General features: G+C 42.0%; 2 protein-coding genes and 1 pseudogene across 5 annotated transcripts; 2 read left to right on the top strand and 1 right to left on the bottom strand.

The window, feature by feature from the left end:
- Nucleotides 1-18484: 18484 nt before the first annotated feature.
- LOC311127351 (programmed cell death 1 ligand 2-like) lies at nt 18485-28866 on the bottom strand (annotated as a pseudogene). The gene is made up of 6 exons: nt 28496-28866; nt 22006-22065; nt 21529-21879; nt 21036-21314; nt 20159-20278; nt 18485-19276 (listed from the first exon to the last, which is right to left on the bottom strand). The product of its transcript is annotated as a programmed cell death 1 ligand 2-like (transcript).
- A 183-nt stretch (nt 28867-29049) lies between these two features.
- On the top strand, nt 29050-61309 carry LOC311127353 (plasminogen receptor (KT)-like). Of its 3 annotated transcripts, none has more exons than XM_084159189.1 (5): nt 29050-29177; nt 29621-29705; nt 47336-47466; nt 59639-59748; nt 60539-61309. In XM_084159189.1, exons 2-5 carry the CDS (start codon nt 29625-29627, stop codon nt 60664-60666), a joined length of 450 nt encoding a protein of 149 aa, XP_084015315.1. In that variant the 5' UTR covers nt 29050-29177; nt 29621-29624; the 3' UTR covers nt 60667-61309. The 3 variants fall into 3 exon arrangements, with proteins under 3 accessions (XP_084015315.1, XP_084015317.1, XP_084015316.1); XM_084159191.1 differs by having other exon boundaries at nt 29065-29177; nt 47295-47466; XM_084159190.1 differs by having other exon boundaries at nt 29066-29177; nt 29598-29705.
- Nucleotides 61310-62245: 936 nt separating this feature from the next.
- On the top strand, nt 62246-67635 carry LOC311127088 (relaxin-3-like; the record flags this gene model as incomplete). Its single annotated transcript, XM_084158854.1, has 2 exons — nt 62246-62423; nt 67253-67635. 2 exons carry the CDS (start codon nt 62246-62248, stop codon nt 67633-67635), a joined length of 561 nt encoding a protein of 186 aa, XP_084014980.1.
- Nucleotides 67636-72089: the final 4454 nt, after the last annotated feature.

The following is a 72089-nucleotide window of genomic DNA, read 5'->3' as shown; positions in this document are numbered from 1 at the left end:
AGTTGCCATACCAGGCGGTGATGCAACCAGTCAGGATGCTCTCGATGGTGCAGCTGTAGAACCTTTTGAGGATCTGAGGACCAATGCCAAATATGTTCAGTCTCCTGAGGGGGAATAGGCTTTGTCGTGCCCTCTTCACGACTGTCTTGGTGTGTTTTGACCATGATAGTTTGTTGGTGATGTGGACACCAAGGAACTTGAAGCTCTCAACCTGTTCCACTACAGCCCCGTCGATGAGAATGGGGGCGTGCTCAGTCCTCTTTTTTTTCCTGTAGTCCACAATCATCTCCTTTGTCTTGATCACCTCCTCCCTATAGGCTGTATCATCGTTGTCTGTGATCAGGCCTACCACTGTTGTGTCGTCTGCAAACTTAATGATGGTGTTGGAGTCATGCCTGGCCATGCAGTCATGGGTGAACAGGGAGTACGGGAGGGGACTGAGCACGCACCCCTGAGGGGCCCCCGTGTTGAGGATCAGCGTGGCAGATGTGTTGTTACCTACCCTTACCACCTGGGGGCGGCCCGTCAGGAAGGAAGTCCAGAATCCAGTTGCAGAGGGAGGTGTTTAGTCCCAGGGTCCTTAGCTTAGTGATGAGCTTTGAGGGCACTATGGTGTTGAACGCTGAGCTGTAGTCAATGAATAGCATTCTCACGTAGGTGTTCCTCTTGTCCAGGTGGGAAAGGGCAGTGTGGAGTAGAGATTGCATCATCTGTGGACCTGTTGGGGCGGTATGCAAATTGGAGTGGGTATAGGGTTTCTGTAATAATGGTGTTGATGTGAGCCATGACCAGCCTTTCAAAGCACTTCATGGCTACAGACGTGAGTGCTACGGGTCGGTAGTCATTTAGGCAGGTTATCACAGGGACTATGGTGGTCTGCTTGAAACATGTTGGTATTACAGACTCAGTCAGGGACATTGCCAGTTGGTCAGCGCATGCTCGGAGTGCACGTCCTGGTAATCTGTCTGGCCCTGCGGCCTTGTGAATGTTGACCTGCTTAAACGTCTTACTCACATCGGCTATGGAGAGCGTGATCACATAGTCATCTGGAACAGCTGATGCTCTCATGCATGCTTCAGTGTTGCTTGCCTCGAAGTGAGCATAGAAGTGATTTAGCTCATCTGGTAGGCTTGTGTCACTGGGAAGCTCGCGGCTGTGCTTCCCTTTGTAGTCTGTAATAGTTTTCAAGCCCTGCCACATCCGACGAGTGTCAGAGCCGGTGTAGTACGATTCAGTCTTAGTCCTGTATTGACTCTTTGCCTGTTTGATGGTTCGTCAGAGGGCATAGCGGGCTTTCTCATAAGTGTCCGGGTTAGAGTCCCGCTCCTTGAAAGCGGCAGCTCTACCCTTTAGCTCAGTGCTGATGTTGCCTGTAATCCATGGCTTCTGGTTGGGGTATGTACGTACGGTCACTGTGGGGACGACGTCATCGATGCACTTATTAATGCTATCGGAAGAATCCCAGAACATATTCCAGTCTGTGCTAGCAAAATAGTCCTGTAGCTTAGCATCTGCATCATCTGACCACTTTTTTATTAACCGAATCACTGGTGCTTCCTGCTTTAGTTTTTGCTTATAAGCAGGAATCAGGAGGATAGAGGTATGGTCAGATTTGCCAAATGGAGGGTGAGGGAGAGCTTTGTACGTGTCTCTGTGTGTGGAGTAAAGGTGGTCTAGAGTTTTTTTTCCTCTGGTTGCACATTTAACATGCTGGTAGAAATTAGGTAGAATGGATTTAAGTTTCCCTGCATTAAAGTCCCCGGCCACTAGGAGCGCTGCCTCTGGATGAGCGTTTTCCTGTTTACTTATGGCCTTATACAGCTCATTGAGTGCAATCTTATCTTAGTGCCAGCATCGGTTTGTGGCGGTAAATAGACAGCTATGAAAAATGTAGATGAAAACTCTCTTGGTAAATAGTGTGGTCTACAGCTTATCATGAGATACTCTACCTCTGGTGAGCAAAACCAGGAGACTTCCTTAGTATTCGATTTTATGCACCAGCTGTTGTTTACAAATATACACAGACCGCCATCCCTTGTCTTATCGGAGTCAGCCATTCTATCCTGCCGATGTAGCATATATCCCGCCAGCTATATGTTATCCATGTCGTCGTTCAGCCACGACTCTGTGAGACATAAGATATTACAGTTTTTAATGTCCCGTTGGTAGGATAACCTTAATCTTAGGTCATCCAATTTGTTTTCAAATGATTGAATATTGGCTAATAGGATTGATGGAAGAGGCAGTTTACTCACTCAGCGTCGGATCCTTGCAAGCCACCCCGACCTACGTCCACGATATCTCCGTCTCTTTCTCATGCGAATGACGGGGATTTGGGCCTTGTCAGGTGTCTGTAGGATATCCTTCGCGTCCGACTCGTTGAAGAAAAAATCTTCGTCCAATACGAGGTGAGTATTCGCTGTCCTGATATCCAGAAGCTCTTTTTGGTCATAAGAGACGGTGGCAGAAACATTATGTACAGAATAAATTACAAATAACGCGAAAAAACACAGATAATAGTACAGTTGGTTATAGGGCTGTAAGATGATACCCCATTCCATTGATCCACAATGCATAACTAAGGCTATACAGTGCAATATGAATATCAAAACACACAATAAGCTGACTGGGGAGGTGATATCCTACAGTCAAAGTCTCGCAATAAGAGCTACGACGCAAATATGTGTGTAAACTCTTCACAGTTGTGTTCTGTGGGTACCCCATTTCATTGATCAACAATCCATAGGTAAGGCTGTACATTGAAATATAAGTATGCCCCCAATGCAATTCTGAAGTCTGTTACACCCACAGTGCGATTTTTTTGTCAAATTAACTAACTATTGTCTTTTGTTGAATTTATATTACAACTTTCCAAACTTGTTTAGGATTATCTAGGCCAAATATGACACTTTTGCAGTATTTGTAGCCATTTGCGTCACTTTTAATGAGGGACTTTTATTTAGAAGGCGACCGCAAATTCCACTATTGTAGCTAATTCTTATTGTGGCTACTTCACATAGGTTCTCTGCCCCGTGTGAAGTTTGAGTCGAACGAGATGTTGACATCTGACGTCATTTTCTCGTGAACTTCAAATTTGAATGGCTCATTGCTGCACTCTGATTGTAATATGTGGAGATTGCACTAGACTAGAGTGTTGGAAAACCCACTGTAATGTTTTCTGGTTACAATAATTTGTCTCACATTTGTACTGTATATAAAATGAAGTACCATCTTATTTTATCTTTAAATTGAACTACTGCCAAGTAAATTCACTCCCCAAACGTTCTAGTAGGCCTAGACTTTTGAAAATTGCACCCTCCTCCTCAAAGTTGAAAGTATTTTCACATCACCCTTCCCTTGCATGTAAAATAAATTGCACACCCTCCTCCCTCATAGAATTAACTCAAAATAATGTTTAAGACCATAAATAACTGTAGCAACCCTGTTTTTATAAACGTGGATATTGACTTTGTCACTTCAGCATGCTTTTGTGGCACAGTAGATGCCACACAGGGCTAAGGGACAGAAGGTTGAGGGTTCACCAACCACCAGGGACGAGCTCACTCTCGCTGCCTGTTTCATTCCACTATGATCAGAGCCGGCTGCGGACAACGATAAGCTAGGGAGAAATCTGATTTTCCACATTTCTATGCCATATTTCTAATTATATAAAATATATGCAACAAATTTTCCACCAACAAGTTTCTGTGCCAATGCACCACAGAACCAATAAACAAAGCATACTGACTTCGGGCACTTCAGTATCATGGTTTGCGTTTTCAACACCACAATAAATAGACTACGTCAATCTCACAAACAAAAAAATACATCCCTCTCTACCTTGCAGGCTTACCCAGTATCGAAGGCTTGGCTTGACAATCTAAGAATGTCATCCAACTTTTTGGTGTTTTCTTACAGATATCTCTTTCCATTCATCAAATGGCTGCTGCACAGTTTGGATTGATTGATTTTATTTGTCAGTTAAATACATATATATATACATACTGTATTCGGTGGAGTGCTGCAGAGATGGTTGTACTTCTGGAAGGTTTTCCCATCTCCACAGAGGAACTCTGGAGCTCTGTCAGAGTGACCACCATCTTGGTGGTTCCAAACTTCTTCCATTTAAGAATGATGGAGGCCACTGTGTTCTTGGGGACCTCCAATGCTGCAGAAATGTTTTGGTACCCTTCCCCAGATCTGTGCTTCGGCACAATCCTGTTTCGGAGCTCTACAGACAATTGCTTCAACCTCATGGCTTGGTTTTTGCTCTGACATGCGCTGTCAACTGTAGGACCTTATATAGACAGGTGTGTGCCTTTCCAAATCATGTCAAATCAAGTTGTAGAAACATCTCAAGGATGAACAATGGAAACAGCATGCACCTGAGCTCAATTTCGAGTCTCATAGCAAAGGGTCTTTATACAGTGAGGGAAAAAAGTATTTGATCCCCTGCTGATCTTGTACGTTTGCCCACTGACAAAGAAATGATCAGTCTATAATTTTAATGGTAGGGTTATTTGAACAGTGAGAGACAGAATAACAACAAAAAAATCCAGAAAAACGCATGTCAAAAATGTTATAAATTGATTTCCATTTTAATAAGGGAAATAAGCATTTGACCCCCTCTCAATCAGAAAGATTTCTGGCTCCCAGGTGTCTTTTATATAGTTAACGAGCTGAGATTAGGAGCACACTCTTAAAGGGAGTGCTCCTAATCTCAGTTTGTTACCTGTATAAAAGAAACCTGTCCACAGAAGCAATCAATCAATCAGATTCCAAACTCTCCACCATGGCCAAGACCAAAGAGCTCTCCAAGGATGTCAGGGACAAGATTGTAGACCTACACAAGGCTGGAATGGGCTACAAGACCATCGCCAAGCAGCTTGGTGAGAAGGTGACAACAGTTGGTGCGATTATTCGCAAATGGAAGAAACACAAAATAACTGTCAATCTCCCTCGGACTGGGGCTCCATGCAAGTTCTCACCACGTGGAGTTGCAATGATCATGAGAACGGTGAGGAATCAGCCCAGAACTGTGGTCCTCTGTAGCTCAGCTGGTAGAGCACGGCGCTTGTAACGCCAAGGTAGTGGGTTCGGTCCCCGGGACCACTCATACACAAAAAAAAAAATGTATGTACGCATGACTGTAAGTCGCTTTGGATAAAAGCGTCTGCTAAATGGCATATTATTACACGGGAGGATCTTGTCAATGATCTCAAGGCAGCTGTGACCATAGTCACCAAGAAAACAATTGGTAACACACTACGCCGTGAAGGACTGAAATCCTGCAGCGCCCGCAAGGTCCCCCTGCTCAAGAAAGCACATATACAGGCCTGTCTGAAGTTTGACAATGAACATCTGAATGATTCAGAGGAGAACTGGGTGAAATTGTTGTGGTCAGATGAGACCAAAATGGAGCTCTTTGGCATCAACTCAACTCGCCATGTTTGGAGGAGGAGGAATGCTGCCTATGACCCCAAGAACACCATCCCCACCGTCAAACATGGATGTGGAAACATTATGCTTTGGGGGTGTTTTTCTGCTAAGGGGACAGGACAACTTCACCGCATCAAAGGGACGATGGACGGGGCCATGTACCGTCAAATCTTGGGTGAGAACCTCCTTCCCTCAGCCAGGGCATTGAAAATGGGTCGTGGATGGGTATTCCAGCATGACAATGACCCAAAACACACGGCCAAGGAGTGGCTCAAGAAGAAGCACATTAAGGTCCTGGAGTGGCCTAGCCAGATTTTTTTGTTGTTATTCTGTCTCTCACTGTTCAAATAAACCTACCATTAAAATTATAGACTGATCATGTCTTTGTCAGTGGGCAAACGTACAAAATCAGCAGGGGATCAAATACTTTTTTCCCCTCACTGTACATATGTAAATAAGGTATGTGTTTTTTATTTTTAGTACATTTTCAAAAATGTCTAAGAACCTGTTTTTGGTTTGTCATTATGGGGTATTGTGTGTAGATTGATGAGGATTTTTATTTATTTAATCAATTTTAGAATAAGGTTGTAACGTAACAAAATGTGGAAAAAGGGAAGGAGTCTGAATACTTTCCGAATGCACTGTTAAAGCATAATATTGGGATGCAAACTCTAAATTGAATACATTTCAACTCTATATCTGACATGGTACAGGTGTCTTCTTTTCTTTAAGCTCATAAACATGTGTGTGAGGTGTATACCTGTTTCAAAGTAGATATGTTTAAGACTACCAAGAAACTGATTGAGATTATTGGCATGCAGTTTGGACATTTCACCAGTAAAATGTGAAGAAATATAATTCACGATTGATGGTGATGATGGCCTATTTTTAGGTATGCCTAACTTGGTGTTTGAGAGTATTAAAAATATACATTCATCTTCCGACAATATGTGTGGGCATAGGAAAACATTGCAATTGGAGGATAGGCTTATTCTACAATGATATCCAATAGGCTACATCCGTCAGTACAAAATTTGATTGAGAAATTACATCATTAAAAAAGGTGCGCTCTACTTAGGATCATTTAGCTATTCGACCCCTGTAGGTATCCCCCCAAAACATATATTTTTGGATAAAATATTGAATTTGGCCTTTAGCCCATAGAAATGCATTGAATAACACATTCATAAATGGCAAAACAGACAGTCAAAAAATGTATCATAATGAATAATGTTTTGAAGTGTTTGTCCTAAATCTTGGAAATATATGAAAGCTCAGGAAATATTTACATTTTTTGGAAACATTTAACCCCTTTTTTTGTTGGCATTAAACTACTTCCATACTTCCATTCATTTTTTTTTACCGGTACCAGGTTACTTTCAGATGAGTCCCGTGACGTAGTGCAAAATGGAGAACACCATTGTGTTCGTGAGAGTCTCCCCTTTCCATAGTGGGGTTTGTAGCCCAAACAGTTCGGACGCTACAGACGTTTTTGTGAGAAGACCTATTTTGGGGATGTCTCCTGGTCTGACACTTTCCACTGCAGATGCGGAAGGCCGACATAGGCGGATGCAGTGGATTGAGACACAGTCCATGCAAAAAAACATATCTCTAGCTTAAACTGACAGATTTCTGATAGGGATTTTTGTATTATGTTCATTAGATTGACACATGGGTGCATCAATAGACTCTTAAGGAACATTATTATCAACAAACTTCCTTCACCATTCAACTCAACATATACAGTGGGGAGAACAAGTATTTGATACACTGCCGATTTTGCAGGTTTTCCTACTTACAAAGCATGTAGAGGTCTGTAATTTTTATCATAGGTACACTTCAACTGTGAGAGACGGAATCTAAAACAAAAATCCAGAAAATCACATTGTATGATTTTTAAGTAATTAATTTGCATTTTATTGCATGACATAAGTATTTGATACATCAGAAAAGCAGAACTTAATATTTGGTACAGAAACCTGCTTTTCTGATGTATCAAATACTTATGTCATGCAATAAAATGCAAATGAATTACTTAAAAATCATACAATGTGATTTTCTGGATTTTTGTTTTAGATTCCATCTCTCACAGTTGAAGTGTACCTATGATAGAAATTACAGACCTCTACATGCTTTGTAAGTAGGAAAACCTGCAAAATCGGCAGTGTATCAAATACTTGTTCTCCCCACTGTATGCCAATATATGCCAATAACAGGAACAAGGAAATCCCCCTGGGTTGTACAAAAAATAAAATAGGTATGTATTTTAGATCTGATGACTCATGTATCCATTTGTTACATTGCTGGCATACGGGCTTCCTGACTACATTTTACATTTACTCTTATCCAGAGCGACTTACAGTTAGTGAGTGCATACATTTTCATTCTGGCCCCCCGTGGGAAACGAACCCACAACCCTGGCGTTGCAAGCGCCATGCTCTACCAACTGACCAAGCTCTTATGTGATGATGCCAGGCATTTATTCACAAACACCACATACATTACACAAATAACTCTTGATTTATTCTAGCCTCAGAAGCCCAGGCTTGTCTCCCATTTTGAGCTGAGCATTGTAATAATGAGTAATGACCACTAATGGGTGCTCTACACAGTGGAGGTCAGAGGCACTGGAAACCACCAGACTTTTCAGTAGGATAATCATACTTTGGTTGTTAGTTATAATACGACAACAGAGCATGTTGGCCAGTGATTCACGGCACACACTGTTTCATATATGTTTGAAATGCTGAGGAAAGAGCATTTTAATTATTATCCTTATGATTATGCACAGAAGAAAAATGCCCTTCCAAACTAATGGCTTATGTTATTTAACACCATGGTATAACAGTAGATAAATTGGGTACAACAGAAGAAAGACACTGATATCTGAGGTAAGACACATCAATAAGGAAAAGATCCTCACAGGGTGGAGATACTGGGAAATCATTGTCTGTTTCCTTTTGTAACAAAGCATAGACTGTCACAAATAGCAAACAATTATCAAGGGACATCATGTATCAGTTGTTTTACAATGTAGTCGTCTGTTATATAATGGGAATTAGAAAGAAGAGCAGAGTTGATGACTGAGTTTGTTTGATGACTGAATGTTTTTATTTCACTGGAAAAATCAAGATCATTTCCTTGTTTTAGCACAGCTATCTTTAGAGACTGAAAGTGAAACTGTGTTGTCAGCAAATGGTTAGACTCATAATGCGTATCAAACAGCATAAAATCCTTGAGGTACTGTAAATAACTGCATTAATATGAGCAATACTAAAACTGTGGCTGAAATCACACATTTGCTTTCTGGAGTTTCATTTGGAGCATGAAGGTGAACTGGTTTTTCAATAACATCCCCCAACATGGGACATCTCTGTATAAACATTTACCATGTTATTATCTCTGTATTATACATAGTAAAGGTACAGCATATACAGCAAGTAAATGTGGTATAAGAAGTGGCGACCCGTCATTCAGGGCAGATGGGTTTTGAGCCCCACCTGTTAAGCAAAACAAATATTATTTTGGCATTAATTAATGTCACATATTGAGTTAATAAAGCCGCATACAAACATGGTCTCTTTCTTGAGTAAGGCAGCTCCAAAATGCAAGTGTTTCAGCCTAGCTCAATACTTTCTGTGGTGGAGGGACAGCCAGTGGAATATACAGAGTATAGGCATTGGTAATCTTCTCTAGTTGCGCCGTGATTAGCTCAGTGTTCTGTCACTCATGGGGACACTATGTCACCGCAGAATCTACAGGGAGAGCTAGGCAGTTCAAGCCCCCTTGGGTGCTGCCATAGATTTACATTTGAAGTGCCCGTCCAAGAAGGCTCAAGGTCATTGGCCACAAATAAAATGACGTCAATCACATTATATCTACCGTAACTTTGATTGGACTGATCATGTTATGTTCAAAATCTTAGCTAGTTGCTAGACAAGCAGTCATCATCATGAATCACTTCGACAATCTACTGGCAAATCCTTTTCAATCCTTGTCATATGAAGAGAAATTATAGATAAAATGTATCGGTGCTCATCGGCCATTGGACATAAACATTACACAACAAGTTGGAAATCACAAATTCAACAATGAGTGGTTTGGAAGGAATCAGTGGCTAACTGCAAGCGTTGCAAAGCAATCACTATTTTGCTTCCCCTGACTGCTATTCGGTGGACAGAGTATATGGTCCAAGTCTGGGTTTAAGGATTTAAAACAACTGTCAGAAATTGTGTCTTTTCCCAGCTTAAAAGGATAAACATTCACTCGCAACACCATGGGCCAGAAAAGGTTGAATACATTGGCCATGCTGTCAATCCAGCATGACTTCTGCCTCGTTCAAAACAACTGGAATGTCAGAACTGGGAAATCTCAGACTTCAGTGAGTTCAAGACAACTGGGAACTCTGAAAAAAACAAGCTCCGACTGGGAAAATAAGTTTTGAACGGTTATCCAACTTGGAATTCCAAGCCGGGAATTCAGGCCTCTTTCTAGAGTTCCGACCTGAAGATCACTGACGTCATGATTCCACCTTGAGTTCCCAGTTGTCTTGAAAGCACCTTTGATGACAAAATTTGCCCACAAGAAGGATCATTGCGCCACCTTCCTGTTCAAGTGAGCACAGCACAACAACGGTGAGTCCAAAAATGTCTTGTATGCTGCTGCATAAATTAGCTCATGTGCTTTTCTTCATGAGGAGGGGATACTATATAATATGTTGCTAGGTCTGTAACCATGTTTGCCAGTGACAGTCTCATCCCATTCAAATATTTGTTTTCAACAAAAAGTTCAGTAATAGACCCATGTAATTTCCGTTGATATTGCGAGGGTTGTTTTTTTGCGCAATGCGCTGTCTGTGCATAGGTATATTGTCTATAAAAGTGGATCCTCATGATTGTATTTTCCTTCCTTTTTAGACCACAGAGGCCTAATAAAATACTTTAAATGGTAGGCTAGCCGCGTTTCTCTATCTGAATTTCTGTCTGTGTCCATTTTGAAAGTGCTTAACTAATAGGCCTACCTCTTCGTAGCTCGTTTGCTTGCACTTACTTATAGTTAGAGCTTAGTGTTAATGATATAAGAATAAACATTATGAATTCAAAACTCATGTTGGCGTTCGTTATTATTGAAGGACAATGAGGTTCTTATCAACTTACACAAATCTACAAGGAGTCAGTAGACACCACATTTGTTTAAGCAAGTCAGCCATATCAGCTATGGTTTTAAAAAGTCAGTAAATGAGGCTGAATGAACTGTTTCGTTGCCAGACGATTGCTCCCCCCTGGTGTTGTTGGTGGTAAGGATTCACAAGAGCTATTTTTCTGTACCTACTAAGGTTTTTACTTACTAAGTAGTAACTGCATTTGTCACTGTCTAGTATTTACTGTCAAAGGCAGTTTGGAACTTTCCTCTTTCTAATTCGTTTGAACACGCAGACTTCTCAAAATACTATGCAATACCATAAAAATGTAACCAAAAGAATGATAGGAGACTATTCTAAACATAAGGAATGACTAGTTCTATATTGAGCAACCACCCACATGATTTTACAACATGTAAAATCCCCCTGACACAAAAGCAGAAATCGTGTCTGTGGGGGTGTTTTCACAGGTAGCAGTTCAGATAAGTTTAGAAAGTGCACACTCATGTTCTCACATGCTAAGTCATTGCCACGAGATCATGAGTCAGAAAAACACCATCTCATTGATTATTCTGGTCTCAACAGCATCTCTACACCTTTAAAGATTACAGTACATCATCTGGTCTCTATCTCAGCATACAAGAAACAGTGGAAACTCCTTGTTGTAAACCTGAGACAAAAATGTGTGCAAATCAAGTAAGAGCAGCAGAAAAGTTACCTCTCCATCTGCGATAACCAAAGATGGCAGCAGCAATGATCATGGCCACTGTCAGTGATGTGCCCAATGCAATAGAAAGGGTGTTACATTTACTATTAATTGCTGGTAGGTCTGTTTCATCTGTGAAGAAAAAATATTGAGGAGAGGCAAACAATGTTATTTTGCATCATGGAATATATATAGTATATGTAACACATAATACATCACAAGAATGTTGCCTATGTTCTTAGTTTGAAGTTCAAAACAAAAACAAGCATTTTGGAAATAACCCGATATTACACAAGATACGCTGGTGCGAACTTCCCCAAATCATAACCAACAGTGACCGCCAGTAGTTCAGACGGGTCGGGGAAATTGATTATATTTGGTTTTCATGGAAAGATGCACTATATCTCCGCTATCTCTATAACCATCTTCAACGCCCTTTTTCTCCCACATTGACTTATAACTCCTACAATGTGTTTTGTTGAATGGAAGGGAAGATATTACAGACGCCTACGTTTTGACACCATGATCATTGAGGAAAGCACCCGTTTATAGCACCTTTTTATCAACAACACATCTACACACTCAATGTAAAAATAGTGTAGGCCTCACTATAACCTCCTAGTTTCCATTACCTTGTGCAGTCAGTACAATGTCACAGAATCTCATTTGTGGGGTATCAGTGTCAAGCAAGAGGTGTGAGGCCAGACTTTGCAAGTAAAAATAAAAACAGGGGTAACATTATAATAATATAATAATAATAATATGCCATTTAGCAGACGCTTTTATCCAAAGCGACTTACAGTCATGCGTGCATACATTTTTTTTGTGTAATTATATTTGGAGGGTACCTACACAAGGACTTCATAACACATTTATAAGCAGTGCATAAACAGCTTATTAATGTGTTATGTATGAGTTATGAATGTGTTAAGAAGTCCTTATTGAGGTACCCTGTTATCAAACATAGAAATTCACTTCATACCTGGGATGTCAAACCTGGCTGATGGACCCTTTGGAACTTCACCTTCCTCCACCAAGGCACAGGTATAATTGTTTTTGTCAGATGATTTCACTGTTATCTTGCTGGTGACTTGGAAAAGCTGGTCTGGAGTTCTAATAGTGGTGTCGTTGGACTTGATGTTCCTGAGACTCCTGTCTCTCCAGGTCATAGTGGCCAGAGGATAGCCCTCAGACTCACAGATCAGCTCTACCTCATCTCCCCTACGTCTCTTCATGCTTTTAACGATAGTTTTATAGGCGGCTAAAAGATGGATGAATGTAAAAACGTTACTATGTAACAACATGATAATATAAAGTGTAATTACAGCGTTACTACTTAGGTTTATGAGCACAAAAGCAGAAATCGTGTCTGTGGGGGTGTTTTCACAGGTAGCAGTTCAGATAAATTTAGAAAGTGCACACTCATGTTCTCACATGCTAAGTCATTGCACACAGTGCACAGTAAATATAAAGAGGCTGGGCTGACTTGGCTTTATGTTGATAAAGGGCAAATAGTTGGTATTCTGCCAGTCATGGTAAATATTTACTAGGGATGTAGTGTTGCCGTAGCGCGGAGGAGCGACGCTCCCTCACTTTTTTCAAATTGAGAATATACGGAGATGGTAAAAATATTTCTGGAAAATTAACTCAACAGTGTGCCCAACTAGGCAGGATATAGGCCTATGTTTTGATTGAAACAAAAATCGGCCTAAAAGAAAGGCTAATAGTTTAACACCATATGCTGTAGTCCTTTCCTGCAGTCAAATGACCAAATTGCCCTCTAGTGGCCTCATGGGTGGAATGTTATTCATTTTTTTCATAATTAATCAATATTATAAAAAAATTAAAGAAACTGCCGGAAATCCAGTGTTTCTATGTCAAACGGTTGTGTTATATTTCAGTCTTCTGTGATGTACAGTGCATTCTCAAGTATTCAGACCCCTTGATTTTTTTCCCCATATTATGTTACGTTACAGCCTTATTTTAAAATTGATTAAATAGTTTTTTCCCCCCTCAATGACTAAGCAAAAACTTAACAAAAAACAGGAAATATCACATTTACATAAGTATTCAGACACTTTACTCAGTACTTTGTTGAAGCACCTTTGGCAGCGATTACAGCCTCAAGTCTTCTTGGGTATGACGCTACAAGCTTGGCACACCTGTATTTGGGGAGTTTCTCCCATTCTTCTCTGCAGATCCTCTCAAGCTCTGTCAGGTTGGATGGGGAGCGTCGCTGCACAGCTATTTTCAGGTCTCTCCAGAGATGTTCGATCGGGTTCAATTCCGGGCTCTGTCTGGGCCACTCAAGGACATTCAGAGACTTGTCCCGAAGCCACTCCTGCATTGTCTTGACTGTGTGCTTAGGGTCGTTGTCTTGTTGGAAGGTGAACCTTCCAACAAGACCAGAGAATCTTGTTTCTCATGGTCTGAGAGTCCTTTAGGTGCCTTTTGGCAAACTCCAAGCAGGCTTTCATGTGCCTTTTACTGAGGAGTGGCTTCCGTCTGGCCACTCTACTATAAAGGCCTGATTCGGTGGAGTGCTGCAGAGATGGTTGTACTTCTGGAAGGTTTTCCCATCTCCACAGAGGAACTCTGGAGCTCTGTCAGAGTGACCACCATCTTGGTGGTTCCAAACTTCTTCAATTTAAGAATGATAATAATAATAATAATAATAATAATATGCCATTTAGCAGACGCTTTTATCCAAAGCGACTTACAGTTGTGCGTAGATGATGGAGGCCACTGTGTTCTTGGGGACCTTCAATGCTGCAGAAATGTTTTGGTACCCTTCCCCAGATCTGTGCTTTGGCACAATCCTGTTTCGGAGCTCTACAGACAATTGCTTCAACCTCATGGCTTGGTTTTTGCTCTGACATGCGCTGTCAACTGTGGGACCTTATATAGACAGGTGAGTGCCTTTCCAAATCATGTCCAATCAAGTTGTAGAAACATCTCAAGGATGATCAATGGAAACAGCATGCACCTGAGCTCAATTTCGAGTCTCATAGCAAAGGGTCTGAATACATATGTAAATAAGGTATGTGTTTTTTATTTTAATACATTTTCAAAAATGTCTAAGAACCTGTTTTTGCTTTGTCATTATGGGGTATTGTGTGTAGATTGATGAGGATTTTTATTTATTTAATCAATTTTAGAATAAGGCTGTAACGTAACAGAATGTGGAAAAAGGGAAGTGGTGTGAATACTTTCCAAATGCACTGTATATAAAGCATAATATTGGGATGCAAACTCTAAATTGAATACATTTCAACTCTATATCTGACATGGTACAGGTGTCTTCTTATCTTTAAGCTCATAAACATGTGTGTGAGGTGTATACCTGTTTCAAAGTAGATATGTTTAAGACTACCAAGAAACTGATTGAGATTATTGGCATGTAGTTTGGACATTTCACCAGTAAAATGTGAAGAAATATAATTCACGATTGATGGTGATGATGGCCTATTTTTAGGTATGCCTAACTTGGTGTTTGAGGGTATTAAAAATATACATTTATCTTCTGACAATATGTGTGGGCATAGGAAAACATTGCAATTGGAGGATAGGCTTATTCTACAATGATATCCAATAGGCTACATCCGTCAGTACAAAATTTGATTGAGAAATTACATCATTAAAAAAAAGTGTGCTCTACTTAGGATCATTTAGCTATTTGACCCCTGTAGGTATCCCCCCAAAACATATATTTTTGGATAAAATATTGAAATTTGGCCTTTACTACAATAGAGCATAGAAATGCATTGAATAACACATTCATAAATGGCAAAACAGACAGTCAAAAAATTTATCATAATGAATAAGGTTTTGAAGTGTTTGTCCTAAATCTTGGAAATATATGAAAGCTCAGGAAATATTTACATTTTTTGGAAACATTTAACCCCTTTTTTTGTTGGCATTAAACTACTTCCATACTTCCATTCATTTTTTAAAAACGGTACCAGGTTACTTTCAGATGAGTCCCATGACGTAGTGCAAAATGGAGAACACCATTGTGTTCGTGAGAGTCTCCCCTTTCCATAGTGGGGTTTGTAGCCCAAACAGTTCGGACGCTACAGACGTTTTTGTAAGAAGACCTATTTTGGGGATGTCTCCTGGTCTGACACGTTCCACTGCAGATGCGGAAGGCCGACTTAGGCGGATGCGGTGGATTGAGACAAAGATTTTTTTATTATGTTCATTAGATTGACACATGGGTGCATCAATAGACTCTTAAGGAACATTATTAACAACAAACTTCCTTCACCATTCAACTCAACATCTATGCCAATAACAGGAACAAGGAAATCCCCCTGGATTGTACAAAACATAAAATAGGTCATACATACAGTGGGGGAAAAAAGTATTTAGTCAGCCACCAATTGTGCAAGTTCTCCCACTTAAAAAGATGAGAGAGGCCTGTAATTTTCATCATAGGTACACGTCAACTATGACAGACAAAAGACAAAATGAGAAAAAATCTTCCAGAAAATCACATTGTAGGATTTATAATGAATTTATTTGCAAATTATGGTGGAAAATAAGTATTTGGTCAATAACAAAAGTTTCTCAATACTTTGTTATATACCCTTTGTTGGCAATGACACAGGTCAAATGTTTTCTGTAAGTCACAAGGTTTTCACACACTGTTGCTGGTATTTTGGCCCATTCCTCCATGCAGATCTCCTCTAGAGCAGTGATGTTTTGGGGCTGTCGCTGGGCAACACGGACTTTCAACTCCCTCCAAAGATTTTCTATGGGGTTGAGATCTGGAGACTGGCTAGGCCACTCCCAGGACCTTGAAATGCTTCTTACGAAGACACTCCTTCGTTGCCCGGGCGGTGTGTTTGGGATCATTGTCATGCTGAAAGACCCAGCCACGTTTCATCTTCAATGCCCTTGCTGATGGAAGGAGGTTTTCACTCAAAATCTCACAATACATGGCCCCATTCATTCTTTCCTTTACACGGATCAGTCGTCCTGGTCCCTTTGCAGAAAAACAGCCCCAAAGCATGATGTTTCCACCCCATGCTTCACAGTAGGTATGGTGTTCTTTGGATGCAACTCAGCATTCTTTGTCCTCCAAACACGACGAGTTGAGTTTTTACCAAAAAGTTCTATTTTGGTTTCATCTGACCATATGACATTCTCCCAATCCTCTTCTGGATCATCCAAATGCACTCTAGCAAACTTCAGACGGGCCTGGACATGTACTGGCTTAAGCAGGGGGACACGTCTGGCACTGCAGGATTTGAGTCCCTGGCGGCGAAGTGTGTTACTGATGGTAGGCTTTGTTACTTTGGTCCCAGCTCTCTGCAGGTCATTCACTAGGTCCCCCCGTGTGGTTCTGGGATTTTTGCTCACCGTTCTTGTGATCATTTTGACCCCACGGGGTGAGATCTTGCGCGGAGCCCCAGATCGAGGGAGATTATCAGTGGTCTTGTATGTCTTCCATTTCCTAATAATTGCTCCCACAGTTGATTTCTTCAAACCAAGCTGCTTACCTATTGCAGATTCAGTCTTCCCAGCCTGGTGCAGGTCTACAATTTTGTTTCTGGTGTCCTTTGACAGCTCTTTGGTCTTGGCCATAGTGGAGTTTGGAGTGTGACTGTTTGAGGTTGTGGACAGGTGTCTTTTATACTGATAACAAGTTCAAACAGGTGCCATTAATACAGGTAACGAGTGGAGGACAGAGGAGCCTCTTAAAGAAGAAGTTACAGGTCTGTGAGAGCCAGAAATCTTGCTTGTTTGTAGGTGACCAAATACTTATTTTCCACCATAATCTGCATATAAATTCATTAAAAATCGTACAATCTGATTTTCTGGATTTTTTTTTCTCAATTTGTCTGTCATAGTTGACGTGTACCTATGATGAAAATTACAGGCCTCTCTCATCTTTTTAAGTGGGAGAACTTGCACAATTGGTGGCTGACTAAATACTTTTTTCCCCCACTGTATATGTATTTTAGATTAGATCTGATGACTCATTTATCCATTTGTTACATTGCTGGCATACGGGCTTCCTGACTACCAAGCTCTTATGTGATATGCCAGGCATTTATTCAACAATCTACTGGCAAATCCTTTTCAATCCTTGTCATATGAAGATAAATTATAGATAAAACGTATCGGTACTCATTGGCCATTGGACATAAACATTATACAAGTTGGAAAATCACAAATTCAACAACGAGTGGTATGGAAGGAATCAGTGGCTAACTGCAAGCGTTGCAAAGCAATCACTATTTTACTTCCCCTGCCTGCTATTCGGTGGACAGGGTGTATGGTCCAAGTCTGGGTTTAAGGATTTAAAACAACTGTCAGAAATTGTGTCTTTTCCAAGCTTAAAAGTATAAACATTCACTCGCAACACCATGGGCCAGAAAAGGTTGAATACATTGGCCATGCTGTCAATCCAGCATGACTTCTGCCTCGTTCAAAACAACTGGAAACTCGGAACTGGGAAATCTCAGACTTCAGTGAGTTCAAGACAACTGGGAACTCTGAAAAAAACAAGCTCCGACTGGGAAAATACGTTTTGAACGGTTATCCAACTTGAAATTCCAAGCCGGGAATTCAGGCCTCTTTCTAGAGTTCCGACCTGAAGATCACTGACGTCATGATTCCACCTTGAGTTCCCAGTTGTCTTGAAAGCACCTTTGATGACAAAATTTGCCCACAAGGACCAACGCGCCACCTTCCTGTTCAAGTGAGCACAGCACAACAACGGTGAGTCCAAAAATGTCTTGTATGCTGCTGCATAAATTAGCTCATGTGCTTTTCTTCATGAGGAGGGAATACTATATAATATGTTGCTAGGTCTGTAACCATGTTTGCCAGGGACAGTCTCTTCCCATTCAAATATTTGTTTTCAACAAAAAGTTCAGTAATAGACCCATGTAATTTCCGTTGATATTGTGAGGGTTGTTTTTTTTGCGCAATGCGCTGTCTGTGCGTAAGTATATTGTCTATAAAAGTGGATCCTCATGATTATATTTTCCTTCCTTTTTAGACCACAGAGGCCTAATAAAATACTTAAAATGGTAGGCTAGCCGCGTTTCTCTATCTGAATTTCTGTCGGTGTCCATTTTGAAAGTGCTGAACTAATAAGCCTACCTCTTCGTAGCTCGTTTGCTTGCACTTACTTATAGTTAGAGCTTAGTGTTAATGATATAAGAATAAACATTATGAATTCAAAACTCATGTTGGCGTTCGTTATTATTGAAGGACAATGAGGTTCTTATCAACTTACACAAATCCACAAGGAGTCAGTAGAAATCACATTTGTTTAAGCAAGTCAGCCATATATCAGCTATGGTTTTAAAAAGTCAGTAAATGAGGCTGAATGAACTGTTTCATTGCCAGACGAGGCTCCCCCCTGGTGTAGTTGGTGGTAAGGATTCACTCCATTGTGATGAAAGGAAAGCTCCGCTGTTGGGACAGCTTTATGTAGGCCCTTCAGTTTGTGGGCACCGTTTGTCACCGTTATAGTGCAATTAATGTATTACTGTTGTGTTTTGTAGTGGCTTTGCTGGCATGCATAACAATTTCTGGGGGAGTTTGCCCCACCCAGATTTACATGTGAAAATCAACACTGGGTTTAAGCACATTATCAGCGGTTTGTTGTTATCAAAACAATTGTGAAATGTGTTGTTAATATTAAAACGTAAAACATTTTATTGAGGTACCAGCAAATGTAACATGATTAAACCTTATCTGACAGAGTCAATGTGAGTGTACGTGTGTGCATGAGTCTTTTGTGTTCTCAGTCCTTTGCACAGAGTTTACTGTCTCAGTCTCAGTGAGGAGCTTCAGCACATTCCTGACATGTTCCTTCTCTATTACCTCCTAGAGCAGGTCACCTGTGTGACCCTCTAACAGTTCATCACCAGGGCCAGTTGAAGCTGCTGGACACCAAAGGAGTCCAGGTCCCGTCTCTGCTGAGCCTAGGAGGGTGTTAGTGCTTGGGGTGCTGGGATATCTGGGACTCCCTGTGAGCAGAAAGTTAAAGCAAGGTATAGTTTACAATAGTTTATATTCTGTTCCATTCCATGTTGCAAGAGCTATTTTGCTGTACCTACTAAGGTTTTTACTTACTAAGTAGTAACTGCATTTGTCACTGTCTAGTATTTACTGTCAAATGTTATTATTGAAGGACAATGAGGTTCTTATCAACTTCCACAAATCTACAAGGAGTCAGTAGACACCACATTTGTTTAAGCAAGTCAGCCATGGTTTTAAAAAGTCAGTAAATGAGGCTGAATGAACTGTTTCGTTGCCAGACGATTGCTCCCCCCTGGTGTTGTTGGTGGTAAGGATTCACAAGAGCTATTTTTCTGTACCTACTAAGGTTTTTACTTACTAAGAAGTAACTGCATTTGTCACTGTCTAGTATTTACTGTCAAAGGCAGTTTGGGACATTCCTCTTTCTAATTCGTTTGAACACGCAGACTTCTCAAAATACTATGCAATACCATAGAAATGTAACCAAAAGAATGATAGGAGACTATTCTAAACATAAGGAATGACTAGTTCTATATTGAGTAACCACCCACATGATTTTACAACATGTAAAATCCCCCTGACACAAAAGCAGAAATCGTGTCTGTGGGGGTGTTTTCACAGGTAGCAGTTCAGATAAGTTTAGAAAGTGCACACTCATGTTCTCACATGCTAAGTCATTGCCACGAGATCATGAGTCAGAAAAACACCATCTCATTGATTATTCTGGTCTCAACAGCATATCTACACCTTTAGAGATTACAGTACATCATCTGGTCTCTATCTCAGCATACAAGAAACAGTGGAAACTCCTTGTTGTAAACCTGAGACAAAAATGTGTGCAAATCAAGTAAGAGCAGCAGAAAAGTTACCTCTCCATCTGCGATAACCAAAGATGGCAGCAGCAATGATCATGGCCACTGTCAGTGATGTGCCCAATGCAATAGAAAGGGTGTTACATTTACTATTAATTGCTGGTAGGTCTGTTTCATCTGTGAAGAAAAAATATTGAGGAGAGGCAAACAATGTTATTTTGCATCATGGAATATATATAGTATATGTAACACATAATACATCACAAGAATGTTGCCTATGTTCTTAGTTTGAAGTTCAAAACAAAAACAAGCATTTTGGAAATAACCCGATATTACACAAGATACGCTGGTGCGAACTTCCCCAAATCATAACCAACAGTGACCGCCAGTAGTTCAGATGGGTCGGGGAAATTGATTATATTTGGTTTTCATGGAAAGATGCACTATATCTCCACTATCTCTATAACCATCTTCAACGCCCTTTTTCTCCCACATTGACTTATAACTCCTACAATGTGTTTTGTTGAATGGAAGGGAAGATATTACAGATACCTACGTTTTGACACCATGATCATTGAGGAAAGCACCCGTTTATAGCACCTTTTTATCAACAACACATCTACACACTCAATGTAAAAATAGTGTAGGCCTCACTATAACCTCCTAGTTTCCATTACCTTGTGCAGTCAGTACAATGTCACAGAATCTCATTTGTGGGGTATCAGTGTCAAGCAAGAGGTGTGAGGCCAGACTTTGCAAGTAAAAATAAAAACAGGGGTAACATTGTATTTGGAGGGTATCTACACAAGGACTTCATAACACATTTATAAGCAGTGCATAAACAGCTTATTAATGTGTTATGTATGAGTTATGAATGTGTTATGAAGTCCTTATTGAGGTACCCTGTTATCAAACATAGAAATTCACTTCATACCTGGGATGTCAAACCTGGCTGATGGACCCTTTGGAACTTCACCTTCCTCCACCAAGGCACAGGTATAGTTGTTTTTGTCAGATGATTTCACTGTTATCTTGCTGGTGACTTGGAAAAGCTGGTCTGGAGTTCTAATAGTGGTGTCGTTGGACTTGATGTTCCTGAGACTCCTGTCTCTCCAGGTCATAGTGGCCAGAGGATAGCCCTCAGACTCACAGATCAGCTCTACCTCATCTCCCCTACGTCTCTTCATGCTTTTAACGATAGTTTTATAGGCGGCTAAAAGATGGATGAATGTAAAAACGTTACTATGTAACAACATGATAATATAAAGTGTAATTACAGCGTTACTACTTAGGTTTACGAGCAACTTAATGTAAAGTGTTACCACAATTATTTTAAACAATTCAAGTTTATTACTCAATACTGAATGACTGGAAATTAGAATTAGCCTAGAGTAATGTTCTGTTACACTGACAGATTCATGGCTAACCTTTGACAGTCAAAGTGGTCTGTTTGTAATCAGCTCCCACCATTTCCACAAGGCATTGGTAGGTCCCAGAGTCATTGATCCTCAGCATGGACACCTCTAGCTTGGCCCACCCATTGGTAATCTCCTCCGTCACCAGTCGCACCCTGCCACGGTACTGGGGATTCTGGGAAGTGAGGTCTTCCTGTCTGTTCTCCAGCCTGTACACCTCCACAACTGGAGGAGGCCAGATGCGATGCCATATCACTGACAGGTTTGGGCCCCGGCCCCCAGGTTGGAACCTGCAACCCATGGTGACATCACCGCGGAACTCTGCCACGTGGGATGGACTGTCCACCTCCACTGTGAACAAGGCTGTGTGGAGAGAGAGAAAGAGAGACGTGGGGGGGGGGGGTCTATGAATTAAACAAACAAACTTTTAAATGTGGCCCTGAGTCTCTATTGTATTGCATTGTGTACTTAAAAACCTCAATAACATACCTGCAAGAGTGGGCCATAAGACTACTTGTAAAACCAAAAGAAAGGACTGCTCCATTTGAACTAGAGAAGAAAGAAAACATTTGAAATGTTGCAATGATAACCTTTTGTAAGTGGAGTTATGAGTCAGTCCATATAAATAGAACACATATTGCCACACTAAAACTACTGTACAGATGTAGGACCTTCATTTAAGTCAGTTTGTTCCAGCAGGAAAATAATCCTGCAGCAACAGGAAATGTGAATTATTATGTGGATTGTAATGAATGGACATTTTAGGGGTTGATACATTTTTCATTAGGGCAAATCAAGTCTGAAATTTCAAAGTGGAAATTACAAATTTTAGAAGCCTTTTAAAAACTGAAATACACTACAAGTTTGCATTTCCTGCTGTGCAGGAAAATGCTCAGCAACAAACGAGAGATCAAATGAAGATCCTACATCTTTATAAGGCTGGTCTGAGCTTGTTCTCTAGCGAGTCAGCAACTGGTTACCCAAAATAAAAATTATATGGGCCTACAGTGAATTCGGAAAGTATTCAGACCCCTTGACTTTTTCAACATTTTGTTACGTTACAGCCTTATTCTAAAATGGGTTAGATTGATGAGGGGAAAAAACAATCTACACACAATACCCCATCATGACAAACATCTCCACAGCATGATGCTGCCAACAGCATGCTTTACCGTAGGGATGGTGCCAGGTTCTCTCCAAACGTGACGCTTGGCATTCAGGCCAAAGAGTTCAATCTTGTTTCTCATGGTCTGAGAGTCCCATCTCCACAGAGGAACTCTGGAGCTCTGTCAGAGTGACCATTGGGTTCTTGGTCACCTCCCTGACCAAGGCCCTTCTCCCCTTATTGCTCAGTTTGTCCGGGCGGCCAGCTCTAGGAAGAGTCTCTGTGGTTTCAAACTTCTTCCATTTAATAAAGATGGAGGCCACTGTGTTCTTGGGGACCTTCAATGCTGAAGATATTTTTTGGTACCCTTCCCCAGACCTATGCCTCGACACAATCCTGTCTCGGAGCACTACAGACAATTCCTTGGACCTCATGGCTTGGTTTTTGCTCTGACATGCATTGTCAACTGTGGGACCTTATATAGACAGGTGTGTGCCTTTCCAAATCATGTCCAATCAATTGAATTTACCACAGGTAAAGAACTTTAGAAGTTTTTTACGGTGCAGTCGCAAAAACCATCAAGAGCTATGATTAAACTGGCTCTCATGAGGACCGCCACAGGAATGGAAGACCCAGAGTTACCTCTGCTGCAGAGGATAAGTTCATTAGAGTTACCAGCCTCAGAAATTGCAGCCCAAATAAATGCTTCACAGAGTTCAAGTCACAGACACATCTCAACATCAACTGTTCAGAGGAGACTGTGTGAATCAGAACTTCATGGTCGAATTGCTGCAAAGAAACCACTACTAAAGGACACCAATAAGAAGAAGAGACCTGCATGGACAAAGAAACACGAGCAATGAACATTAGACAGGTGGAAATTTGTCCTTTGGTCTGGAGTCCAAATTGGAGATTTTTGGTTCCAACCGCCGTGTCTTTGTGAGACGCGATGTGGGTGAACGGATGATCTCCCCATGTGTATTTCCCACCGTAAAGCATGGAGGAGGAGGTGTTATGGTGTGGGGGTGCTTTGCTGGTGACACTGTCTGTGATTTATTTAGAATTCATGGCTACCACAGCATTCTGCAGCGATACGACATCCCATCTGGTTTGGGCTTAGTGGGACTATCATTTGTTTTTCAACAGGACAATGACCCAACACACCTCCAGGCTGTGTAAGAAGGAGAGTGATGGAGTGCTGCATCAGATGACCTGGCCTTCACAATCCCCAGACCTCAACCAAATTGAGATGGTTTGGGATGAGTCGGACCGCAGAGTGAAGGAAAAGCAGCCAACAAGTGCTCAGTATATGTGGGAGCTCCTTCAAGACTGTTGGAAAAGCATTCCAGGTGAAGCTGGTTGAGAGAATGCCAAGACTGTGCAAAGCTGTCATCAAGGCAAAGGGTGGCTATTTGAAGAATCTCAATGTCTTCACTATTATTCTACAATGTAGAAAATAGTTAAAAAAATAAGAAAAACCCTTGAATGAGTAGGGGTTCTAAAACTTTTGACTGGTAGTGTACACCTGGTCAAGATTAGTGAATGTAAACAAATGGAACACATCAGGCTCAGTACAGCTTACTGAATGGCATAGATTCAACTTTTAAATCAATACAATAAACCCACCTTCAAAAATCTGTTGGGGTGTGCTGACAATCGAATTGTTATTTGTCCAATGATGTATTCTGCCTATTGCTTGAACATATAATCAAACAATTGACCTAATAATAATAATAATAATAATAATAATAATAATAATAATAATAATAATAATAATCTGGAAAAGAGATCATCCATTTGATGACTATATCACAGCAGAATAATAGACCATGGGAAATACATATGTATAAAAACATGAAAAAGTTATGTGCAGAACAGAGGGGATATTGAAACATAACAATAGCATTTCTGCTACAGTAGAGAGAGGTTATTATGGGCCATTCATTTAGCAAGTTATTTCACCTGAGAATAGTGGATTTGGGAAAGCCTTTCTGAGTAAGTCAACTAAAAATATAATTGATAAGAAAAAGATACTAGAACATTATTACCCTACTTGCATACATTTTAAAGATAACTTTATAAGCATCTCATGAGGCTGCATAATATATCATCACGTTTTTAAATAAAAGCAATTAAGCAAAACAGTTGGCATATAAACTAAATGGTTCATCACTGACTAAATGCAGTACATGCAGTATTCTACCTTAACAGAAGTATTCCTTGTTCCTTCAGAGGCTCTTTCATAATCATATCACATCTGTAACATATATTCTGTTTTGTAGCGCAGTACTTATCTTCCTATCCTCTTCCCGTACCGTAATTCTCCTCCCCTCAAACCATGCAGTTTCCTGTTAGTGACTGTGCATGCGAGATGCGTTCACTTTGGCTGGACACAAAGAGGGCGAGTAACCTATTAGTAACTAAACTGTCCAATGCAAAAGTATCACTGTGAACTTTTTACAGAGCTCTGTCTAGACAGAAATAATTTTAACAGATTCTATAACCGTAGGTTTAGTAAATCCCAATCTCCTTTGTCTGAAATTATCGGGAATCATTATGGTTAGAATCCTCACTGTCATCTTGCACAATAGTTTTATAGACTATAGTAGCATAATATCGAATGTAGGCTACAGGAGGAAATGATCAAATCCCTTCTTTCCTTTACAAGGAAGGATTCTGAATTTACAGTAAACGGGCAACAAGCCCAGCAGTCTACTATGACAAGCCTGAACAGGCAGTGAGCCAAAATAACCCATTACAAAGGAACACGCCGCCCAGACAATTTCGTTGTTTATTGCCAAAGTTACTAATGAACCTAACCCACAATAACCGTACTCCCTTTCCAAATAAATCCTAATTTTATGAGACTGGAGGTTACTGTTTAATATGAGGGAAAAGTTAAATCATCATGAATACAATATAATAGAATATTCACTAGTGGGCGCCATTTCTTCACCCAAAGCTATCTGACTATCCCTGTGAACCTTCCTCTATATGTATATCTTCTTCAGTTTTCGAGATGATCGATCTCTGTCGAGGGAGGAGCTGGTTTTTATATATTGTGTATATTTATTTATTTGAAAACATTTCCGTTTGTTGGCATTGTCAATTCTTGCACACTTTTTCAAAATACTGCATATGGCTGGACAGGCAAACACCGCCGAGTACTAACCTTTAAACCAATCAAAGCTCGTGTCCTATCCCCGGTACCATCAAATACAGTACAGTATGAAGATAAGCATAAACGCCATTGACAGATAAACTTGAATTGTTGCATCTCGTTGTGTTGTTGTCCTCCAGCTAGCTAAAATTGGCCCTTTCCTATTTTAGCCAAGGATGGAGATAGGAATTTGGACTTGTGGTTTTACTTAATTCTCCGTACTTGCCAATGGATATAACGGCGATTCTGATCCAACTATTAATGAATACTTTGTTGTGCCCCTGGCCTGATGTATATGCATGAAACTTACATTATAAAACTGGTTGTTTGGATCCTGGATGCTGATTGGACGAACAGTGTTCCAAGCCTTGCTGTAACAGACACGCCTATGCCTGCAAACAGTTCCATCTAAAAATACAACACTGCTCCTCCATAAGAATATCATGTTGATGTTGCTGTCTGAATCATCTGTTGTATTTATCTCAACTCGCACATTATTTCCCCTTGCATCCAGCCTAGAATTTTGTTTGGTACAGCAGGGGTTAATATAAGCCTTGCTGTCCTGTCTGACCTCGGAAACAATGTTTCAATTTTGAATTTCGATCTCTGTAGGACCATAAATAGAGTGAACGGTGCCCAGACGAGACAATTTTTTGGCATCAAAGTCATTATCATGGTCATGGACATATCCAAGTAAATGCCAATAGAATAAAAGCTAAAAAAAAAACGAAAATGCAGCTAGTGTACTGTCATTCCAGGTTCAATGTTTGACGTGACTGAGTTAGCTGAAATTGGTTACCTAGCTAGCAAGTGACACAAACAAGTGACGAACAGTTATTTTGCAGAGCAACCACAGAACATTGAGCTACACATTTCACCGGATGTATAAATGTGAAGCCTCCGGTTGGCGTTTCCACTCACTACCATATATGGTGATGAGAGGAAGCCCAGTGACCGACATTCTGCAAATTTACTCATCGACGAAACATTTTATTTCCATGCAGTTTTCTGTTTCCAAAACTAGAATCTGTAACAAACAGAGTGGACTGCGTTTTGTAGACTTTACCCTTTGCTAAAGTTTCTAAAAATTGCGTTGTTTAGAAGTGCAAGGGCGAACTGAGTTATTGCACACGCACACTTCAGAGTAGGCAATCCCTTGCGGAGATATGCAAACAAATGCTAGAACGCGCCAATAGGATCCCACTATCTCGTCCTTGGATCTGCCCACCTCCTTACTTGTTCTGCCCACTATGATAAATTTTTCCCATTGGAAACGAAAGACTCTGGTCTATCTTGGAATAATATATAATAATTATAAAATACATCTTTGTAGAAACTATGCAAATATAATGATCAAAAGAAGTAACCAGATTTTTGTCCGGAATATATATTCTGGTGGAAGAATGAAATTGTATGAATTGACTTATCAAAATAACGTTTTAATGAAAATATGTCATTCATTGTTATTTTAATATGTTGGTAACAGTTATAAAAGCTATAAGGCACGAGAGACAGTGCTGTATCATGAAAAGTCACAGGTCAATGGCGTTGTTCGTTTCGACGCGAAAGCGGAGGGCCAGTCAACCCATTTACCTGTGACTGTATTCATGATACAGCACTGCCTCTTGTGCCTTATTCATTAATTATAGAAAACATGTCTCACACTCAGTCATAGTTAGTAGAATAATGAATGGATTGACACTGTCAACTTTTATTAGGTTAGTAGGAAAGTTAATTATGTAAACCACCTAAAAGTACTCACATTCATTGAACATTTAGTATTTGAAACTCAAACATTAATTTCCCAACTGCTTTTTCTATAATCCTACAGGCTCTTCTTTATTCTCCATACATTATATTCCAATGCATCCAACATTATGCATGCCCACCATGGTATTGGGCAGCTGCTGTTTGAGAACTAATCTGGTTTAGAAATCAAATTCTGGTTATCTTATTGCAAAGCACATTGTACAATTGTACAACTGTTTTTAGGTAAGTTTGAATTGCAATGTATGCTATATGTATAGTCTATGCCATATGTATTGGCTAATATGCATTTGCAGCTGTCGTTTTTAAACCTCCATTCTAGCATACATGACACACACACGTCTTTCTATTTACATGCATTTATTTGGGTTTCTATGCAAAGTATATGATTGAATGTTTCTTTAAGCCTGCAGCTAGTTACTTTAAATAAGACATGACAAAACATTATTAAAAATGTGAATTCACTGACAGAGAGCGAGCTAGCTAATGAAATACAAAATTGGAATTTACAGTAGCTGGCTAGGCTAGTCAAACTGTAACATTGGCTAGCTTTCAATACATTGGCTAAATGGAGTTACCTCTTCATTCGATCAAGGCTATTCGTATTGCATGATGAATATTTCAATGCACTCGAAAACATATATTTATCTTATTTCAGTCTTTGGGAGCGAGCAATATCTGTTCCTCTTCACCGCACAGCAGCTCGCGTTTTCAGAAGAGGCTGTGTTTAAGTCGTAAATAGAAGCAGGCCATTGGCTGCCTTCATCTCGAGGGGTATGTACGGGAGTTCTGATTTATTCCAAGTTTAGTAGGTCGGCAAATTTGCCTGAACATACAGTGTTATAATATACCTTTTATGAGCAAATGTGCAAGAATTGAAGGAGCCAACAAATTGTATAGTCATCATAAGAATGTTTTACTGTCATATACAAAAACTCAGCTCCTACCTTGACGTGAATCGATCAACTTCACTCTTTTCGGGAACATCAGTCAGCCACCCACGGTCTTTACTAGTTATCACAGCCACAACGTTTCAATAAATGGCTAAACCCTACAATTTAACTTCTTAAAATCTGATTTGAAACATAGCCCTAACCTTAACAACCACACTGCTAACCTCATGCCTATCCCTAACATTAAATTAAGCCCAACAACCTATTTTTTATTTTAATGGATTTGTACATATTTGTGGCTGTGGTAACTAGTGACAACCGCCATCCACCGTCCACATCCTGTGGCTGTGAAATACAACCTTAGTAGAATTCTGTGTTTTCCCATGCAAAAGTGATTGCTTTTTGCCTTCCCAATGAAAACTAGTTAGAAAATGTTTCTGGACGATGCACTATGCTGCCTTGTTGACAAAATAACTGTTCGATTTAAGAGGGGCGTTCCTTCCTCCCCGCTTTCGCCCAATGGCGTGACGGGCATTTTCCCAGTTCAACGTAAAATAAGTCCCTCAAGGTCAAAACTCTGACCAATGAGAGAATCGCCCGGGTGTTGTGGGCGGCGCATGCTTGCTTCCATGAACATGCCCATAGAACTTTGGGAAATGAAACTTCAGCAGAGCAGCACACATTAATCATAACTAGCTAGCTAAATACATTCTAGAATAGCGACATAAAACAAAAGGTATGTTTTTCACTGCCACAGCGATTTGAAGTGGTTTTTCAATACAGCATGCAATAACTTCAAATGTGAAAACCGTTTGCCTTAACGCTCCATCGACTAGGTAGCTAACGTTAGTTAGCTAATAATGATTCAATGCACAACTAGCTAGCCACTTAACGTTACTGTTAGCAAGGTAGAACGTTTCAAGTGTCACAGGTATACAAGTTTAAGAACAGTTTTAGCTAGCTATCAATTTAACAAAATTATTTTTTCTCCCATGAATGTCATTCCTTGAGCAGTACTCTACAGATATAGTTTCTGCTAGCAGCAGATGCTACCAAAGAAATCCCCATTGTTGTGGCTTTAATAGGGCCCTGAGTTTTTCCTGACCAGGATAAACCCAGGGCCCTGACCCTTGCTTTATTATCTCTTAATATGTAGCTTCATTTTATTATCTAAACCAGCACCATGGGTTTCCTGCTGTCTAAATCTATGGACCAGAACTTCAAGAAGCAGCAGGAGTTCATGCTGCACAACGCACGGCTCCAGGTGAGACGCTGATACATAGTCTACCAAAGATGCCAATGAATTTCCCCCTGTGAAAGGGTGGGATAATAAACTTGTACAGATTATACAGAGGAGTCTGAATCATCTCTACTGACACGTCGGTCATACGTATATACCAGTACAAAGATGTTAAAATTATAAATAATTATGGTCATTTTTCTGAGAATATTTACATGATCTAAGATGTTAAATGTCTCCCTATGTCATTTTCTGCTTGTAGGAGGCAGTGCCGCACATAGCAGTGAATACAGCCAAAAAATATAGCCTATGATGCCACACTTGTCAATTAGACCAGTGGTTCCCAAACTGGGGGCCTGGGTGTCTCTACCTCCCCCCAAAGGAACTAAGTCCGGCTTTAAACTCAGTCCTGCTTTTTAATTTCGAAATTGGGTAGTGCATCATCAGTTTTCCTCTTGTCATGTCAGTCATTGCATACCTTAGAGAGCTATTTATAACTTATCAGAAATGTCCAACTAGCTTATGTCAGCTAACGTTTTTTATCAAGTTTTTTTTAGCCCATAGATTTTGTTGTAATGTTTGAGTCACTCAAATATCACATGATTACACATAGGAAAATTTATAGAATTTCAAGAAAATGAGCTTTAGAACAGCAACATTTTCTCTGCTGCCATGACAAAATGTGTAGAATTGCAGGAAATAAGCTATAAACCTGCAACATTTTCTCTCCGCCAACAAGAGGGGTGTGAACAGTTTGTGTCATGAACAGTGCTTGTGCCCATAGAAATAGACATGGGCGCGCATGGGGGTCGAAATGCTGGAATGGGGGCCTGAGTGAAAAGGTTTGCGAACCCCTGAGTTAGACTACCTCATCATATCTCACCAGTTGGAAGCCAAGGAGATGATTGAAGTTACCATTATGTATGCCGATGAATTGAAAAACATTTAGCTTGATATGCAGGTGCCTATCTATTAGAAGTGTGGTTCCAGCGCCATAGATAGAACATTGGGTGGGCTTTTCAAAATAAGGCAATTTTATAAAATGTCTGATTACATTCCCATGGGCTCAACATTAGACTTCCCTGAAATAGGGACTATAGCAGTTTATAATCAGTTTAATGTATGATGTGTTGTTTAGTTAATTGATTTCACGTAATAGGCTACTCAACCACATTTACCACTGATTGCCCCCTATTGACATTAGAAAAGTGTATATGGCCCAAAGTGCTTACACCCTGGTCTGTAACGAATGCAAAAGCCAGAACACAGATTCATATATAAACTTGTACAATTTGTGGCCATTATCTCCGTATCTTGGAAGAGGAAAGGGATAGAAGTTTCAGGTGTGCCTGCCTACCCAGCCGGTAAAACTGGGCAAAACTGGTTGAAATGACGTCATTACAACGGTTGTAATGGCGTCGTCTTAACCAGTTTTGCCAGGTTTCTGGTTGTAAAGACGTCATTTAAACAAGTTTTGCCCACTGGGTAGCACACATTTTATTTGTGCTCAGTAGTTTCCCCTAGATTCTAGAATATCACAGCAACGCAGTCTCTAAGATGAAGTGAGGTGCTTCCGTCCGTTCGGGGCTAGTTTAAGCAGGTTGTAAAACAACAATTTTATTGCCATCGTTAAAGAGGTGGCTTTTTGCAACACGCTAAAAAGCTTTTTTTCCTTTTCCCAAAAGCTTGTAGCAGAACAATGTCATTATCAGACAAGGGCCCATAGGTGGTGACAGACTTATTAACGCACACTGTAAAATATTGTTCTGTTATTAACCACTTTCTCCCCACTTTTGCCTCCGCAAATGTAATAAATAATGACTAATGATGATTGGTTGATTCATCCCAAAGTTTCCCATATTGAGTTTGGGGCTTCAGCATAATGCACTTGTTAAGGTCATTTGGATTACTCAGGCTCAGAGCCAAATATGTGTAGATTTCTTTTTCTTGCAGGTTTTTTTTTCATGAAATTCAGGTATTCTATGATGTTGCTTACAGACTTTATGGCATCTTTTAACTGTGTGTCTTTGTGAGATGTGACAGCTGAGTATAGGCCTACATGTTCTGTAGAAGCTTGTCATGTGTAATGCACAATTTGCTATATGCCAGACATCATCATCATCATTGTAAAATGTGGTGGGTACATACTATAACCCATGCCATTGTATTATCATGTGCCTAATACTCTGGCAACATTACTGTGTCTATAGATGCAAAAATGTTTTACATTCTTAAAGGTAATGTGAGGGCATAATCAATCACCTAGAAATAGAACAACATTACTGTACTGTAGCCATCTCCTTGTCTATGTAAATTACTATCCGACACTTGGGATGGTAATGAATGGAATCGACCTGGCAATTTAAAAGGATAGCTGGTGTATCTAGCATATGCTTTCTCCCTCTCTCCTGCATTAAGATGTCAAACCTACGTCACTGCTCATTGTAGTGGAATCTCGAAAACGTTTTACGTTATTGTCTATGATTTGATTATTAAATGGTCCGTTTTTATGGGTATTTCGTGCATGATTGAAAGCTATGACATTTTTTATTCATCCACTATCAAAATATGGAGAAAAATAGCCCTCAAATTATAGGGGGGTGTGTGTGTTCTGAGGAAGGTGGAACAGCATTGAATCTAGATTATTATTGCTCTCATAATTTAGTATTTTAAGACAGTCATTCACCCCCCCCCCCCCCCCCACTGTCTTGTCTTTCACAAAGCTCAAATTGTTTTCCTGCGTGTGACGATATGTTTGATGATAAAACCTTATCACAATCAAAAAGTTAGATCTCCTAACTAGACTCAACACACAAATAAAAGTTGCTATAGAACCTTGTCTCATTGTTTGAGGCCGGTTTTGATTATTTGAGAAGGTCTCTATTGTCAGTTTTCCGTTTGGTTTACTGCTCGGGCAAGAACATCCCTCCACACGGCCTTTAGGAAATGTCAGTGAACTTCCTCCACAGATTAATATCCACTTCATCACCTCCATACTCCTCCTCCCTCGACTTCCCCACGCCTCCTGACTTCCACTGCTTCCCGACCCCTAACCCCTATCTGACTATTCAGAACAGATTCTGGGAAGGAACTGTGTCTAAGTGACGTCCGGCTCTACTATGGGCCCTGGTAAAAAGTAGTGCACTAAATAGGGAATAGCCGTATACCACCCTGCATACCACTGCTGGCTTGCCTCTGAAGCTAAGCAGGGTTGGTCCTGGTCAGTCCCTCGATGGGAGACCAGATGCTGCTGGAAGTGGTGTTGGAGGGCCAGTAGTGGGCACTCTTCCCTCTGGTCTAAGGAGATCCCAATGCCCCAGGGCAGTGAAGGGGACATTGCCCTGCGTAGGGTGCCGTCTTTCGGGTGGGACGTTAAACGGGTGTCCTGACTGTCTGTGGTCACTAAAGATCCCATGGCACTTATCGTAAGAGTAGGGGTGTTGACCCTGGTGTCCTGGCTAAATTCCCAACCTGGCCCCATCATGGCCACCTAATCATCCCCCTAATTTGTAATTGACATATCACTCCTCACCTCTCCACCAGATAGCTGATGTGTGGTGAGCGTTCTGGCACAAAAAAGGTCGGCGTGCGGCACATTGGTGGTGGATAAGGTGAGTTTCCACCTTACTATGTAAAGCGCTAGGAGTACCTCAGTTGGTAGAAAAGCGCTATATAAGTCCAATCAACTATTCATTATTTATTATTAGGATGCCATTTGGGACACCGTCACTGCATTACTCTTCACTTTTTACTCTGTGACCCGGCCTAAAGAGAGGCCTCCTGACTGGACGGGGGGAGGTGATATATTCGGGCTGGAACCACCAATGAGCTCCCCTCTTCTCACGTCACAAAACGATTCGTTACCGGAGTGTAACTCCAGTTCTATGAGTGGAGCGGAGCCCCATAGGGGAGCTCTGCTCCTAGTGGTTTACCCTCTGCCCTAAGGCAGCAACAGCCTGAGACAAAATTATGCACACACCTGCAGCCAATAGGAGCACAGGTGTCCCTATAAGAGGGGATGCCTCCCCTCAATCAGCCTCCCGAGATATTTATCTTCAGCGAGACTAGAGAGGGTCGGCAGGGCCTTAAGTCCTATGGGGCTCCGCTCCACTCATAGAACTGGAGTTACACTCCGGTAACTAATCGTTCTATATCGTGGAGCTCCGCCCCATAGGGGAGCTCTGCTCCTAGTGGTTTAAGGCGGAGCGTAGCGCTCCAAAATGTACTCCCTGCCGAGCCTAACACTTCCCATCGAAACGAAAAGGTCAGGCCTGGCAATGGCTGCAACCAAGTCCCGCAGTACTGCAACTAAAAACCCCTACGGGCGTCACAATATACCGCGTCATCGGTTAAAGACCCGCCCCACCTAGTCCAATGGCAATGCCAATGACTAGTGGGCAGATCACCAGAATAGAAGCCATACTAATCTGTACTAGCAGATAGATGTGCCTCAATATCCTGTGAAAACACTACCAACCACTAATGGAATGACACCAAATGTCACTCTACATTTGTGAACGCGGTAGACCGCCTCACTCACTCAATGGAATCCCAGAGATTAGTGTGCAGGAACAAAACATGGGTCATACTAAACTGAACAAGCAGATAGATGACCTCACATTCTGTCAATCAACGCATGCTTCTACTGTACTGAACCTGTCAGTCAGGAGTCATGCTACAAAATATGTTTTCTTATCCAAAGCGGACCTGATGGAAACCTTGTCCATAGTCCTGCTTTTTCCTCTCTTCCTAGCTCAAGATCTCCCTTCAGCTATGCTGAGTACAGACCGAGCCAAAGAGTTAGAAAACACATTTGTCCAAAAACACGTTTTCCTAACCAAAGCGGACCTGATGGAAACCTTGTCCATAGTCCTGCTTTTTCCTCTCTTCCTAGCTCAAGATCTCCCTTCAGCTATGCTGAGTACAGACCGAGCCAAAGAGTTAGAAAACACATCTGTCCAAAAACACGTCTTCCTAACCAAAGCGGACCTGATGGAAACCTGTGTCCACAGTCCTGCTTCTCCTCTCTTTTCTTGCTCAAGTTCTCCCTTCAGCCACGCTGAGTACAGATCGAGCCAGAGAGTTAGAAGACATATCTAAGAGATAGAAACGGATAAATGGAGACGGCGTCGACCATGATGCTGCTCTACAGATATCCTCTGAAAAGGGCAGTAGAAGCCGCTACCCCACGAGTGGAGTGAGCTCTGATACCCTGAGGCAATTGCCGCCCCGCTGCCTCATAAGCTGTCTCAATGCCTTCACAAAGCCAGTGAGACAACCGCTGTTTTGAAAGTGGTCTACCTAGTGCAGCCGCACCGTGACACACAAACAACTGAGGCGATGACCTAATCGCTGCTGTGCGCTCGACGTAACACGCCAAAGCGCGTACCGGGCACAGGCGATGGAGCTTCTCCTCACTCCTCTCTCTATGAGGAGGAGGAGAAAAAGCCCACAGCTCCACGGTCTGTGACCTATATGAACTCTTAATAACCTTCGGCACAAATGCCGGGTTAGGACGTAACACTGCTCTGCTCAGGTCACCATTGATGGCCAAGCAGTCAGGTCTCATCGAAAGAGCACACAAATCACTGACCCGCTTAGCTGTAGTCAAAGCGAGCAACAGTGCTGTCTTAATAGACAGCATCTTGAGGGGTATTTGATTCAATGGCTCGAACGGCGACTTACATAGCGCTTCGAGTACCAAAGCCAAATCCCACTGAGGAAGCGTGACTCTAGGTGTTGGCCTAAGTCGCCGCGTTCCTAATAGGAAGCGTTTCACTAGAGGGTGGCTAAAGACATTGTCTCTGCCAAACCCCTCATGACAAGCTGAAATCGCTGCTGCAAACACCCTAATAGTGGCAGGCGATTTTTGCTTATCAAACATGAGCTGTAGAAAAGAGAGAATACTCTCCACCTGACAGCTCATGGGGTCTACACCTTGTGTAACACACCATCGTGAAAACACGTTCCATCTACTGGCATACATCTTAGAAGTGGAACTGGCACGTGAACCCTGTATGGTCCTGATCACTGCATCAGATAACCCACGGCGCTCTAGCCTGTCCCTCTCAGCAGCCAGGCCTTCAGTGGTTGGCCGATTATGGGCAACTTCCCTATCGTGCCTTCCGCCTGAGACAACGCGTCCCGTCGATGTGGAATTGGCCAAGGTGGCGCAATCAACATCTGACTCATCTCCGCAAACCAAGGAGCCCCCGGGCGATCGGGCGCTATCAGTATCACTGACAGCCCCCCTGACCTCACCCTGGCTAGCAGTGGGAGAATGCAGGACAGCGGAGGGAATGCATACAGGAGAACTCTCGGCCACGGTTGGTGCGCAAAGGCATCCCTTCCCAGTGGCGGTTCGTCCTGTTCCCTCAGAGAGAACCACAGAGGACATTGCGCGTTCACGCGTGACGCGAATAGGTCCACCTCGGCTCTCCCGAATTGTTCCCAAATCTGGAGAACAATGTCCGGATGCAGACACCACTCGTCGTCTCGAGGACCCCCTCTTGACATGAGGTCTGCTCCTACGTTCAAGTAGCCCGGAATGTGTGCTGCTCTCAATGAGCGAAGGTGCTCGTGAGCCCACAGCCACAATTCCTCTGCCGCCCGATGGAGAGCAGGAGACCTGACTCCTCCCTGGCGATTTATGTGAGCTACTGTGGTCCGGTTGTCTGACCAGACCAGCACATCGCGACCCCGAAGGGTAGACGCGAAGTGGGTCAGAACCAGTCGAACCGTTTCCAACTCCAAGAGGTTGATATGACGACCTGATTGAGGCCACACACCTCCTATCGCTTGGCATCCGTGAATACTGGGATGTGAGAGGACGCCTTTCCTATCGGGACTCCGTGCGTGAGAACGCGCGGGTTTCTCCAATAGTTCAGATCTGCACTGAGCGAGAGGGGAACCACCACCAACCGATGACGTTGACGCAATGGGTCTAGTCTTAGTTGGGCGAACCATCGCTGCATCCTGCGCATATGCAGGAGTCCCAGCGGAACCACAGAGTGGGCTGACGACATGAGACCCAAAAGTGACATGATCGACAGCGCCGTCACCGTGTGATTCGGACGACACTTCCTCAGGGCTAGCAAGGCTACCCTTCGGGGGTCCGAAATTCGAGCCCTCATCCTCACAGTGTCTAGCTGTATCCCCAGGTAGACAATCTGATGAGTGGGCCAGGGCGCGCTCTTTTTCCAATTCACAGCAAACCCCAGGCTTGTGAGATGCATCACTGTCTGTGTTGTGTGAGTGATCGCCAGCTCTGCTGACGGGGCGAGAACCAGTAAATCGTCCAGGTAGGTTAATAGCCGTATTCCCTGACGACGCAACGGTTCCAATGCCGCCTCCACACACTTGGAAAATGTGCGAGGTGCCAGGGCGTACCCAAATGGCATCCTCGTGTATTCGTACGCCACCCCTTGAAAGGCGAACCGCAGAAACTTCCTGTGACGCGGCTGAACCGGCACATGAAAGTACGCGTCCTTTAGGTCTATGCTCGTACAAAAGTCCCCTCTCTGGACACATTCCAGCAGACGTTTTGTCGTTAGCATTCGGAAGGGCCGTTTGGTTATGCTCTCGGTGAGAATGCGTGAGTCCAAAATCGGCCTCACTCCCCCCGTCTTTTTGGGCACTAGGAAATAAGGCGAATATAGCCCTTTGTTCCTTTGCTCCCGGGGAACTACTGTTACCGCCTCCTTCGCCAAAAGTTCCGTAATCTCTGTCATCAGAGCGGCCACTTTGTCTGGCGTTTTCATCACCGTCTCCACCACTCCCCTGAACGGGGGTGGGGTCCGGTGGAATTGGAGAGCATAACCCTTCTGCAACGTCTGTTCTAGCCAGCGTGAGAGGGTGCAGCTTCTTCGCCACTGCCAGCAATGCAGAGAAAGTGGCTGAGCACGAAGCTGTGGTGCATCCAGTAGGAAGGACCTGTATTCCTCTATGGCCCTTACTGCCACTGTTCCCCAACATTGAAGTGGTGGAACAGCCCAAGGTGGGCCTCCCGTGAAAGGGAGAGGAACCATCAATGCGTTCTGAGAAAGAAAGAGGAGCAGGGACGTCGGTTAAACCCGTAACCGTCGTATTCCTGCCCTCCTTGAACGAATCGCGGGTCTGAATTGCGCTGACCGAGGTCACAGCCTGCGGCAGGGCACCATCCCCAGCAAGCGATTGCGTCATCTTAGGTGACTGCAACTCGCTATCAGAGCCCTTCACTACAGTACTCCTAGAAGTCTGTAGTATGAGGTCTCTATGAGGTAAAACAAGGCGGCGCCTTGATACCTTCTTAACTTTCACCTTCTGTGTGTGTTCAACTCTGCACCCCTGGTGGGTTGATTCACGCTCAGTGTGGTGAGTACTGGCTCGTTCTGTCAGGGGAGCTGATACTTTGGTTATACCCATAACCCTAGTAATCCGGCCGTCCGTGAACGTAGCATGGGTCTGAATCGCATTAACCGAGACCTTAGTCTGCGATAATGCGCCGTCCCCAGATAGCTGCTGTGTTACAATGCCTGGGGTCGCCGATACTCTGGACACCTTCGTGACCGCGGTAATCGGGCCCTCCGTGAACGCAGCATGGGTCTGGCTCGTACTAGCGGAGACCTTAGTCTGTGCTAGTGCGCCATCCCCAAATAGCGGCTGCGTCCTCATGTTAGAATCTGACCGGGACTGCTGCCTTCTATTTAAAGCACTTCTTATACGTGAAGTGTGATGTGACGACCTGATTGAGGTCTTATGGATACCTACTCTAAGTGCCTGTTCAGCAACGCACCCTCGGTGGGCTGAACGGCTCTTAGAGTGGTAAGGAAGAGAGGGTGAGATTTGAACGTTCTCGGACGTATTATGGAAAAGAGGCTATTTTTTGACAAAGTCAGGTGGACCCAACTCTTTATTAAATACATCAACAAAGGCATTTACATCAACACCCATCCCTTCAACCGAAGGGTGGGGGGGAACAGTGGGCATATTCGACACCATCGATGCGTCCTCTATCCACTCCCCCGTGTCCCGTCACGTACGCCTCCTCTTGCCTCCCTTGGAGGGCCAGGTCGGCGTCCTCTTCACCTCCCTCGCCGGCTGTAGTGGGGCTACCGTAGCTGCTGGAAGGGCGGGGCCCGTTCCCTTGCTGCTCGTGGCCGCCGGATGACGCCGATTACGCCGCCTCGCCGTAGACCCCGGTCTACTTGGAGGGGCGGAGGTAGATGGCCTTTGGGATGGAGCGGGGCCGAGTCGTCCTGCCAACGGCAGGTGCTTGGCCAGCTGTTTCTTCTCCTCCTCTAGCTTGGAAAAACGCTCCGTCGCCTCTTTGACTGCGACCCCAAAGAGGCCGTTGTCAGAGAGGGGGGCGTTCAAGAGAGACGTCCTGTCTGCCTCTTTCATGGATGTCAAGGACAACCAGAGGTGTCGTTCCCCGACCACCGAAGTGGCCATGGACCTCCCCGCGCAGACTGCGGACGCCTGTGTCAGGTGGAGTATGGCGCCAGAAATTCTGGACGCCTCCTCCACCTCCTCCGGTGCCAGCTCTGTCTTGCCCGTGGTTAAACGGGACAGAGAGGCCGCCAAGAGGGCAATGTTGTTAGCTGCTGCTACAGCTTGGGCTCCCAACCCAAAGGACTTCTCTAACAGCGACGCTGTGAGTCGGTCCTTCTGGGATGGCAACGTGGCCTTCTTGGAAGAGGGCCAAGGGCTCGAACCCGGTACGAGATACGCCGCCATGGCGCTCTCTAACCTGGGGATTCCCTGACCCTGGAATCTTCTTTCCACTCTCGTGAATGGGAGATACGCTTTTACTGGCGAACGCGCCGCTAAAGGTGCCTCCCACGAGCCCTCAACCTACCTAGCCAAAGAAGGCATGGCAGGAGCCACTGGCTCTGCCGCCTTCCTTGGCCTGGAATAAGGACCGCCCTCCATCATATCAACCTCCGGTGCGGAGGGAAGAGGGGGCAGCCCTATCTCCAGACGTTGCGCAGCTCTCTCAATGAGACCCGGAAAATCCGCTCTCAGAGAGGCTGCAGCGAAAGAGAGAGCTTCTGATCTCTCAGAGCTCGTATCCCCTTCGCTATAGGGACTACAAGCCCTCTCGCTTTCCAAAGGAAAGGGGGGCTTGAAAATATGAGGGATGGGGTCCGACTGTTCCATTGGAATGCCAGACCCCTCCTCAAAGTCCCTATCTTCCCCCGAGTCTGCACCATCGGACGACGCCTCTGAAGCAGAGGCTAGTATCGACAGCACGTCCTCAAGGGGGATGTCCTCCCTGAAAAACGCCCAACGCTGCTTCCTCTCCTTTAAAGAAAGGAGGGCGCAGGAAGAGCAATTCGGGGGACTGCAGATGCCTTCCTTGGCATGCTGGGATCCCAAACACACGAAACACAGGTCGTGGTGGTCACCGGCCGCCATGGAAGTGCATCTGCACTGAGCTCTGAAAAGAGCTTTTGGGGGTGGAAAATCTCCCGGTGTGCTCATATAGACGACGTTGATGACTGGAATATCAACGGCGTTTTTCGTCCTGAGTCTTCGTGCTTCGTCTCTTCTTGGCTCTTCAGTCTAGTCATCCAGTCGCTGAAGATAAAGGGAGGCTGATTGAGGGGAGGCATCCCCTCTTATAGGGACACCTGTGCTCCTATTGGCTGCAGGTGTGTGCATAATTTTGTCTCAGGCTGTTGCTGCCTTAGGGCAGAGGGTAAGCCACTAGGAGCAGAGCTCCCCTATGGGGCGGAGCTCCACGATATAGAACCTCCATCACCTCCATGCTCTGTTCATGCTGCTGTCTTTCCAATAAGGAGCAGCAACTCTGAGTTAATAGCACTCAGTTAATGGAGTTAATGACACTCGGGCAATCAGGCAGACATGATGCTTCCTGAGGACACAATGCCTTTCATGATTGATTGGTTATGTGCCCTCTTCACAATGGGTTGTGTGACTTTAAAATCAATTGAGTAATGACTAATGAGTCTCAAATCGAGCCAATCAGTCTCACTCTACCCATCGACATTTAGATCACCACAAGAGAAACACTGGATGAAACATCACCATGTGTTGTTTGCAGAAATGTAAAGCTTTCCATGTTTTTATGAAATTCCAATTGAAATCTCAGAATCTAACAATTGTCTGGACTAGATTAGGCCTAAGCCTAGTCCTAGACTAAAAAGCACATTCAATGGAGATCGCCATTGAGCTTGTTTTTTAACCACGCCTAAATGTTCAGACAATCAGTCAGTGATTTTTTAAATGATATGTTCTTTACCATGTTGTCTAGTGCGCCGTCAATTCAGGCCCACTTACGACTTCAATATTCAATGTGTTGCCACAAATGACCCAAAAATATAATTGTCATGAAAATCATCGTCACATGACATACTATAATTTATGTCATTTTTACAGTGGGGTCCGAAATTATTGACACCCTTGATAAAAATGAGCAAAACTGTATACAATACTAATACTGAGCTCTGTTGTATGCTCACATTTTTTAAAATTATATTATTTTATACTAATACAATTGCTCAGAGAAAGAGATTTTGTTAAACAAGTAATATTTTCAAATGATTGACAGTTTTACTTGGCTCATCGTGCTCTAGCGACTCCTTGTGGCGGGCCGGGCGTCTGCAGGCTGACTTCGGTTGTCAGTTGAACAGTGTTTCCGCTGACATATTGGTGCGGCTGGCTTCCAGGTTAAGCGAGCGGGTGTTAAGAAGTGTGGCTTGGTGGGTCATGTTTCGGAGAACGCATGACTCGACTTTCGCCTCTCCCGAGCCCGTTGGGGAGTTGCAGCGATGAGACAAGATCGTAATCACGAAATTGGGGAGAAAAAGGAGGTAGCAATTACTAAAATATAATAGGTATGGATTAGTTAGACCATTCCTGGTGAACAAGCAAACCATTAGGCTACAGTAGTTCTAATGGTTTCAATGTTATGTTCTTTAATGGTAAAAGTCCCAAAATGTTATGGTATTGGGTTGGGTATAATGGTAAATGTCACTAATCACACTACATATAGAGATGTTTTCAAATAATTTGATTGAAAAACATAATATGACTGCCATGCAATGGTTTATAATTGAATTATTTTATTAGGGTTGTCACAACCTTTTAGTCACTAGCCCATTTTTCCATCAACGTTATGGAAAAGTCTTCATATGAGAATTGCAACATACGGATAGCCCCCTCTACCATTTGTTGGACTATTCAAGGAGAGTTGGGTTGAAGGAATCATTAGGTTGCTAAGAGAAGGACAAACTGAATTGCTTTCATGGAGGACTGGCTTGACCACAAAATTGACCACACAATGTATTTTCATTATGTGTAAAAGCTATTTTACTATACCCAAACTTGCAAAGAAAATGTCATCCATTTAATAAACACAAGAGACCAGCAAAATAGATGGTGTGGTGGCGGTACCAGGAACAATGGCATCTAGTGGGTAAAACCTAGATGCCTAATTTATGTTACATAATGCAAGGGACTTCAATGGCTAACTGCTCTAAACGGGGGGGGGAATTCATTACAAAGGATGAAGAAGCAATATTCAAAACCGCATCTTTATACTACTAAACATAGAGAACTGAGATTGGCGTGGGGTCTGTGGATGGCTTTTGACCATTTTATTGGATTCCTCATGTCTTACTCATTGTTAGGAAGAATTATGGTCCAAATCAGATGTTAGGTACTATATTTATTAAAGATCATATGAATCCTATTAATGAAAATGGCCAATTTCGGTGCAATCAATTAGCTTAATTGATCAGAGATTAAATTCAATTTCAACAAAATAATGTTTCAGGAATGCTAATCTTATCTGTTTCTAACTACAGGAACTATCTGAGATGGTTGGTGTCATGGCTTGCTGAAACAACATGGAACGACCCATGGAGAACACATTGGGAGGGATCTTAGATCATTCCTCCATACATAATCCTTCCAGATCCTTGATATCCTTTGTCTGCGCTTATTGACTGCCCTCTTCAATTCAAACTACAGGTTTTCAATGGATTTCAAGTCCGGAGACATGGCAAAATGTTGATTTTTGTGGCCAATTAACCATTTCTTTGTGGAGTTTTGATGCATTGGCACTTCAATTGGAACCGGTGCTTTGTCAGATGGGTTTGGCGTCGAAGTGAGATTGCATGAGCAGAAATGTAACACCATACCTACTGTAAAATATGGTAGTGGATCTTTGATGTTATGGGGCTATTTTGCTTCCACTGGTCCTGGGGCCCTTGTTTAGGTCAACGGCATCTTGAACTTTACCCAGTACCAAGACATTTTTGTCAAAAACCTGGTTGCCTCTTCCAGAAGGCTGAAACTTGACCGCAAGTGGATCTTCCAGCAAGACAATAACCCCAAGCACACATCAAAATCCTCCAAAAAATGGTTAATTGGCCACACATTCTTTTTTTGCAATGGCCGTCTGTCTCCGAAACAAATTGAAAACCTGTGGTTTAAATTGAAGAGGGCAGTCCATAAGCGAAGACGAAAGATATCAAGGATCTGGAAGGATTATGTATGGAGGAATGGTCTAAGATCCCTCCCAATGTGATCTCCAACTCAGTATTTTGACCCCTATCTTTTTGAGAAAAAAAAGTATCACTTGTTAAACAAAATCTCTTTCTCTGAGCAAATGTATTAGTATAAAATAATATAATCCCCAAACCCCCCCCCCCCCCCCCCCATTTTTTTTTTGCATACAATAAAGCTCAGTATTTTAATTATTTATTTAATACAGTCTTTTTTGCTCATCTTTATCAAGGGTGTCAATAATTTCGAACCCCTGTATACAGTGCCTGAAGAAAGTATCCACACCCCTTGACTTTCTCCACATTTTGTTGTGTTACAGCCTGAATTTAAAATTGATTAAATTGAGATTTTGTGTCGCTGGTCTACACACAATACTCCATAATGTCAAAGTGGAATTATGTTTTTAGACATTTTTACAAATTAATAGAAAATGAAAAGATGAAATGTATTGTATTCAACCCCTTTATTATGGCAAGCCTAAATAAGTTCAGGAGTAAACATTTACTTCACAAGTCACATAAGTTGCATGGACTCACTCTGTGTGCAATAATAGTGTATAACATGGTTTTTGAATGACTATGAATCATCTCTGTAACCCACATATACAATTATCTATAGTCGAGCAGTGAATTTCAAACACAGATTCAACCACAAAGACCAGGGAGATTTTCCAATGCCTTGCAAAGAAGGGCACCTATTGGCAGATAAAAACAAAAAACAGACATTGAATATCCCTTTGAGCATGGTGAAGTTATTAATAACACTTTGGATGGTGTATCAATACACCCAGTCACTACAAAGATACATGCGTCCTTCCTAACTCAGTTGTCGGAGAGGAAGGAAACCGCTCAGGGATTTCACCATGAGGCCAATGGTGATTTTAAAACAGTTATAGACTTTAATGGCTGTGAAAGGAGAAAACTGAGGATGGATCAACAACATTGTAGTTACTCCACAATACTAACCTAAATGACCGAGTGAAAAGAAGGAAGCCTGTACAGAATACAAATATTCCAAAGCAAGCATCCTGTTTGCAATAAGACACTAAAGTAAAACTGCAAAAAATATGGCAAAGAAATTAATTTTTATGTCCTGAATATAAAGCGTTGTGTACTACTCTTCATATTTTCAAGCATGGTGGTGGCTGCATCATGTTATGGGTATGCTTGTCATCGACATGGACTAGGGAGTTTTTTATAATAAAAGAAACGGAATAGAGCTAAGCACAGGCAAAATCCTAGAGTAAAACCTGGTTCAGTCTGCTTTGTCGGTGTGGGAGAATGCTCTCATTAGAGTCTGTTTCTGTCACTAACGATGAACTGGATATCCTTCGTATTCATGCTCTGTTCTTTCACCTTTCAGCAGGACAATAACCTAAAACACAAGGCCAAATATACAATGGAGTTGCTTACCAGGATAACATCAAATGTTCCTGAGTGACCTAGTTACAGTGTTGACTTAAATCTGCTTGAAAATGGCTGTCTAGCAATGATCAACAACCAACTTGACAAAGCTTGAAGAATTTTTATAATAATGTGCAAATATTGTACAATGCAGATGTGCAAAGCTCTTAGAGACTTACTCAGAAGGACACACAGCTGTAATTGCTGCCAAAGGTTATTCTAACATGTATTGACTCAGGGGTGTGAAAACTTATGTAAATAAGATATTTCTGTATTGAATTTTCAATACATTTGCTAACATTTCTAAAAAGATGTATTCACTTTGTTATTATGGGGTATTGTGTGCAGATGGGTGAGAAAAAACATATTTATTTAATCCATTTAATCCAAATGTGGAGTAAGTCAAGGGGTATGAATACTTTCTCAAGGCACTGTATGCATAGTTGAATGTCATTTGCATCTTTTTGTATTTTCCAACCTAATCAACCACCAGCCTCACAATCTACAGTATCTACATATTTCATAAAGCAAGTTTAATCTTTTGACACATGACCTTTAGGAAATAAAGAGCTTTCATACAAAACACCATTAATTCTGTATTCTCTTCTCCTAATGATAATGGCGGCATAGAGGATTGTGACTGTCTTTGCAGAAAACAGGAAACAGCGTAGACAAAAAGCCTAATTGACCCACCAGAGAGTTCACCTTGGAATAAAAGTGTGACGGAGCTAGGGGTCGAGTGATCCCGTCATCAGTGCGTATGTCTCAGAACTGAATCAACAGAGTCTGACTATCCTCAAAGGATGTGAGGAAAATGTGTTTAAAGGCCGACTGTGATATTAATAGCCATTTTTTAAGAAGTCTGTTTTAATATTCACACAGGTGACTAGACAAAATAGCAAGCTTTCTCATCCACCCTGAATGTGTCTCAGAGCCTTTATCATATCCTGAATGACGGATGCACCTACAGTGCATTCGGAAAGTATTCAAACCCCTTCCCTTTTTCCACATTTTGGCACAGGTCTGGGAAGGGTACCAATACATTTCTGCAGCATTGAAGGTCCCCAAGAACACAGTGGCCTCCATCATTCTTAAATTGTAGAAGTTTGGAACCACCAAGACTCTTCCTAGAGCTGGCCGCCCGGCCAAACTGAGCAATCGGGGAGAATAGCCTTGGTCAGGGAGGTGACCAAGAACCCAATGGTCATTCTAACAGAGCTCCAGAGTTCCTCTGTGGAGATGGGAGAACCTTCCAGAAGGACAATCATCTCTGCAGCACTCCACCAATCAGGTCTTTATGGTAGAGTGGCCAGACGGAAGCCACTCCTCAGTAAAAGGCACATGACAGCCCGCTTGGAGTTTGCCAAAAGGCACCTAAAGGACTCTGATCATGAGAAACAAGATTCTCTGGTCTGATGAAACCAAGATTGAACTCTTTGGCCTGAATGCTAAGCGTCACATCTGGAGGAAACCTGGCACCATCCCTACGGTTAATAATGGTGGTGGCAGCATCATGCTGTGGGGATGTTTTTCTGCGGCAGGGACTAGTCAGGATTTGAGGGAAAGATGAACGGAGCAAAGTACAGAGAGATCCTTGATGAAAACCTGCTCCAGAACGAAGGTTCACCTTCCAACAGGACAACGACCCTAAGCACACAGCCAAGACAACGCAGGAGTGGCTTCAGGGCAATGTCCTTGAGTGGCCCAGCCAGAGCCCGGACTTGAACCCGATCGAACATCTCTGGAGAGACCTGAAAATAGCTGTGCAGCGACACTCCCCATCCAACCTAACGGAGCTTGAGAGGATCTGCAGAGAAGAATGGGAGAAACTCCCCAAATACAGGTGTGGCAATCTTGTAGCGTCATACCCAAGAAGACTCGAGGCTGTAATCGCTGCCAAAGGTGCTTCAACAAAGTACTGAGTAAAGGGTCAGAATACTTATGTAAATGTGATATTTCAGTTTTTTGTTTTTAATAAATGTGCACAAAAAAAAATAAAACCTGTTTTTGCTTTGTCATTATAGGGTATTGTGTGTAGATTGATGAGGGAAAAAAACAATTTTATCCATTTTAGAATGTGGAAAAAGTCAAGGGGTCTGAATACTTTCCGAATGCACTGTAGTGTCCCGTCTCATAATAAAATTATGATGGTGATGATAATTACTTACAAAAGTGTGACTGTTGGTGGTGAGTGACTCCTCCCCTTCTCTGACTCCCAGCTATTCCCTTGTTATTGCGTCTATTGTCAGGGAGGCACAATGCCCCGTAGGTAAAGTCACACCAGTAGAGCCACAGTGTGCATAAATGTTTCTCCATACCTTTCTTTCTTCCTTTCATTCATGCACATTCTCCTCTCTTGATACAACAGTTTGAACATCACTCTGAGATCTGTGTTGAAGAGATGTATACATTAGCAATAGTCTATTCATTTACAGGGTCTGTACCTTGAGATCAACGTTTTGCAGCAGCAGAAAGACAAATTACAACCAAAAATATGTATTCTTAGCAACCACACATTTTTTGGTTGTAATTTGGCTCTCTGTTGCTGTAAAACGTACTTTTACGTCATAATGACGTCATTGCAGCCAGTTTTGCCTGCTCAGTTCTGCTGCTTAACAAAACTTATTTTTACTGAGTGTAACGTCATAATGACGTCATTGCAACCAGTTTTGCCCGCTAAGATGTGTTCTCTTAGCTCTGACAGGGTGTGTTTCTGACCTTCCTGCCCAACCCCAGATGGAGAGACAGATCCTGATGCAGAATCAGATGAGAGAGAGACAGATGGCCATGCAGATAGCCTGGTCCAGGGAGTTCCTCAAATACTACGGCACCTTCTTCAGCCTGGCTGCACTAGGCCTCACTATCGGGTGGGTTCTCCGTAGTGTTAACTAGGCCAGTAGGCCTACAACATGTTCACATTAAGTCTGTGTTTTTCAATAGGACATGGATGATGCCATTTTAATTCATAAATATTTGTATTAAGCTGACATGAAAGCTAAAAAGATGGGGTAACACTTTATTTTAACTGTACTGGAAGTCAGTGTCATAATATTGGCATAAACATGACATGACAAATTATATCTTGACTTCTTATGACTTTTGTTATGTCATTATGACGCTGTTATGACGTACAGTTCAAATGAAGTGTTAACAGATGGTTTGATTCTCTGAAACATACCACTACTGCTGCCACAGCTTGCAGACCTGAGTGACTGTATTTCCTACCTGTTAGGCTTGAGAGGCTCACTGATCTAAAGCTTCAGAGGTTAACTGATGATGTGAAGTGCAGTGGCTTTTAAAGCCACATCACTGTTTTATTTACAGCAGTGTGAAGGCTGTGTTGAACGCAGTTCATGATCTGTTATTCACATGCAGGTTATGATGTAGATGGGGCGATATGTTCTTTGTCAAATCACACACGTCATATATACAATGCCGCCCATAATGTTGCGTAATGCAAGTATGATTTTGACAAATTAAATTATATCAATTATTTTCGAGCATATCAATGATTGTTATAAGTATTTGTTAATCTGTATTTGGCCATCATCAACATAAAAGGCTTTGCATGGTCAATCCGACGTCTGCAGTGGCCGTACAGCATTTACTGCGATGCGGCCTCTGCAGAAGTCAGAGCGTTCATACTTCTTACGCTTTGCAGAGCAGAGCTGTTGTCAAGGAAGTGTGTTTGTGTTTATGCAGGCTTTAAGCCTTGGCCAGTGTTGATAATGTAGGCTAAACTGTGTGCCACATCGTTGCAAAAATTAACATCAGATGGTTTCAACCATATAATTGATTGTTTTAAAGAGCGACTGCCCCTAAAAACAACTAATCCCTTTGAAAACAGCATCAATATCAGTCAGAAACATTTATTCTAGTGTCAAACTTGACTACGAAGTGTAAATAGGATCATTTTGGTCATAAAGTCAGTCTCGTCTAAAACGGAGTTTGGAACCTCAGTACTGTTAATTTGCGTCAATTCAAATCTGGTATTGGGAACAAAAGAGGTCAATACACGTCTTCTAAAATAGACTAGTATTTTAAATATACGGGTCCACTGAAATACCACGCAGGGTAGTCAGAGAACTGAGCCATCGTTCTAAGTTCTTCTTTAAATACTCTGACAGAGATAGTTCCTGCTCCCTGCTGGCCTATCAGAGTAGAGACTGAGCGTGGTTTAGACTTACTCAGCCTATCGTTGGCGCACAGGCTGGTCCCAGCCCCTTGGCGCTTCACTGTTGCCATGCATTAGTTGTTTTGCAACTTGTCCAGAGAGTCAGCACTCTTAGACATCTTTGTAGCAGAACACATGTCCTTGAGCGGTCTAACAAAGAGGTAGTGTTTGTGTATGTGAGACACAAGCCTTATCTCCCCCTACTCCCTAACAGCTCCTCACATGAATCACAGCTTGTTATGTTAAACAGTCTATATCAGTACAGCACAAACCTATTATGTTTAATCATTAATGCTTTCTTATTAAGCTAACAGCACATCTAAAATATAAGAGAATAATTTCCCACAGTACGTCACAACAAGTAAATGAAGGTTGGGTTTGGATTACAAGTATGTCAACAAATCATGCCCCTTTTTGCCAAGCTCCACGTGCAAATCGCCCCTGTGCCCACTTCGCTTCCATTCATTGAATGGGGCTCCATTGTTTCATCGCCCCCAACGTGTTCAAAGGATCATGGACGTTTTAGACTGAAAAGCCCTATACGGATTGACCATGCAATGCATGCTTCCAGCAGGATGCACAGCCAATTGGTTTGCATGCCCTACCGAAGGACCCTATCATGCCGGAATAGGTGGTTGGAGTTCTACGTTGGTCCCCAGTGGTGGTGAGTATACCAGTAGCTAGACCATAGACTGCTGGTTATGTATCTGGTTATGTATATTTTGATCATTATCACTGTAATCGCTAGCATAGCTGGAGTTAGCTATCTCCCCTAACTAGATAGCTACCAACCTAGCTAGATAGCTGGATAATGTTAGCCTACCTCAATACAACTCGGATTTGGCTTGGAAACGCAATAACATTTCAAAAGAAGGCCACAGTATTTTAGCTAGCTAACAGCATTGGTAGCTATTTTTGACGAACTTTGCTAGCAACAGTAATGGCAACATTGCCATCTCTAAAGTAAATGTGACTACATCATAATATGGCAAAGTTGTTTCCTACTAGTTATTTGCCTACTTTAGCAATGTCATCGTATTTCAATGCCACTCTAAGTTAGTCACATTAGCCTCCAAGTTGCAACCCACGTCTAGTGCGCAAATAAATATTGGATGCAGGTATGGTGGTACTAGCTTAATTATGTCTGGGCTCCCGAGTGTCGCAGCGGTCTAAAGCACTGCATCTCAGTGCTTGAGGCGTCACTACAGACCCCCTGGTTCGATTCCAGGCTGTATCACAACCGGACGTGATTGGGAGTCCCATAGGGCGGCGCACAATTGGCCCAGCGTCGTCCGGGTTTGGCCGGTGTAGGCCGTCATTGTAAATAAGAATGTGTTCTTAACTGATTTGCCTAGTTAAATAAAGGTAAAATAAAAATAAATGTCTGACTACAACAGTGTATTAACAAGCAGCAATAAACTCAAACCAACTCAGGGCCATAGCAAAACATGTCTAATCCAATCTGGAGCCAGTCAGTCTACATCTGTAAAGCAAAGAATTAGCTTCCAAACGAGATTACCTTATTTCTTGAGCTATGTTTATAATTGAGGGATGATGGCAATTGTTGTCACTTTGTCTAACAGAAAAACAGAGTCCAGTTGGGTGCCAGACTGATCCCCTGGTCATGAACAGATGAGGGAACCTACCAGAAGGTGCAAAGTTGGGTATCATAACATGTCCAGCAATGTGATTGCAATGGTTTAGAAACCTCCAGAAATCATTTTATTCACTGTTCACTATTTTCACAGTTTGTCAGGCAAGATGTCTGAAAAAAAGTGTGTCATGCGATGCAAGTACCCTTGTGACACCTCCTCCTATGAAAAGGACAATCCATCATAGGCCTCTGATAGTGACCCGAGTTACTTCCCTGATGACAGCTTCATCAACAACGACAGGTAATGTGTGTTATGTGAAAAGTTTTATTTAAAAAATACCCGACTTGATAAACTACTAGGCTAATTCCCCAAGCAGATGTAGAGTGGCCTAATCAACACTCTATGCAAAAAGTTTATTTTCTCAGGAATTCAGCATTCTCTTGTGTTGATCTTGCCAACCTCCATTCTGCTGTTTTTATATCCTGTAGGTCTGATATCTGATTGGAAATTAACTCAACAGTAATGCTATTGGTCAACAACTCTAGACATGGTCAAATGGTTATGGTAGGGTCTTAGCATTGTCTCTTTCTCCTTTTTGTTCCTGACCAGCTGTGGGGATATTCATTCTCTCTCCATCCCAGGGACTCTTGGGGCGTGGCTTTTTAGGCTATGACTTCTCTCTCTGTCTCCCTCTCTGATCATGCCTAGAATAATGCCTTGTAATGCTTGTTAACTTAAGCTTTATGACTTGTATGTGATTTCATTCATTTTACAATGTAATTAAATATCTGCCTTTATGGAATAATCTTCCCATAAATCTTACAGGTAGAATAAACCTCTTTAGAATGGCATGGCAGCCAAAGCTTTTGTATATCTTTTTCGGAAATACCAATTACCCCACCAAAGACGTTCTTTAAAAAGTATACTCGTTCAGACTTTATATGGGCAAATAAAAATCATTGAATAAAAAGTATTCCTAAGTCTGAGGGTGGTTTTAACCTTTCAGACCTGGCTTTTACTTGCAACATATAGTTAAATGCACTAAAGAGGAACAATGATGTGCATGCTCATCAACAGAATATTTTTATGTGTCTATTTTCAAAAGATAAAGCTAAGAACATTAACAACTTCATAGCTAAGAACACTAACAATATGGAAGAAAATGAAACGTATTCTACAAGAACCAATATTACTCCCTAAAAACACAACCTTGGATAGCTTTTCAGAATTGACAGATAAATTGGTCCACATGGAAAACTAAAGGCATAGAAACCGTAAATGACTTTGGTTCAGGAAATACATTTATTTCCATGACAGAATAAAAAATGTATTATGGACTGACCAATGTAGATAGTTTCAAATACATGCAAGTTCAGTTACATATCACGAAATTTCGATTTGAAATCTTTTTGACATCAGAGCAACCTTGAGGGAATCTTACTTGAGTCAGAAAAGGATGTTCATATTGTTAGCAGTTGATGTTATTCTTCAACAACACAGGCCCCAAAGCAAATCAGGGGGAGAAAAAATATATTAATTCAAAGAGAACAAATCATAGTTGTTATGCTTGAATATGGATGTTTGTTCTTTCCTGTTCTCCTTGTTTCTCTGCTGAACAAAGAGACAGGATGTAGTTTATACCTGTGGCCTGTGGTTGACCAATTAGAATTCATTGCAGTAAAACTGGGCCAATGGCCAAATACAAAGTATCCCGTTTCAGGCTTCAATGTATAGATAGTTTGGACCAATGAGAACTTGCCACATGTAGCTATGTGTCCTGGACTGGAACCCCTACACAGATTCTAAACAGGTTTTGAACTGAAAAACAACCCGTGTCCCTAACCCATTAATCTTCAGTTCCCCATTACAGAAAAACAACTAGTTCCATTGCTCTCTAGTTCTCTGTGTTGTGTATTTATCTTTGAATATTCCTACAATATGATAGGGAAGATATACAAAACCTTGCAGATAGCATATCCAACTGACAATCTCTTAGGAAAATAAAAATAAACTATTGGAACCAGGACTTAAAAATAACAGATGTTGGCACAAAATGGAGGGAAAGTTGGAGCATAACTAACGAAATTACAGTTAACGAAAATGTACGCTTAATCCAGTAGAAACTAATGTATTTAATGTATTATACAAGAGACAAAATTCACAAATTCTACAGCACAACGGCAGAGTCATGTCTTAAGTGTAAAACTAATAATGACTAATAACTAATAATTCCGGAAGTTGTGGGTGGAGCTAGAAAGTTGGCTGTCAGAAGTATTACAATGTAAACATACTTTTAATCCGTCTGTCTGCATATTTCAAGACATGGCATATGGGTGTGTAGTGAGATACCCAATGGGCTAGATTATTCTCTTCTCATCTAAATCTACTAAAAACGTGGAAATCAATCAATCCACCATCATTAACACAATAGAAAATTGAATGATTGATTATTTAATAGTAAGGGCGACTGAGAAAAACTAACTGATACAATTTAAGTCCATGTTGCAAACAATAATGCAGGCACTAGGGATGGGGGTGTGAGCATGCAGGTCTGTGCAGATGAGATGTAGTCATTGTTTGTGTGCGTCTGTAAGTTGTTGTTCGTATGTATATGTTTGTACAGTGGGGAGAACAAGTATTTGATACACTGCAGGTTTTCCTACTTACAAAGCATGTAGAGGTCTGTAATTTTTATCATATGTACACTTCAACTGTGAGAGACGGAATCTAAAACAAAAATCCAGTAAATCACATTGTATGAGTTTTAAGTAATTAATTTGCATTTTATTGCATGACATAAGTATTTGATCACCTACTAACCAGTAAGAATTCCGGCTCTCACAGACCTGTTAGTTTTTCTTTAAGAAGCCCTCCTGTTCTCCACACATTACCTGTATTAACTGCACCTGTTTGAACTCGTTACCTGTATAAAAAACACCTGTCCACACACTCAATCAAACAGACTCCAACCTCTCCACAATGGCCAAGACCAGAGAGCTGTGTAAGGACATCAGGGATAAAATTGTAGATCTGCACAAGGCTGGGATGGGCTACAGGACAATAGGCAAGCAGCTTGGTGCGAAGGCAACAACTGTTGGCGCAATTATTAGAAAATGGAAGAAGTTCAAGATGACGGTCAATCACCCTCGGTCTGGGGCTCCATGCAAGATCTCACCTCGTGGGGCATCAATGATCATGAGGAAGGTGAGGGGTCAGCCCAGAACTACACGGCAGGACCTGGTCAATGACCTGAAGAGAGCTGGGACCACAGTCTCAAAGAAAACCATTAGTAACACACTACGCCGTCATGGATTAAAGTCCTGCAGCGCACGCAAGGTCCCCCTGCTCAAGCCAGCGCATGTCCAGGCCCGTCTGAAGTTTGCCAATGACCATCTGGATGATCCAGAGGAGGAATGGGAGAACGTCATGTGGTCTGATGAGATAAAAATAGAGCTTTTTGGTCTAAACTCCACTCGCCGTGTTTGGAGGAAGAAGAAGGATGAGTACAACCCCAAGAACACCATCCCAACCGTGAAGCATGGAGGTGGAAACATCATTCTTTGGGGATGCTTTTCTGCAAAGGGAACAGGACGACTGCACCGTATTGAGGGGAGGATGGATGGGGCCATGTATCGCGAGATCTTGGCCAACAACCTCCTTCCCTCAGTAAGAGCATTGAAGATGGGTCGTAGCTGGGTCTTCCAGCATGACATCGACCCGAAACACACAGCCAGGGCAACTAAGGAGTGGCTCCGTAAGAAGCATCTCAAGGTCCTGGAGTGGCCTAGCCAGTCTCCAGACCTGAACCCAATAGAAAATATTTGGAGGGAGCTGAAAGTCCGTATTGCCCAGCGACAGCCCCGAAACCTGAAGCATCTGGAGAAGGTCTGTATGGAGGAGTGGGCCAAAATCCCTGCTGCAGTGTGTGCAAACCTGGTCAAGACCTACAGGAAACGTATGATCTCTGTAATTGCAAACAAAGGTTTCTGTACCAAATATTAAGTTCTGCTTTTCTGATGTATCAAATACTTATGTCATGCAATAAAATGCAAATTAATTACTTAAAAATCATACAATGTGATTTTCTGGATTTTTGTTTTAGATTCCGTCTCTCACAGTTGAAGTGTACCTATGATAAAAATAACAGACTTCTACATGCTTTGTAAGTAGAAAAACCTGCAAAATCGGCAGTGTATCAAAAAAAAAAAAAGATCTGCCTTTATTCCACTCTCAGACCAATTTTTGCTAGTCATCGTCAACTCATTGCCTAATGCTTGTTTGCATACTTTAATTATCTTTATGGAGTCAGAAATATTTTAATAGGCTAATTGCTTATCACAGGGCGCACGTGAGGTAGATATGTTATACATACAGTACCAGTCAAAAGTTTGGACACACCTACTCATTCAATGGTTTTTCTTAATTTTTTACTATTTTCTACATTGTAGAATAATAGTGAAGACATCAAAACTATGAAATAACACATATGGAATCATGTATTTTATATTTGAGATTCTTCAAATAGCCACCCTTTGCCTTGATGACAGCTTTGCACACTCTTGGCATTCTCTCAACCAGCTTCACCTGGAATGATTTTCCAACAGTCTTGAAGGAGTTTCCACATATGCTGAGCACTTGTTGGCTGCTTTTCCTTCACTCTGTGGTCCGACTCATCCCAAACCATCTCAATTGGGTTGAGGTCGGGGGATTATGGTGGCCAGGTCATCTGATGCAGCACTCAATCACTCTCCTTCTTGGTTAAATAGGCCTTACACAGCCTGGAGGTGTGTTGGGTCATTGTCCTGTTGAAAAACAAATGATAGTCCCACTAAGCCCAAACCAGATGGGATGGTGTATTGCTGCAGAATGCTGTGGTAGCCATGCTGGTTAAGTGTGCCTTGAATTCTAAATAAATCACAGACAGTGTCACCAGCAAAGCACCCCCACACCATAACACCTCCTCCTCCATACTTTACGGTGAGAACTACACATGTGGAGATAATCCGTTCACCCACACCGCGTCTCACAAAGACACGGCGGTTGGAACCAAAAATCTCAAATTTGGACTGCAGACCAAAGGACACATTTCCACCGGTCTAATGTCCATTGCTGGTGTTTCTTGGCCCAAGCAGGTCTCTTCTTATTATTGGTGTCCTTAAGTAGTGGTTTCTTTGCAGCAATTCGACCATGAAGGTTTGATTCACACAGTCCACTCTGAACAGTTGATGTTGAGATGTGTCTGTGACTTGAACTCTGAAGCATTTATTTGGGCTGAAATTTCTGAGGCTGGTAACTCTAATGAACTTATCCTCTGCAGCAGAGGTAACTCTGGGTCTTCCATTCCTGTGGCCGTCCTCATGAGAGCCAGTTTCATCAAAGCGCTTGATGGTTTTTGCGACTGCATTTGAAGACACTTTCAAAGTTCTTGAAATGTTCTGTATTGACTGACCTTCATGTCTTAAAGTAATGATGGACTGTCGTTTCTCTTTGCTTATTTGAGCTGTTCTTGCCATAATATGGACTTGGTCTTCTACCAAATAGGGTATCTTCTGTATACGCATTAAGAAGGAAATAAATTCCACATTCACTTTTAAGAAGGCACACCTGTTAATTGAAATGCATTCCAGGTGACTACCTCATGAAGCTGGTTGAGAGAATGCCAAGAGTGTGCAAAGCTGTCATCAAGGCAAAGGATGGCTATTTGAAGAATATCAAATATATTTTGATTCATTTCACACTTTTTTTGGTTACTACATGATTCCATATGTGTTATTTCATAGTTTTGATGTCTTCACTATTGTTCTACAATGTAGAAATACAGAAAATCCCTTAAATGAGTAGGTGTGTCCAAACTTTTGACTGGTAGTGTAAATTATCAATATTACCACACTACACAGATAGAAGAACTAGTAGAGTCATTTTGGTTGTGAAATGCATTAGCAAAAAGCTTTGTCCTTTCTTTAGAACAAATGTACCACTTGGCTGTCTATTATTATATCACCCTGTCACAGGCCCTCCCAGTCAACACCACCTCATAAGATTGCCTGCTGCAGTTTCTCAAGAGATTTCCAGTTTGCAGCTGAACATGCAGGTTAGGGAAGACCAGCAAGGGGGCCCTCATCAGCATCATGCAGACATGCCCTCGCTGTGAGCATTCCTAGGAATGGAACAGTTAGCCACATGTTGGCAATTATCCAGCCAGCCACTTTCACCTGTCAGTGGCAACAGCTTTCACAGGCTCATCATTTGTACAAATACAGAAGGTAACCAACTTCATTACTTTGATACATTTGATAACATAATTGTGAAACAATTTATGTAAACTAACATTATTTGTTGCTTTCTACTTCTTAGATGCATATAATGTCTAGGGCATAACCTAGTCTGGTGCAACCAGCCTGATTGCTGTGTTCACCATTCTATTTCACTTCACATTTTATATGATATCTGAAATGAAATAGAAAGGTGAACACAGAGATCAGGTTGGTTCCACCAGGCTAATTATAACCACCATTGATAATGTAATTAATGCTCTGTGTGTTTGTGTGACCACCAGTATCTTTGATAAGGGGCCAGGTGCTGATCTACGCTGCTATGCCGATCAATGGGGTGCTGGCAAAGACCTCACCTCCAGCCTCACCTCTTGTCTGCTCACCAACTGTCATCGATGGGGAGAACATATTTTGGTAGGTTTAGTCTGACCTGTTCAAACTTCAACATAGGTGAAATCAGACACACAAACATATACTATCTCTAAGGGACTATATGTTATTTCTAATGAGGGTTACCTGGAGAAAATCGTACCTCTCTGAAATGAAAATGGATGGCCCTCCCTTCAGTAAAATATATTTTAACCTGACCGTCCCTGAATGCTTGAAAGAAAAGAAGTGACCCTCCCCTATACCCAAAATAATAATAAAACATAACGTGGATAGCAGAGAACATGCCTACTGTTTACCCTCACTCCTAAGACGGATCAGAGCCTTAGGTATGCAGTTTTGTAAGCATTACATGGCAAAGTAGCCAGAAGGTTGCGGATTCGCAGACCACCGCGGACAAGGGTAGTTGTGAAAAGACCTCCATTATAATAAAAGCACTGCATTAATCTATCTTCTTATTTGCAGTCCAAGGAAAAAATGTAATTTTATCAACGCTTTTCATTCAATTGTATGTAATTTTATGTGACTGGAAGCAAGCAGAATCTTATTTTAATACCACAACAGAGCATGACAACGAATGAGCGCATGCTACAGCACCGGATATTTCTATACAGGCAATTGTTTAAAAAGAGGAGAGTCTTAAGATTGGAACAGTGCTAAAGTTGACTCTCAACTGTCAAAATGTAGCGCAACAAGTATCTGATTATCAATGAATTTGGGAAAAACCCATTTTGTTTTTTAACATAGCAGCCACATATAATCTGGTAGGCCTATATGCGCTTGTAACTTTTTTTTAATTTGGGAAATTATCCTTTTCTAATTCATCTATTTTATTCTATGATATTGTTGTTACAAAATAGATTGTGTTGACTGTGATTAGGGCATGGAAATATAAGCGCATCTGCTAGGCTAAATTGACAAACTAGGCATGCAAAGCTCACCGCATGATCCTCAAACCAAAGACTGGCCAAACTTGTGTTTCTAAAAGTTAATTCAAATGACTGTATAGCCTAATAAGGCATTTTTCATTTCATTATTATTTCATTCTAAGTAATAATTTTGTAAAATTTATTTTTATACAGTCTAAATGTGAAATTTATAGACATGTTGTTGAAGTGCTGTTGTTGATGTGTTGTTGAAATGCTGAGCGTTCCTTCCAGCCTGTAGTGCAGGGGTGTCAAACTCATTCCACGGAAGGCCGTGTGTCTGCGGGTTTTTGTTTTTTCCAATTAATTAAGACCTAGACAACCAGGTGAGGGGAGTTCCTTACTAATTAGTGACCTTAATTCATCAATCAAGTACAAGAGTGGAGCGAAAACCTGCAGACACTCCATTGCTTAGGCAGCACAAGATGGTTTACATCAGCAAGAGCAGGGCAGGCCAGGGCTTATGATTGGGATAGCCTATCCATTGCCGTGTGTAATGCAGTGTAGCCTAGTTTTATATACACCATCCCAGCAGCGCAAAACTTGGAAAGGAAGTACATTTTCTTAGAAATGTAACCTTGCCATGTGCTTCTCCGAGCATGCTCTTCGTATAGCCAAGGCCTATTGCCTATAGTATACGCTATGGATCATTTGATTGAGATCACACTAGGCGCACTTGATATTGCGTGCACAGCAGATAATCAGGGATGAGGGGCAGCATCGGGCACACAGAGATATAATAAGCAACTAAATCTCTCAAACACTGAGCAATATGACATTTAATCGATTACAAATTAAATGACCCAATTTTTACCCAATTGTGTAAATTTCGACCGCTCCCTAACTGCCATTGGTAATAGAACAGTGACTGTGTGTTTGTTCACAGAAACATGTATGGAGCCAGCACATGGAGATGATGTGATGAAGTCCAGACTGACAGACGGGCTTGATACTGACGTCTCTGAATGGAGAGAGACCTGGCACACGGCATAAACATTTTACTACACACAGCTTTTACTTGTATTGTCTTCTTTTATTATAGAATTGAATGGTATCAGTCAATATGGGGAGGGAGAATCCCTGTGTATTCTGCAGCAGGATCAGGGAACTTCTGTTGTATACGAGACACCACACAGGAAGCTATGATCACTCTGTTTGCCAAGGTAGCCTCATTACCACCAGACAAAATGTCGATAGGCACAGTATCCGTATCGGCTGGGAATGACAATGAAAAGTGAAAGGTGCACATTGTTATATTAGTACCATAGAAGCAGTGTTATGCTATGTAAATGGTTGTTTATTCTACATGAACCTGTTAGATTTTAAAGTTATCAAAACACTTAGTTTAGAATATCTACATACATTCTCATATTACTCTGCAGGCTATTGACCTATTCAAAGCTTCCTCTGGCATCTCACCATACATCTGCCTGTGGTTATTGAACTCATCCTGCAGGAGGTTTATTTGTTGTGATTGAGTGGGGGGAAACGGCTGTGGGCAAGGTTCTGAAACACCCACATCAAACCACACCCCCCAAGCCAACTCACATTTGGCTTCTGTTATGGCCGCCAGCATTACTTGAGGAGCAAGCCAAAAAACGAGGCCCAGCGGGTGCAGTTCACCTTTAAGTGATAGTTGATCTCTGTGACTCTGTCTAATGTTCCACTCACTCCCACTCTTGCAGTGCCATTAAGAAGAAGAAGCCAGCTCTCTTTGCCCCTGTCGTGCCTCTCGGCTTCGTCCTGGCCTATCAGATGGACATGGCATATGGAACGCTAATCTACCGAATGAGGGGTAAATACTTCTCTCTTTACCATGTGTACAGACAACTGACCCAAAACATATTTTAAGAACTCAGATATTTTATTTTCACATTGTCCTTTCCACCACGGTTCCAGCAACTATGCTGGATGCGTAACCAGGCCAATGCAGTACAGCTCGGCTCAGTAATGTAAAAAGGGTATTTTAGCTCACAATCACATCTATTAGTGATTTCACCAAGATTAGAACGAGACAGGGTTGTCAATCACCCAATTTCAGTATCAAAAACCACCTCAAGAAGAAAAAGACAGATCTTGCTTTGATTTGTGTGACTTCTCTCTGTCAAACTTAAAACATTCTGTGACATCACAGATCGTGCCTTGTGACAGTGGTTATTGGGTTCCATGGTCATTAGGTATGGAGAAAGCCATTTAGATACCCTGACCAATCTCCAATAATTGGCTACCTCTCAGGGGAACATGGGCTGCTTTTAAAGCGTCACCACTTCACAAAAAGACTTGGTTAGATTTTCTTTCAGCCAACCAGAAACCGTCCAAGGCATCTCCGCCCTCAGATAAATTGAAAGATACATTAAACCTGGGTAAACAATATTCTTGCTGTAGTCAGTTACTACAGTATAGGGTAGACGTAATTTCAACAATACCCACGGCAGACCACCACAGTTTAATATCAGTATCTTAGTTGAAAGCAATACACTAATTTCTGTGATCTGAAAGAAAATGGACAATAAAGAATTCTTCTTTGCTTGCTTGTTTCCTTTGCTATTTGATTGATGTCACTTCCTGCCTGTTTGTGTCCCCAGGGGAGGCGGAGAGCATCATGGTCTCAGAACACGACCGATTGGACCTTCCACACGGTGTGCCCAACTTCGAGAGCATTGAGAAGGCAAGAAGAGCCAAGACCGCCCTCGGCTCCCTCTTTGAGAAATGACACTGACACTGCTATGGTGGGTGTGTTGTCCAGTGTCACACCTTTCTGATCTACACCCCTGGAAGTGAGTGAGTGATGCTCCTCCGTCCCAAGATCAACATTCATCAAGTCTTCACCACAGAGTTAAGCTGTGTTCACATGCTATCGGAATTATTGGAAACTCAGGACTGAGAAACTCCCGTAGTTCTCAGTCCTACGTAGTAAATACAAGTGAGAAACTTGTGTAGCATCGTTAAACCCTAGTTAGATATTTTAGAGTTTCCGATAATTCCGATAGCACATGAATGCGAAATTATACAGCCAGCCATGTACATAGGACACTTATTGAGCTGACCTAGGAATTACTGTTGTGATCAGAATCTGCATTGTTTTAGAATTATCCACACCAATGGTGTTCAGATATATATTTAATGGAAAATGGGTTAGTTCCATTTAAGCCTTAGAATTTGTGGCCACATTAAAATGGACTTCAATTGCTCACCAGTTGCAGTTCAAGATGCCTAAGATTAATGGTAAGAAGTCGCTACTCAGGCATGTCAAAAGTGTTTGTAAACGTTGTATAAAAAAATGAATTGCCATTGTAAAAGAAAAGTCGACTGCTGGTGATACTATTCGTAACTTCAATAAAATACGATTATCTGTACGCAGGACCATGTGGATATTTCTCATGACAAAGTTTACTTTCTGGAATAGAAAAAAATCATATTAACCAATTTCCACAGACATTCTTAATTTTCTGCTATCACAGTACCATTTCGACACACACAATGTTGGGGTCAGTTATTATCCGGTCATCATTTACAAACAGATTGTTTATTGTAGATGAAGATTTGATTGGAAGCAGTCTCGGGTGTTTAGCGCTGAGCTGTTTCCACACACCAAACCTGAACAGTGACATTTCACTGTAATTCTGCTACATGAAAGAATTTATACATTGAAAACAAAGAAAAAAAAGATTTGAGGTCATTCATTATTATGCATCTAAAGCGTCTGGAATCCTTTCCTACACATTCTTTGTGTGTGTGTGTGTGTGAGAGAGAGAGCACACCAGCTAGAGAAGTAGGGGTGCTGAGCGTGCTGCAGCATCCCCTGATAAATCAGAATTTCAAATTGTAAAAAATAAAACAAAGTAGTGCACTGGGCTTTACTACTAATGTATGAGAGGACCAAAATATAGCCATCAGCAGCTCACCAAAAAATGTCAGCACCCCCACCACTAAACATCTTCCAGCGGCCATGCTTGCATGCCTGTGTGCATGTGAGCAATTGTTGGGGGTTGTCATCAGGCGGATGTGGATGGAGTGTAGAGTAATATGACTCACACCCAGGATGGTAATGGTGTAGGGTTAGTGACTATAAAAGATGGACCAGTAGCAAACAGACCACAAGAAGCATCAAGGGATAGTGAGAGGCACCTAATGATATCCTATTGAAGTCTACATTGACAAGAGAACTTGGACTCACAGAACAGCATAGCATTCAAGAAGCTCAGAACACACCTGCACCAGGACCACACACTATAGGGTGACTTTAGTTCATCTCTCTCACAAGGAAACCAGCTCTACTTATTTAACTGAAAATGCTACTAAAGCTTTCTTTTGTCATCCTTGTGTGTGTTGGTACTTTGTTAATGTGTGCAAGCACTCAAAGCCTATCGAGAGACAATGGGATGAAACTGTGCGGAAGAGAGTTTATAAGAGCCGTTATCTTCACGTGTGGCGGGTCCCGTTGGAAACGGTCCTTAGATGAAGACTTGGGTAAGTAGCTACATCATTAAGGGTCTTAATGCAAACACTTGTCGATGATGTTGAACTGGTCAAACTTTTACTTTTTTCCGCAGCTGCAGTAAGACGTTGTTATAGCCTATTAATAGTGTAAATCTCATGTGACTTGGGCACCGCATTAAATCGTTTTTGAATTTTTGGTAGGCGTACTCGTCTTATTTTCAATTTTAAAAGATAAAACAAGTTATAGTCTAAAATTCAAAAGTTGCAGTCTAGTTTTCGAAAGAAAAGCGCATCTATTCAATCAAGATGTTGGTACATTTGGTCAATTCTGTCACAGAACGACGTAGATACGTCGCAGCTTGATAGTGGTAGCCTACTTCAGAACCACGGACTGCTTTTTCCTCAAAAAAATATGGTGCCCTGATGGACTGATTACTGAGAAGTAATAATTGAAACGCAATCAGCCTAAGCGACCCAACATTATTTAGTAATTTCCTATCTAAAAGTTGTTCAGAGCTCTTTCAATGAATAGCAAGGTGGACCTGCAATGTACTCAGCACGGTTTCTGAGCGTGATTCACTCAAATTAATTGTCAGGGTGTCTTGACACGGTGGAACAATTTTGAATTAAAAAAAGATGAACCCAACATTTTGTATTTTGGGAGATTTTCACTGTCATTTTATGTATTCACTTTTAGAGTTTGTGTACCTGTATTCATATTAGTCTATGCATTAAAGTTTAGATATTTTCTTTCAATAATGAGTGTCTCACTAGCCCCGTTTATACCTGGTTCTAACATACGTCAGTTGTCCTGATCTTGTCCACATTCTGATTGTGCCTACATTTGTCGACAGGTAGGCCTATAGACAATAAAAATACTCATTGTGAACTGATTTTGATTAGATCTCCCTGACCACCTCCGGAGATAGCCAAGACGCATTTTGTAAGGATATTCTTGAAGTGTAAACAAATCCTGACAACAAAAGCATAGTGTATACATTTTGCCAACTTCACCGTGGTCCCGCCATCATAAAATAAATCACACCGGCCAGTCGAGGTAGTAAGTATGGATAACGATAGGCTACCGCTACAATTCCTCCAGAATTAAGATCATGGTCTTCATTAGAAAGCAAGTGCCTACTGGCACTGTGATCGGATGCCATAGTCCAATAGAAATTAGATAACACGTACAGAAATAAAGATATCGTCCCGAATTAAAGAAAAAGGGTTCACACGTCCAATGCCAGCGCAAAATCAAATATTTGAAAACATCTTAAAGAAACGTCAAGGACTGTAATAGCAGGAGTGGGAACGGGATAACCCAATGCCCATTTTGTTTGGAGCTGGTCGCAGTTTTGTGACCATCCCATGATCCCACCAACGCCCACAGTTCATTCTGGACAGTGCTGTAGAGGATGGAGATATTGAATTGCTGAGCGCTTTATACACGTTTTTGTAATGTGAAAAGTCTAAGGGCTCTATTCAATCCGCATCTCGGAAATCAGCTTTGCAGCATGATTGAAATTGAAATGGTATCTTCCCGCTTTAGCTGAGACCGCGTTCACGGTAGACGCTACTTATGTCGGCTCATTCGGAAATTACCTTTACATATATAGGCTATAGCGGAATCTGTAACGTACAGATTGAACAGAGCCCTAATTCACGTTGCTATTATCAGATATGAAAATAATACAGTGGTAGGCCTATTATACTGAACCAAAATTTACCTAAATATAAACGCAACATGCAACAAATAACGATTTTACTGAGTTACAGTTCATATAAGGAAATCAGTCAATTGAAATAAAAAATTAGGCCCTAATCTATATATTTCACGACTGGGCAGGGGCGCAGCCATGGGTGGGCCTGGGAGAACATAAGCCCACCCACTATGGTGCAAGGCCCAGCCAATCAGAATGAGTTTTTCCCCCACAAAAGGGCTTTATTACAGACAGAAATACTCTTCAGTTTCATCAGCTGTCCGGGTGGCTGGTCTCAGACGATCCTGCAGGTAAAGAAGCCGGATGTGGAGGTCCTGGGCTGGCGTGGTTACACATGGTCTGTGGTTGTGAGGCCGGTTGGACGTGCTGCCAAATTCTCTAAAACGACAGTTTATGGTAGAGAAATGAACATTACATTCTCTGGCAACAGCTCTAGTGGACATTGCTGCAGTCAGCATGCCAATTGCACACTCCCTCAAAAGTTGAGACATCTGTGGCATTGTGTTGTGTGACACAACTGTACATTTTAGAGTGGCCTTTTATTGTCCCCAGCACAAGGTGCACCTGTGTAATGATCATGCTGTTTAATCAGCTTCTTGATATGCCACACCTGTCAGGTGGATGGATTATCTTGGCACAGGAGAAATGCTCACTAACAGGGATGTAAACAAATTTGTGCACCAAATTTGGGAAAATAATATTTTTGTGTGTATGGAAATTTTTTGGGATCTTTTATTTCAGCTCATGAAACATGGGACCAACACTACATGTTGCGTTTATATTTTTGTTCAGTATATAATACAGTGGCTTGTCTATGGACATTTTATAAAAATCCACTCTGGCTCTAAAGGTAGCCTACAGGTGGAAAATTAGGCCTACACAATATACACTATATACAAAAGTATGTGGACACCCCTTCAAATTATCTGCTATTTCAGCCACACCCGTTGCTGACAGGTGTATAAAATCGAACACACACCCATGCAATCTCCATAGACAAACATTGGCAGTAGAATGGCTGAAGAGCTCAGTGACTTTAAACGTGGCACCGTAATAGGATGCCACCTTTTCAACAAGTCAGTTCGTCACATTTCTGCGCTGCTAGAGCTGCCCCGGTCAACTAAGTGCTGTTATTGTGAAGTAGAAACGTCTATTTAATTTATTTATTTATTTAACCTTTATTTAACTAGGCAAGTCAGTTAAGAACAAATTCTTATTTACAATGACGGCCTACACCGGCCAAACCCGGACGATGCTGGGCCAATTGTGCGCCGCCCTATGGGACTCCCAATCACGGCCGGTTGTGATACAGCCTGGAATCGAACCAGGGGGTCTGTAGTGACGCCTCAAGCACTGAGATGCAGTGCCTTAGACCGCTGCGCCACTCGGGAGCAACAACGGCTCAGCCGCGAAGTAGTAGGCCACACAAGCTCACAGAACGGGACCGCAGTGTTGAAGCGCATAAAAATCTTCTGTCCTCATTTGCAACACTCACTACCAATTTCCAAACTGCCTTTGGAAGCAACGTCAGTACAATAACTGTTTGTCGGGAGCTTAATGAAATGGGTTTCCATGTCCGAGCAGCCGCACACAAGCCTAAGATCACCATGCGCAATGCCAAGCGTCAGCTGGAGTGGTGTAAAGCTCGCCGCCATTGGACTCTGGAGCAGTGGAAACGCTTCTCTGAAGTGATGAATCATGCTTCACCATCTGGCAGTCCGATGGACTAATCTGGGTTTGGCGGATGCAAGGAGAACACTACCTGCCAATGCATAGTGCCAATAGTAAAGTTTGGTGGAGGAGGAATAATGTTCTGGGGCTGTTTTTCATGGTTCGGGCTAGGCCCCTTAGTTCCAGTGGAGGGAAATGTTAACGCTACAGCATACAATGACATTCTAGACGATTCTGTGCTTCCAACTTTGTGGCAACAGTGTGGGGAAGGTCCTTTCCTGTTTCAGCATGACAATGCCCCCGTGCACAAAGTGAAGTCCATACAGAAATGGTTTGTCGAGATCGGTGTGGAAGAACTTGACTGGCCTGCACAGAGCCCTGACCTCAACCCCATCGAACACCTTTGGGATGAATTGGAACACCGACTGCGAGCCAGGCCTAATCGACCAACATCAGTGCCCGACCTCACTAATGCTATTGTGGCTGAATGGAAGCAATCCCCGCAGCAATGTTCCAGCATTTAGTGGAAAGCCTTCCCAGAAGAGTGGAGGCTGTTATAGCAGCAAAGGGGGGGACCAACTCCATATTGATGCCCATGATTTTGGAATGAGATGTTCGACGAGCAGGAGTCCACACTACTTTTGGTAATGTAGTGTACCTTGCCATACACTTGTCAGGCACTGTGCTCTTCTGCTGCGACTCCAACATAGTCCATCACATCATCCTCAATACATTTGTAGTAGGCCTATATCACTCTAACAACCCTCGATGAGTGAAAGAGACTCCGTTACTGAATTATCACTGATCAATGAGTTGGAGGAAACCAAACACGGTCATTCTCCCAGCATGTTACATTTCTGTTCCTTTGGTATAACTGTTTAGGTCTGGTATAGGCTAATGCAAAATCTTTTTTGATTTGATTAAATTCTGTTCTATTATATTCTGTGAATCTTTTAGCATTTTCCAGACAAATAGCTAGCAATAGAGTGCAGAAGATGTCCAAACTGATTCGTAAAGGCGCATAGCTCTCTGTAAGCATGAGCGAGGCCACTTCCACAATTACAAATAATTTGGAATAAAGTGTGTATGAGTGTATGAGCTGACGAGGTTATCGGCACAGTATTAAGCCCAGTCTTAAATTGTTGGTTAACAAAAGTAGGCCGTAATGATGAGAGTATAACTATTGAGTATAAAAGTATGCTTTTTTCTGTCGATTTACACAGCTTGTGTCATAAGGGAAGGTCCAAGGCAGGTTGGATTCATTTGCATACAGGGAGGGACCAGGGAATCTGGTCACAATGCATATGCAGCGGGCAGATAAGAGACATTTTAAATCCACGTGTAGAAGCAACAAAACTTGATCAGATAGTTATCGGCTCATCTTGATCGGATGATGACAACCAAATGTTAATGCAAGGTGTACTCACCGCTACTGACTGTCCCTCCCGATGCTCTGACCTCTTCCAGATCTCTTCCATGCCAGCTCCCACAGTGATGTCACAGAGGGCGAGGACAGCAGACTCAACTGGCCTCATGGTCTGGACCAGGCCGCAGTAGTAGACCACCCTCTCCAGCTCTCCTCCTCATCCTCCACCTCCCTGGCTGACCTCCTCTCACTCCTGGGTAGAGTGGGGGACCATAGTGGGTCAGTGGCCAACCTCGACCCCAGTGAAGAGCTCCAGAATCATGCATTGGTGTTGGGAGGAGTGGGGGGAGCCAGAGAGCAGGCCAGGAGCCCAAGCATCAATTGGCAACTCCGCGACAGGCGAAAGAGGAACTTTTCCTCGGGGGTAGCTGGCATGTGCTGCAACCAGGGCTGCACTAAGAATGACATTGGGCTTCTGTGCTGAGACTGGGGCAGTGGGCAACAGGATGGTGGTGAGGTAGAGCTGCCCTAGCCTGGGTTTATCTGACCACCTCCTCTATGTGTTATTGGAGTGAGGGTGACAGGTAGCCGTTTTCTTTTCAGTGTTTCATTAGGTTGTTGATGGGAGAAATTTCAACACAGGCTAGCTCAGGGTTTCCCAAACTCGGTCCTCGGGACCCCAAGGGATGCACGTTTGAGTTTTTCCCTAGCACTACACAGCTAATTCAAATAATCAACTAATCATCAAGCTTTGATAATTTAAATCAACTTTGTAGTGTTAGGGCAAAAACAAAACGTGCACCCCTTAGGGTCCCGAGGACCGAGTTTGGGAAACGCTGGGCTAGCTGTTTAAATGGCTTTGTACACTTCTGTATTATGTGAAAGGCAAATAGTTTGCAATTCATTTTCATTATTTGTTATTGCTCAAATTTTGTTTAATCATTAAATGAATTACTGCATTACTGAAGCAAGAGCACTTATGCACTTCCCTGAGAAATACAATTGTTTGAATGACATGAAAAATGCATCCGCCCTTACACCCACCAAGAATACCCCATTGAAATACTGTGAACATATGTTAAGTGTATGTAAATGTAAAACTCATTGAATATCAATATAAATTATATTTTGTATATCACATCTTGTCCACGTCGAAATGTCTCATCCACTTACTGGAAAAGCAAAAAATGTGCTAGCTATATAATAATGCATGGAAAGAACATATTGGCATTTATTCAGTTATTTTAATAAAACATACATGATTTCATGTCTGCATTCTACCTGGGGTAAAACCACATTATTATTGGCCATTACTCAATGTTTACTGTAGCTGACACCATGGAAACAGTCAGGTAATAAGGAAAAATAACCTCTTATTTTGGATTATCAGCTTTCTTTTGCTAGTTTTTTTCACTACTCTCCTGGTTCACCAAGGAAACGGTAACACAGTTAGCTAGTGGCCCTGACCTGCAGCCAGTAGTGTTTAGTCAGTCGTGAGGACAGGAGGATCAATCAGATACAATAATGGTTATGACAATGACTACCATACTTCCACAGAACATTAGTTACACTTACTATCACCACCATTACCAAGGTGTACCTGAGAGGGATTTCACACAGCTAGTTTTAACAGGGACTCACTGGTTTATGAGGATCCAACCCCATTTAGCCTCAAAGCAATCACAACAAATCACCACAGTTTTATCAGTGGGAGACCATTCTTGACTGTAGGCCTACTACACCGGAGTATTTGACAATGGTTTAAGTCACCAGTCACGCCTTAAATAGATACAAGTTTCTCTGAGGTGTGTGTGCGCCCATGTGTGCAATTACTTTTCAATACATTTCAAAACAAGTATTTAGATAATCTTTATTTGAAAGTACAGTGGGGAAAAAAAGTATTTAGTCAGCCACCAATTGTGCAAGTTCTCCCACTTAAAAAGATGAGAGAGGCCTGTCATTTTCATCATAGGTACACGTCAACTATGACAGACAAAATGAGAAAAAAAAATCCAGGAAATCACATTGTAGGATTTTTAATGAATTTATTAGCAAATTATGGTGGAAAATAAGTATTTGGTCAATAACAAAAGTTTCTCAATACTTTGTTATATACCCTTTGTTGGCAATGACACAGGTCAAACGTTTTCTGTAAGTCTTCACAAGGTTTTCACACACTGTTGCTGGTATTTTGGCCCATTCCTCCATGCAGATCTCCTCTAGAGCAGTGATGTTTTGGGGCTGTTGCTGGGCAACACGGACTTTCAACTCCCTCCAAAGATTTTCTATGGGGTTGAGATCTGGAGACTGGCTAGGCCAATCCAGGACCTTGAAATGCTTCTTACGAAGCCACTCCTTCGTTGCCCGGGCGGTGTGTTTGGGATCATTGTCATGCTGAAAGACCCAGCCACGTTTCATCTTCAATGCCCTTGCTGATGGAAGGAGATTTTCAGTCAAAATCTCACGATACATGGCCCCATTCATTCTTTCCTTTACACGGATCAGTCGTCCTGGTCCCTTTGCAGAAAAACAGCCCCAAAGCATGATGTTTCCACCCCCATGTTTCACAGTAGGTATGGTGTTCTTTGGATGCAACTCAGCATTCTTTGTCCTCCAAACACGACGAGTTGAGTTTTTACCAAAAAGTTATATTTTGGTTTCATCTGACCATATGACATTCTCCCAATCCTCTTCTGGATCATCCAAATGCACTCTAGCAAACTTCAGAAGGGCCTGGACACATCTGGCACTGCAGGATTTGAGTCCCTGGCGGCGTAGTGTGTTACTGATGGTAGGCTTTGTTACTTTGGTCCCAGCTCTCTGCAGGTCATTCACTAGGTCCCCCCGTGTGGTTCTGGGATTTTTGCTCACCGTTCTTGTGATCATTTTGACCCCACGGGGTGAGATCTTGCGTGTAGCCCCAGATCGAGGGAGATTATCAGTGGTCTTCTATGTCTTCCATTTCCTAATAATTGCTCCCACAGTTGATTTCTTCAAACCAAGCTGCTTACCTATTGCAGATTCAGTCTTCCCAGCCTGGTGCAGGTCTACAATTTTGTTTCTGGTGTCCTTTGACAGCTCTTTGGTCATGGCCATAGTGGAGTTTGGAGTGTGACTGTTTGAGGTTGTGGACAGGTGTCTTTTATACTGATAACACGTTCAAACAGGTGCCATTAATACAGGTAACGAGTGGAGGACAGAGGAGCCTCTTAAAGAAGAAGTTACAGGTCTGTGAGAGCCAGAAATCTTGCTTGTTTGTAGGTGACCAAATACTTATTTTCCACCATAATTTGCAAATAAATTCATTAAAAATCCTACAATGTGATTTTCTGGATTTTTTTCCCTCAATTTGTCTGTCATAGTTGACGTGTACCTATGATGAAAATTACAGGCCTCTCTCATCTTTTTAAGTGGGAGAACATGCACAATTGGTGGCTGACTAAATACTTTTTTTTCCCCACTGTACTTGAATATTGGAATGTATTTGTAAATACTATTTGGAAAGTTTTGCATGTGTTTACTATTACTTGAAATACATATCATTGGAAGCATTTGAAAAACAGTATTTTCAAATAAATATTTGAATTATTTGGTATGCATTTGAAAATAGTTGTGAATGTACTTAAGTTTAGTTTGAAATCACAAACATCATATGTAGGACTCATTTGACTTATTAATCACAATATGAAGCCCATACTTTACATTGGTGTCTCATAAAAGAGGACAAGATGCCATGTTACATTTTAATAAACTTCAGGGTTTCTAAAAGCTTGTTGGACGTTGAGCAGCAATCTGGTCTGAAGATACGCCCTCCAATGCTGAAAAGCTGCTCCACAGCTGCGGAGGATGCTGGGACATGTAGGGTACTCAGCAGCAACTCTGCTCAGTGTTGGGTATGTGTGACTGTGTTTCTTCCAGAGGATCAGTAGTTGGTGGAAGATATGGGGTGATGAGGTAATCATCCATTTATTTGTTACTACATGCAGCCCCACGCTTGGTTGTTCCATAAAATCAAACATCTTGTCCAATCGACTTTTCTTCGCTGGTGGTGGTGGCTCCCTGTGTGGGACATCCTGTGTTGTGCTTGTGAACTTTGTGGCAAGATCATTGCATCAATAGCTCAGTCTATGAATTTGAGAATGGTTACATTTCAACAGCCCCATCCCTCAGTGGTTTACCAAAACATTAGTGGGGGGTGATTGCCTCTTTAAAGTCACTTTGACTAATTCATTGATTGAGCATTTACTTGGAACATCCATTTAAATAATTGTATATAAACATTTGCCTTTTTGCTCAACCTTTACAGCAAAGTATTTGAGGGCATTTGAAATATGTTTGGTGAAAATACATTTGAAAAGGGGTTCAAATAGTGTTCCAGGAAAGTTTCGAAAATACTTTGAAATACAATTTGGTATAATTTTTTATTTTATTTTACAAATAACCATTCAAATACTCAAATAAAAGAAATGTTTTGGGCTGTGTATTTGAAAATACTCAAATACATACAGTGAGGGGAAAAAAGTATTTGATCCCCTGCTGATTTTGTACGTTTGCCCACTGACAAATAAATTATCAGTCTATAATTTTAATGGTAGGTTTATTTGAACAGTGAGAGACAGAATAACAAAACAAAAAATCCAGAAAAACGCATGTCAAAAATGTTATAAATTGCTTTTGCATTTTAATGAGGGAAATAAGTATTTGACCCCCTCTCAATCAGAAAGATTTCTGGCTCCCAGGTGTCTTTTATACAGGTAACGAGCTGAGATTAGGAGCACACTCTTAAAGGGAGTGCTCCTAATCTCAGCTTGTTACCTGTATAAAAGACACCTGTCCACAGAAGCAATCAATCAAATCAGATTCCAAACTCTCCACCATGGCCAAGACCAAAGAGCTCTCCAAGGATGTCAGGGACAAGATTGTAGACCTACACAAGGC

Source organism: Coregonus lavaretus (genome assembly GCF_964263955.1).
Source record: "Coregonus lavaretus genome assembly, chromosome: 4".
In the NCBI taxonomy this organism is placed as follows: Eukaryota; Metazoa; Chordata; class Actinopteri; order Salmoniformes; family Salmonidae; genus Coregonus; species Coregonus lavaretus.
The sequence above is the reverse complement of the archived record's forward strand: the minus strand, read 5'-3'. Positions and strand labels throughout refer to the sequence as shown.

Bases quoted from the DNA above. Each gene is read 5' to 3' on its own strand.
- LOC311127353 (XM_084159189.1), top strand. From the start codon at position 29,625: ATGGGTTTCCTGCTGTCTAAATCTATGGACCAGAACTTCAAGAAGCAG. The intron at 29,706-47,335 runs GTGAGACGCTGA...GCCCAACCCCAG, and splicing joins TGCACAACGCACGGCTCCAG to ATGGAGAGACAGATCCTGAT. The intron at 47,467-59,638 runs GTGGGTTCTCCG...CCACTCTTGCAG, and splicing joins GCACTAGGCCTCACTATCGG to TGCCATTAAGAAGAAGAAGC.